This window comes from Anguilla rostrata, chromosome 2 (genome assembly GCF_018555375.3).
Source record: "Anguilla rostrata isolate EN2019 chromosome 2, ASM1855537v3, whole genome shotgun sequence".
NCBI lineage: Eukaryota > Metazoa > Chordata > Actinopteri > Anguilliformes > Anguillidae > Anguilla > Anguilla rostrata.
Window position 1 is genome coordinate 49,040,563 of NC_057934.1, and position 60,948 is coordinate 49,101,510.

General features: G+C 37.3%; 1 protein-coding gene across 1 annotated transcript; it reads right to left on the minus strand.

Annotated features, from left to right (window-relative positions):
* Positions 1-18,810: 18,810 nt before the first annotated feature.
* Positions 18,811-40,892, minus strand: LOC135248281 (germ cell-specific gene 1-like protein). Its single transcript, XM_064322743.1, has 5 exons — positions 40,604-40,892; positions 35,512-35,559; positions 31,094-31,246; positions 23,537-23,648; positions 18,811-22,213 (listed from the first exon to the last, which is right to left on the minus strand). The coding sequence occupies exons 1-5, from the start codon at positions 40,890-40,892 to the stop codon at positions 21,913-21,915; spliced, it is 903 nt and encodes a 300-aa protein (XP_064178813.1). The 3' UTR covers positions 18,811-21,912.
* Positions 40,893-60,948: the final 20,056 nt, after the last annotated feature.

Here is a 60,948-nt window from a genome sequence, read left to right on the forward strand (position 1 = left end):
TTATCTGTCAACATGAGGACCAACCAAGTCTAAATGTGAGTAAAGCAGGCCATCCTGAGGCTGAAGAATCTGAGTAAATTGATCGGAGACATAGCCAAAACATTTAATTGATTTATGTCTTAAAATAGACAGTCATGTTCATCAAACCATGAATTGACCATGCTCAGCACTTTAGTCATCTCCACATGAGCATCCAATGACCAAGCAGTCCTTAATCCTGTTTTTGAGATTTTCAATACTTATAAAAAGGTCACATAAAAAATGATGTTGTAGCTCACACCAGGATGAGGGTGCAAACGACTTTTAAAGCGTTTCCACTAAAAATAGTCCGGGTTTGAGGATCTGTGATTTGTCTATTGATAGTTTGCTGAGTCAGTAGGGAGCATAAATGAGGAAGGTCTTGCATGATGGCCTTCAAAAATGTAGCAGTTTTTCATTATATGGTTATATAAGGATACCACACCAACTTTCTTGTATTCCTGTAAGTACAGTTATGTGTACAAAAACTTGAGTTAGAGATGAATTGTAAGGCTCCATGGTTTCTTTAAAGCTTACCATATGTCCTTAATTGCAATGAGAGTGAAGTTCAAATTAAATGTTCACTTTTGCTGAATGTCAGAAGAACTTTGGGCAGTCTCTAATTTTGCTTGCCTCTCAAACAGTAAGCCCAAAGATATAAAATGCCGATTAAGGATATTTAACATACTTGTTTTATCTGTAATAATCTCTTTTATCAGCTTTATTGATTGTGGTAGTACAATGTTGCTGTTACCTGAATACATTGACTTAATAACCTTCCACAATTTAGAAGGGTTATTCAAGCTGTTCATTTACATTTCCTTAGTGTAAAAATATGATTTATCTTTATAATATGATTTATAATTTTCTTGCAGTTGCTGAAGCAAGGTTCACTCATGAATAATATTTGAAAGTTTCTCTGCAAACTAGAGATTTTCCTGACCATTCATCCTATATTTTCTTAAAAGGAGCATGCTTGTTTGCAATTTCTCTGAATAGCAATTTAAAGCCAAAGCCATATATCCACGTCTGGAATGAGACATACCTTTGCCCAATCACACAAGCATAAATTACAGAAAAAAAGCCTGCTCACAAAATTCTCCTACATATTACACGTGGTTGTAGCCTTTGACGTTTTGTGTCTCTCACCGCAGCAATTGCACTGACATCATATCGCTGACATCATTTGCAAATACAGCGGGAGCATATTTGTGTACAGTGTTTGTTAAAAACAAACGGAGGAGCATTGACTGTTCAGGGTATGGCCTTGTCGGTCACTCTGTCATTTGCGTCAGAATCACAAAAACTTTTAACAAGGGTCTGAGACTGGTACCAAGCAGTCCCAATTGAAGTTCCCCATATAAAACAACTCATTGCATTTAACTGAAGACAGGGATTCAGACAATGAGGAGTTATAATGGTATAATTCTGGATTATTACATTTTGACAATACCAAGGTACATTAATCGTGAATTTCTACATTCTTATTTTCTATGATTTCTTCTTTTCGCACAGTATATTTGATGCAGACATTTTTAGCTATGTTTAAAGGGATGCAAACATTAAAATGATACTTTCGTTTGATGCACACAGTACAGAATTTCAGTCCTTTCATAAACCCTCTGCCTTCCATGAGTGAATGCTCATGGTTAAGGAAATTTAGGACAAGAAATTAATCTGGTTTGTTGTAATAATCATTACATCTCCCAGCTGTTGCAGTTTCTGCCTAAATGAGCATAATTAAATTAGATGTCTCGGTGGGAATATTATTAGGCTGTCAGGGCACACAGGAGTGATGGTTTATTTTTGAAGAGTAAATAGTTATTTGACCAAGTGTCTCTGGAGAGTATACTATCTCCAGGTACAAGGTGAAGCAATTAATCCATTGCAATGAAATGTAATCAAGTTATGCCTTTACTGAGAATTGTAGATAACAATCACCAAGGACACAGACTCACCTCAGTTTTGTATGTGGGCATATGTATTATGTGCTGTAGATCTCCATAGAGGTGTTAATTTTCAACTGAGGACATGTCCTTTTAGTTATATTGTCCACTTGTATATGTGTAATGTTATAATATATTATTCTAGGGTACTATTCATGAAAATTTTTCCAGATGCATCTAATGCTGGCATTAACTGTGGGGCATTAGACATTTGGTTTCATACATAAAGATTGCATACATAATAAGTAGGTGCGAAGACATCAGTTTCACGTACTCCTTTTAGCCTGTAAGGAGTAGTCATCACATTAACCTACAAGTTAACATGAAGTGCTTTAGTAAATACAAACAAAGATGTAATGCTTTAAATAGCAGATGGATTCAAATATATGGGGTTGGATATAACATAGTAGGGCTTGCAAACTCATGCTTAGAATTACACATACGTTTATCCAAGATGCAGTAAATAGATGACAATGACTGACCTGGCTGTGTATGTGAGCTCAATGTTACAGTAGTTAACTGGTGATATTACACAGAATACTGTTCAAAACATTGCCTATTTGAATGAACATAATATGTCTCAATTTTCTCTAATTGAGGGGTGGGGGGAATACAAATACAATTATACACAATTAATAATACGGTATGGATGAATTTACGGTATATTGTGGACTCATTGAAAATTAAAATAGCTGAACTCTGAAATGAAAAACTTTGCACACTGCAACATATTTAGCCTAACCTATGGAGAGAGATTCGTCTCAATATTATTCACAAATGTGTGTACCATGTTTTATAAATAAGAAACAAGTCACAAATAAATATCTTTCAAAAAAAAAAGGAAACTCACAAACTTACGTTACTTGCAGGTCTCTTGATCTGCAAATGCAGATTCAACCCTTCACAAGCCAATTTAACATTGAGAATGCCTTATTACAAAAAAATTCACAAGGAAATTGGAAACATGTTTTCGTTTTTCATATACAAAGTATAAGCTATTTGTGCAAAAGGGACAATATGTATTCACAAATATGGATGCATCTGTACAAATCAGTGCATATTCATTTAAATGACAATTTACAAGACACAAGTTGAGAGATAGATGTGGACAGTGAAACATTTGCGACTTCTCTCCTATTTATGGATCATAATACACACATTTGTCAATAATATTGAGAAACATCTATTTCCATACAAACCTTGGTAATGTATGCAGACACAATCATAAGCCAGAAACAATGCTGTCGTGTGTTTCTATTATGGAAAATCCTAATATAAACACCTTATCATATATTTATACACACTGCCCCCACCACCTCCCAGCAGTAGGTCACTTTAATTCTGTTTTAATTTGGCTATGACTGACCCTGGTAATGGAATGATAATGAAAAGCCATGGATGGTACAGAAGGCTTGTCCCCACCTGGCAGGCTTGGTCATTAGAGGAGACAATATGGCACCACAGCTGTTTCACCAGTTTGCAAAAAATACAAATAATAAACAAACTTTCTGCATCCCAATAATGTTTGGTGTGCGTTATTCATGTGCTGTTTTGCATAAAGTAATTAGTGTTCTCAAACACTTCACGCTTGTCCCATCCAGGAATCTGGCTAGTGTAAACCAAGATAACAGCGGCTAGAGCTCCCGTCCCCGTTATACACTAATGTGGATTTTTGCTCCAACATGTGTAATCAGCAATCAGAGTGATGGATTTGTGAAGCATGAAAAATCCACAAAATCTTCAACACATCAATTCTCATTCTCAAATACTTGCCCTTCAGTGCCGCGTCTGAATCAATATAGCTTTGCAGCTTCCTGCCTGTTGTACTTAACGAAACCCCAAAAAGAAATTCCATCCTGCGGCCTGTTTCTGAATACCAGCAGACCTAAATCCCATTTAGTGCCAAAATGCAGAACTCATTTAACTCCACTTCACCGTAAGTCCTGTTGGCAGAAATCAGTGATAATGCTTTATTTTGAGACTGTGAAGAGATACCAATAATTCAAAGAAGGAATTTAAGATAAGCCCCCACCACCACCAGTGTTAAGAATTATAGATTTTAATGAGATCTGACTGGCTTGAATTGATTACTTTCTAGGGAGCCCCATGCATTATTTATGAACTAACAGTCATCTAATTTGTTTGAATGCATGGACAATCTTGATCCGACAAGTATTGTTGTTTGAAACACAAGGGCGACGTTTGGCATTCTCAGACTCATTCCATAATTCTGCTAGTTTTCTGGTTAACTGATGTAAAGATACCAATTTCAAATTATGAAAGCTGAACCATGATGTGGCCTTGTTGAAGGAGCTGGTTCTGCCCTGAATTTGTGCTTTAATCATTAAAGATTGAAGTAAATGTTTCCTTCAGTTTAAAACTGGACAAAACTGCTTAGGCCACGCATCAAATTCTTCATTCTGTTCTTCATCTGATGAAGGGTTCCTGGCCCTTCATTTGATGAAGGTAATACAGGTGAAAGATTCAGACTCCCACAGTTCACAATCATTTTTGACTGGCATTTTGAAATGGAATAAATATTTTTTTTTAAATGTATATATTTTCCTGAAACCACTTCCGATCCAATCCCTCAAAAAGCATATGGAGATTTATTTAATCCCATGATCACTCAAAGCTCCAATTTCTCCTTGAGAGGCAGGAATTGCCAGGTCTTCGTGGTTGTAATATACTGAACAACCTGCATAAATACTGCAGAACAATGTGGAAGCAGGCCGGAGCTGTTACATGAACCCCTCCCCATGAACAGTTTGTGGCGTTCCCTCAGGGGCTTCACGATTGGTCTGGTGGAAGTCTCTGAGTGAAGGATCCACAATGTCATGATCAGGGATCCATGTTTTGGTCGCACTCAAAATGAAATGGGATATAACTCACTTTATATTTGGTGTGGATACAGTATATAATTATGGTATCATTAGAAAGGTTACCTTCTCCTCTTTCCTATAAAAAAGGAGTCAATGTGACTGATTATGGTACAGCAGGTCTGAACAAGTCACTTGCACACATCCAGGCAGGAGCAGGAGATTCAATCACAAAGACTGCTCAACTGGTTAGTGTTTCAATAGGAATTGTGACTAAAGTGACATCTGCATTTAGATCTATGGGAAAGACAGTAAATAGGATCGGAAATTGTGGTCGAAAGTGCATATTCAATGACCATGATGCTAGTGCAGTAGTGCGATATGTAAGGAAAAACAGAAGAGCAATTCTTCCTCAGGTGACTGAGAATATCAATGTAAGACACGATCGGACTGTTAGCAAGAATAGTCCATCAACAATTACATAGAGAGGGATATTATAGTAGGGTTGCACTTCATGAACCCCTCATTACAAAGCAGAATGCATATTTGAGAGTTCAATGGTGCAAAAACCATAGGCACTGGTCTACAGAGATTTGGAAAAATGATATGGCCAGATGAGTCATCCATCATATTCTCAACAAGTGGGCAAGTACATGTGTGGCATACACCAAGAGAAGGGTACAGGCCTGAATGCTTGACCCCTACAGTGACAGGGTCCGGAGGCTCCGTTATGCTGTGGGGGGCATGGTTTGGGTCCACTTATCATCTTAGAGGGAAGGGTCACTGCAAATAAATACAAAGGTATTCTGAATGATCACCTTTATCCTATGATGACACATTTCTATCCTGATGGGAGTGATCTGCCATTGGATGATATTTCCCCTATCCACAGGGGATGAGGGATCACTGGTTTGATGAGTATGAAAATGAAGAGTATATAGCACCAATCTAGACCAAATTGAACACCTATGGGAGATTTTGGACTGACATTTCTGAACCTAAGAGAGTTACGAACTGTAAGCGTTTCTCAATATTTTACTTTTTTTTGGTTTGTTTTAACATTACATAGGAAAGGCATCCATTTGCTAAAGCACTAAACAAACTGTTGGAATTTAACTGAAACATGGCACATACAATATCAGTGGATGTTGTTCCAAAAATAGAATCTTTAAGGCCATCTCTGTAATGTTTGAGCTCTTTGCAATAAAAAAAATAAAAATAACCAAAATGAGTGAGCGTCCCTACGCAGAACCTCTGTGGAATGAAAAGCCATTGATTAGATCAGGCACAGTTGCTGATTAAAATGCAGTTCTGAGGCTCACTACAAGTAAAATCTTTGGACAAAAAAGTAGGTCAGTTGTAATCACAGGAGCTGCAAAAATTAGAAATCGACTCACAAGATTTTTGTGTGGGGCAATTTCTCAGAAGTCACTCAATCTTGCCAAAACCAGTGTAGCAACTTAAGACGAGTCACCAGAAAACTTGATGAACCATTGAAATGGCATTTAAACATGTTGTCCTCTTAAATGCATGCCTGCCCAGCTAGGGAAGTAGCATTGTTATCATCCTCATGGCCCTCTACATTGTGGCCACTGTCTGGGATGAACTCCAAACTCACTGGAGGTGTGCAGTAGGTCATACAGTGCAGCTCAATACTTCTGTCATTAGTCAACCATGAGGGAAGAAGTGTGATTTGAGAAGAACCCTTAAAAAATAATCAGCAACACTTCTTAATGATTTTTATTTGAGTAAAAAGTATACAGTGCTGTGAAATAATAATTTTAAAAAGTGTGTATTGTTTACTCAGTTTCCCTTTGTCTAATATCACATCTGGATCACTTTGATAGTTTGTGATTATCACTCTGCATTTTGTCGTGTGCTGTGCATAGTACTGGATACACTCTTACGGAGCACCAGCAAATACATCAATTTCCCCACATCCAATGAAGATATTCAGCACACAAAACAACTTAACAAGGATTTTAAGAAAAAAGAAATTCAGTTATTAACGTTATTAATGCCACAGATTGCACACGCATACCACATGAACCCTTCTGTGACTCATTTATAGAACCAAAAACCAAAAAAATCACAAAAGTTCTGGCAAAGTCAGTGGCATGTGTGGGTGCAAGGAATTGCGTATTATGCATTCAAATGACAAAGCGCTTCTCGTCACAATATTTACCGCTAATTAAATCAACTGGAGAAATTAGCTGTTTCAACTTGTCGCTACACAAAACACTGCACAAAGCATTTATTGCCAGTCATTTCGGTGTCACCCCCCCCTCATTGTGTCACCCGGTGCGGTCTGCACCCCCCAGACCCCCCACACCCCCCTAGTGACGCCTCTGAGCAAAGTATCATGGCTCTGTCCATGACAGTTTCATTTTCAGGAACAGCAATGTATGCCAAAACATAAGCAATGGAAACACTGGAGAAACATGGCTACTTGGTAAATGATTTTTTAAAAATGGGCCATGCAGCATTAATACAGTGTCATGTGTTACCAATAATGTGAGGTGTATTGATTTTTTTGTGCTGAAGGTGACGGTGGTTATCCCCTGCAACCCTGGATCATGACTCCAGTCATCAATCTGACAACAGCAGGCCAACATAGCAATAACCGGTCCCACATCAGCACCAGGGGAGTCATTGAGCGTATGTTTGGCATCCGCAAAATGCAATTAGTAGGCAGTCCCATTCGCGCATGGTGTAATTAGCTGCAGCCATAGTAAATAAGACGTTAATTTCATGCAGGTTGTCTAAGCACCAACATATCGTCATCAGGCCACAATTTGTGCTGTGAATTTTATGTATGTACATCTGGCCCAGAGTACTGTACATTTTTAAAGCTGGCTGAGGTGATATCCTGCCAATATATTGTTTCTCACAAGATAAAGGGAGCAAATGTCATGTCCAAGACTGTGGAAGTGGTTTCATTGGGTTAGATGGGGAACATCTATCCAGTGCTTTAAATGTACCAAACCATGAATCATTAAGGAAAACCTCCTTAATGAGAATCTGCACTTTGACCATTGTAGAGTACAGAGCCAAATTAAGAAAAAATATGTGTTTATCCAAGACATTATGGAGTTCACTGTATGAGGAGAAACAGAATGTGCATACTGCTTTTGTTCCCAAAAGTGATAATTATATTGTGCGATCAAAAGGACAATATCTTGCCAATTTTCACTTGGTGGAGGACTGGGCTGGTATTCTTGGCATGTTGTGCTTTCCTCTGCTTCAAATCTTTAGGTACACAACTTCATGAATAGTTTGATGCAGGATAAAGAAAAAGAAAGTAAAAACAATTAAACTTTTAATTAAAGCAGTGATATATCAATTTGTAGTATTTTCCCTAAGCTGCTGTTTTTTTTCGTCCATGTTTAAAATATTTTTCTCTTTTTAATGTACAGCTTACACCAAGAATATCACCAAGCAACCCTTCAAGAGCTTTGTGCAAGCATTACCTCTGAGTCTATGAACGATAAGTATAGACTGGATTGGTGTGGCACTGCATTCAGCCGATTGACAGCAGCTTCTTTTTGATGCACTACAATTTATTTGGAAATAGCCACAAATCAAAGTGACACATTAGAATTGGACCTAAGGTCATGTCCCTGAACCTCACCTGCCAGTGGTTTAACCTCCATCTCCAGCTGTCATTTCAGTGAGACATACAGCTCTGACGCACTGGGGATTGGAAATACCCACTACAATGGTGAGCACTGATGGTCAGAAATATGCGATTCAAGGCTGAAGGGCATTTGTATTTTGCGCCATGATGGAATTCTGAACATTTCCAGTGGTCAAAAGGAATGTGTGTTGATATGGTCATCTGAAAAATCATTTAAAAAAACTAATTACAGGCATTTTTTATTGTCTGAACAGAGGTGCCTCCTTCAACTTCACAAAGCTACAGATTAACAATTAATTCCATGAGCACAGTGCAAAATGTTCAGTGAAAAATCAACAATTAACAGAACATTTTTGACTAATATTCATGCTGGATAGATCCTGCCAATAAAAAACCCACATCCAACCCCTTTCACTACCCTTCCAATTTTAAATGCTTGTTGTTAGAGTGATTTAAGTCATGCAGAAGTAATGAAGGAATCCAAAGTCACTAACCTTTCACAAATAATTATTTGAAGCCACTCTCTATAGGACAGTGCAGACATATCGCACAGCAGCAATATTGGACTCTTTGATTGGATCACTCCACACAGGCTATCCTCTACTTAGTTACAGCAGTGGCCATTAGAAAAGACAAATTATATGTACCAAAATGACTTTGTTAAGCTCCTGATGCAGCATCAGTGCTTCATGCAGGGATTAGCAATTGCAATAAATACAGTGGAGTATAATTCCTTTCTGTAGCTTTGTTTTATTTCTCTTGCTTATCATAAGACTCATCGGGTTCACTGCATGAAAAGTGAAGGACAGATAATAACATCCAACACGTGTTAGACCAACCCAGGAGGCTTTTCCCCCCTCTTTTTTAAAATATAATTCCTGCTTTGAGACACAACTTTTATAATAAATACTTAATTATACAAACATTGCATCATACATATCGGGCATGTCTAGACTTTAAGCAAAATACATATAACACAGCAAAAAAAAAAAAAAAACAACAATAACAAATAACAATAAAAAGTAATAGTAATTAAGTAACATATCCCCCTGTTGCTATACTAATTACCTATCTTACCCACTTCTCCTGGCTATCAGACACCTGACTATCACACTGACACCCCCAACATACCCAAGCCCTTATTCCCAGCCTCCCCAGCCCATATACCCTGTGATTAAACGAGAATTCAAGAACTAATAATAATATTAATAAAAAAGATTAACTACACAAACATCAGATTGAGTGGAAGGGAGAAGGAATGCAAAGAAGAAGGAAGAAAAACCCAACACACCTAGGCTGCTTTTGATAATGGATCCATTTATTGCATAGATGACAGTGAAATTACTCTATTCAGTGTAATTAATGCATTTAACACAAGGTTGTAAGAATACAGTGCAAGTTAAACCCTGCAGAAGGGTTGCACCCCAATTTAATTGTGTCATTGGAAGGCAGTTTATATAAACAATCAAGTCTATAAAACATTGTCTTAATGTGTGGTTTATTCTAAACCAAATACTCATTTAATTCTAATAGATATTTATGTTTTAGCAACTTCACTCACTGAAATGTAAAGCAGTTCATTGTTATACGAGTAATGCTGATGAATAGCGGCACCAAAAGGCATTTGCTTTCTGGTATTTTATGTTTCTATTTTATCTTTTTACAGATGGGAAAGCATATAAAATATGGATCCAATAAATGAAATGTCATGTGTGTTTCTTGTTTGCTTTACTGTGAGATGGAATCTCACACCAGGCTCCCTGCAGCTTGCTTCAGTGGACGTACTCTCAATATTGCATTTTAATAGTGCGGCGAGGGTTGCTGACAATTTCATCCAAGGCTCTGAAAATATGTCACTTCTTACCTCCTGCTCCTTTACTATGCAACCCTCAAATGTACTGACTGAATAATTCAATTTCTTATGTTCTAGTGGGAGGGATTGGATTGATATGGAAATGAGTTCCCTTGGTTTTACTTTTCCGTCCAGAGAAAATCAATAAAAAGCCGGGCCAGTGTGACTCTGCCATAAACAACAACCTACTGAAACCCAGGCAAAGGCCACTATAAATTTTCTTGAACTAATGTTTCCGGAAATGACTTCATTTCTAATCAAGATTAATGTGTAACCAAAATAAGGAAAGTAAAGGCATGCACAGATGGGTTCTGCTATTCGAAACATTTAAGGCCGGAGGTGTGTAATGTTATCCACGTTGTATATGCTATTCGCAATAATGTTGCCATTTGTATTGTAATAGCTTTGCATATAAATTTGTCATTTCTTCATGTTTTCCTCTCACCAGTCTTTGTTTCTACTCAGCTCTACTGGTAGTAAATAATTTGTTGAATAGGAAATGGAATTTTAATGTATGCATGTGAAACCCAGATATGTTTCTGTGTGATGAAGGATTTTAGATATGTATAGAAGTTTTTGACAACCTGTTGGGTTTACAGTGGTGGGTATCGTGGCGTTCAGGGATGAAGTAAATTTCAAGCTTTGGAGGTAATTGAAGTATAGTTTCAGGCAGGATATCAGAAACATGTGCAAAATATATAATATATCTTTTTTTAAAATGTAAAAACTGGGTGAATTGAAAAACATACACCAAAATATGAAATTGGAATATTTTAAAAACTCCAGAAAGTAAACTATCCCTTTAAATAAATATATCTGGGTGGCCTAAAATCATTCCTAACAAGTGCAGGGAAATGGCAGTACACAAATGAAAAATGTAGTAGATGAGTAGATGCCATTTTGTATGTGCCATATAGACTAAAGTGTTAGAGAGAAAAGGGTGAGAAAAGAGAAAACTGTAACTGTTTGGGCAGTTTTTCCTCACTGGAAGCAAGCAGCTTCTGTTCTGCTGCTTATAGATTCAAGCTTTGTTTGGGGCCAAAAAGGCACGTGTAACCAGTGATGCTATTTGTGCCATCCCGTTTAGTAACGATGTTACTCAGGTGATAGATTACACTGCCTGGCTAAAAAGAACAAGTGGTCGTCCATAGACATGTATAATTGATTGAGGACCATGCTGCAATGTAATGGGGTTGCAGTCACAAACTGCTTTCCAAATTTGGAGAAAAATAAACATTTTAGGAATGAAAGGGCAGTTAAAACTATTCATTTGAATCTCTTTCATCCCTTTAATTTCTCTGACCATTCCGTTTATAAATGAATGAATGACAAATAACATATTATGCATGGTTCATTTGGAATTACGTTTACAGACTATACATTCTGTACATGCAGAATTATGCAATGAAGCATACAAATATATGGCCCAAACAGCGGTGACAAGAAAGATGTCATGCAGATATTGCCTCATCATTGTGCTGGTGTGGTTCTTTTGCTCAAATCTAGTTGCCCTGCTAGAGACATTGTTGGCCATATTTGTACTCACAAACAAATACAAACCATCTGATGATCTGACAGATGATCTGATGATCTGTTAGATTTATTAGACTTTTATTGACTGTCTACTATGGCATGGTGTTGGGTAGAGAGTTTTTCAGGTTTTTTTTTTTTTTTTGGAAATTTTTGTAAATAGAATGAGGTTGGTTCTTAGATGTGTTTAAAACATTTTTTAAATAGGCTACTGACGACCGCAGGTCCATGGCACAATTAAGTATACTCAATTCCAAAATGTGAAAACGAACCATTCATACTAACTATCACAGTATATACCAAGGTAGTACTGTATGTAGTATGCTAGTATGTGGTTTAAAACAAACTGCCTTTATAACAAGTCTATTCAAGGCATTTGGTAACACCTGAGTTGATCACTGATCAGTCTCAGATGAGAATACCCCTACATGCAGCATCATATCCAGCACTGACCACTTCTTGTGTCCTTTACCTCAAATAACATAGTGCATCATGTTGTTTCATTTTCAAAAGCAGGAAATGCTATCTCACTAATGTCCACACAGCTTAATTCAAGTTTATTATGATGTCTGGCTATAGGGAGTTAGTTGAATGTTTGGCTATATGGAGTACAAACTGTCTTTCATCCTCTGCATTACCCAAGGTAAGGATATAAACAGTATGGTCGCTTTGAAATGTAAAAAAACATAGTATTAAATATTCTTCTCACTCATTATAGTTAAAATTAGGAAAAGCCTATCCCCCGAGTTCAGAAGAATTACACACCCATTACATAAGCAGTAATTGCAATCTCTGAACATGGCTTTGTAATACAAAAAAGAACACTACCAAGCGCATGAGCAGTGGGAAATATAATTGCTCACCATGATGATGTGAGCCATAAAACATAATTTCACAGGCCTGTCACCACTGCAAGGCCACTTGTTTATGTCTTGAAAATGTAGTACAATCAGGGATGGGACCATCTGCAAGAAAATCTAGTGACCGTAAGCCGTCGGAGAAGTAAGCAGGTTCCTCTATGATGTCAGCTGTCAGTACAAATACCCTGCATGTGAATTTACTTGCGAGGCAGAATGGCATGTTGGAACACTCACATTCTAATCCAGTCCCTATCAACCCAGAGTACATCCAGAGATGGTTTGGATTGGATTGTGAAACAACATATCACAAAGTGTTTTCTTGTGTCCAGACAAGGCCAAGAAAAATGCAACATTGATTGGATTTATATGAAAAGCTGACATATGCCACATTTAAATCCTAATGTAAAGAAGGCTTTAGGGAGAAAGCAGTGACCTCAAGTGAAAATTGGAGAACAATCTTGATGGATTAGAAATGTTTTATCTGATTCACATAGTTGCAGTCTTTATGGATTAAACTTGTTTTATCTGATCGTGTTGTATTTATTGCGGCTGTAAAATATGCCACCACCACATTAATGCTTATATTTAAAATACTGCAATGCTTTGTTTTCAAGATAGAATAAGAAATAAAATGAAGTCATAGTTCAGGATTACATAGTTATATGGTGGTGGTGGGTTGTGGGGGATTCTACTCTTTTCTTTAGCAGTGCAAAGAATAAAAGAATATGGTTATATCAGGGTTATGTTCCTTTATGTACCCATAATGGGAAGCATTCTCAGGTAATGCTAAATTAATTTAACATTAACATAAAAGCCACGGGCACAACTAATGAACGCCAATTTACAAGCCTTTAAAAGGGGGGAAACTGAAATACAAAATGAGCTATGGTAAATATCCTATTTTTATGCAGCACATAAACCATGTGAACTTGAGAGACAAGTATATTGTGGCGAATAGGCATGCGTGTGATGGGATAACAAAAGTTAATATCTATGAAAATGTACAAATAAAGTCAGAACAGGAAGGGTTTTATGTTCCAAATGAGTCTGTTTCCACCAATCTGCACTGAAGGAATAATGGCTCCCTGCATGTGAACCTATAAATCTTGTGGATCCATTAGAAGTAGCCAGTGATGCAGTACCAAACAGAAATATAAATGTTCCCCTAATTTCTAAGCAATGGCACATGGCAAGGAATACCCATTCGAAGAGTGAATATATCTCAGGAGTGACACCGTGGGCACATCCACAGAATCAGATAAGTGCTTGCAGCAAGGACATTTTGAACCATTGACAGGTGAGGTTACTGGAGGGCGTGCCATGAATCTATGTGCAGATCCCTGGTCTGATCCCAGTATATTTCTCCTGCACTACAGGCTACACTGTTTCCAAGCACTGTATGGCTGCCTATGGAAAGGTATTAATGAAAAGGAATACAATGTAGGTGTGCTGCACAGCAACAAGTGCTTAATAAGAACCCACAACTTTCCTGACCCGTTTCAATATAGAACAGCAGTTTGTACAAAGGGAAAATATAACTCTCATCAAGGTGTATGTAATTTACCATAATAGTGAAGTCTGAAATAATTGCATTTCATGGATGTCAAATCTGAGTGGAGTAAAGGCAAATATAATCAACTCCTAATCACAAAAGAGTTAAGCCATTGTGCACTTTCCTGAATTTGGAACAGAATGTAGTAAATGGATTTGTTGATTTACACGTTATCTGTGTGGAATTTATAAGACCAAAATTTCATCCTTCCAACAAGGCCCTTATCCAAACTTGGATGGAGGATCGATGCCTTGCCAAACTGAACACAGTTTCCAGCTGTCCCTTTAAATCTCAGCCTGCACTCCTCCAACAACAGCTCTCAGCTCCTAATGCCTGGCCTCACTGCAGCATTCTGCTCTCCACCCAGGCTGCCGAAGACCCTGGAAAAACAATTATGAAACCCGATGATGGAGAGAACCAAGCAAGGAAAACAATTAAGGTTAAAAATAGGTATTCTCTCCCCTCTCACACTCAAACTCAAAGAAACCCATTAGGTTTTGGGGATCTCTCTGCCAGGTGAAGCTGGCACTGCTAAACATTTGAGTATTGCCACCTCAATACTAAGAGGATAAAGCCAAGTAAATTAATCTCATGGAGGATTGAGAACAAATCAAATTACATTTCGACAGAATTTCAATATTTTAGAGCATTTTAGAACAGCAAACTCTATGATGGAGGTCAGCTGATACACGCCATTGGGTGAATGAACAAAAGGTGATATTATGAAGCAATTACTCAAACCCAATCATAATGCCGTGTAAATTAATCACATCCTTAGATCTCTTTGAGTTTTGTGTACACCTCAGCACCAGTCGCAATATAATTTTTTAAAAATGCAGCTATTAACTGATCTGTTTAGAATGACATAAAATAAAATATGACTGAAAATATGATTTATAATGGTGGTGTGTCACATTTGTATGTGGCTGTATTGTCATGAAATGTAATGAAATTATTGCCACACTATTTTGTCTCATTGTGTTGCATAAAAACTGGACATAGATGTACAGTAATTAAATAGAATTTTGTAGCATAGTGTTGTACAAAGGCTAACCTTTTTTTATGTGGAGAAGGTATACTACAAAAATATGGTTGCCTTTCTGTTCCAATCCTAATTTTGGATCCAAAAGTTTATATCCACAAAAGTATAGACGCTTTCATCGGACGCACGCGCGTTGCCAAGGTTATGCGCTTAGCCCTAAATTAACTTCCGCTCTGTGTTTGTTTATTATTGGGTTCGTGTTTACTGGCTAATATGGCACCGATTACAAACGGAGTGAAAGTTAAACTGATGAGCAGACTGACGTTGGGCTCAGGTTGTTGTGCTGTGGGGTGCAACCTGTAACAAATGCCATTTCGAAAATTTGTAAAAATACACAATTTAACTTTGTAACCCCACTAGGGAATTGTGAAACGAATTGCTTGAATCCCTGCGATTATTATAGCTGGTGCTTGCCCGTTGTTTTTGCCCGTATTTTTGAGAAATAACCGTGGACATCGTTACCTATTAAAATGTAAGTCCTGTAAAAATACACATAATAAACTATATTTTTTTAAAATCAACTTCATACATACACATTTAATAATACTAATACAGCCTTATTTACTATATCAACTATAAGACAAGCAACACGCTTGTCATCGCGACCCATTAAAGCCAATGTCGCAGACGTTGCTTCATACTAGTCCTGCGACTTGGGTTACAACTGAATATGTACGGATTCCTAGACGTGCTGATAGCGACCACCCTTTCTCAAATTAACCTCAAATGCGCAAGATAGGAAGGACACTTATACAGTATGCTAGCAAATTTATTTATGAAGTTCTATTCATTTATATGGGGTGGTCGATACACGTCCCCTTAGCAACCAAAGCTAGCACTGGACCACCTCTGACTTATTTGCTGGCACAGAACATAAAAATCGTGAAAGTACTGAAAAAATAACCACGGGAGGATAACTCATTTTCCCTAGGTACAGGTTGTTACCGATATTTCGCCTATTTCATATATAGTTGCAAATCAGTTTACGTTTTCCTGTTTGTCAAACGAAGGTGGTCGAATAGGTGCTCTCACTCTAGCACTGACTTTGTTTCAGGTAAACTCATGATAAGCAATAGCTAATAGCTAGCTGACCACTAACAAGCCTAACTGGTTGTAGCTAGCTAGCTAGCTAAACGTAGCTAACATTGTATACATTATACACAGTAACGTTAGATCAATGCTGGTAGATACGCTTTAGCTACGTTTTGAACGCCATGATACCTGTTTCCAGTGTCTTGAAAGCGTTACATTGCCTGATCATTTTTGTTGTGGTAACCTAGCAAGACGACCCAAGATGTTTTTCCATCAATGCATGTGTTATACAAATAAATAACCTACAGTAATTGCATTGGCTACACATGCTGCCCACTAGCCCCAGTTTGTGTCTCATATAATCATATTTTTTAAGCAACGTTACATTTACATTTATTATTTACGTCATATAAAGAGTGCACTTTTTACACAGGAATGTGCATGTAACCAGAATAGTTATGGATTATGCAAGGAATGTATGATGCTCAGCAAGGTGCAATACTGTCAACACTATCTGTTTCTGTCATGTTTTTCTGGTAGTGTAACGTTATCGCATTTGAGTTTGGCCAAGTAACGGTTTTTTCTTCAACTGGTAAGCCCAAATAATACTGGTTAGACACAGTTGTAACTAGCTAGCTAACGTAATTTACTTGTTATTTATTTTGCTTGTTATCAGAAATAGTCTAGAGGGACTCTGTTGTTATTGATTGTTTGCGGAAGTCTGCCGGAAGTTAAGTTAGGGCCAGAACAACGCACGTGCGCAGTAACGTTTGTTTTTGTCGTTACCGTTGAAAGCGTCTAAGAATACAAAAGGAAAAAGCTTGAGACAGCCATTTTCTTGTATTGGTTTTCACCTTTCCATGAACAAATTAAAAAGTATGCAACACTTTCCACACCACAGGTGCAAAACCAAAGTGTCCATGTCCAAAGTGTTCTCTTTTAACTCATATCTCTGCTTTCTGCTTTGAATTTTGGGGAATGTGGGAACTTTCCTCAGGAGAATACCTTTGTCAACAAATATTTTCATTGGTTATTAAAGAGTACGATACACATCAATGTTTCATTTACAGTTCTTTAAAACTAAGTTAGAACATGCACATCAAATATACCATAGCCACAGGTGCTGGGCAGGGTCCAAATCAACATAGAAAAACATACAGTAGATGTGCATCCTGAGGTAGATCCGTTAGTGTCAAAACATTGATGTTGTAATTATTGTAATTAAATGGGACATTTTTCCTTAGCTACAGCATGCAGTCTTTTCTTATTTAGAAAACTTTTAGAAATGAATGATTACAGTACTTTTAAGTTACTGGGCTAAAAAGTCATGGCTTTCAAGATTTAACCATTCATATTGCATTAATACGGCACAATGATTTTCGCATGTAATACCTCAGCGATCCATGATGTCCTATCTTGATAGTACTGTACATAAATGTATTATAATGCATTTCATAATATAATGCATTTTTAAAAATTTCATTACACCATTTATTTTGGTTTTAATAAGTCTTCAAGCCCGGAATTATGGCCCTTGAAGGCAAGTGTGTTTGAAACAGAGTTTATGTTTGAAACAGAAAGCAATGATTAAAATATCAATCATAATCTGATGACAAAGGAATTGAGACCATGCTCAGGAAATGAATCTCCCTGACCTTTGTAGGTTGTATGATTCCATCTGTAATCTGTAGCTGTGTGCCTGATATTGCAATAAGCAGAGTTGTGAACACAGTGCTTCACAGTCTGCTGGTCACAAGTTGCATCTACTGTACCTCAGAAATGACTGAACTTTAATTAGTCATGATTTCTCCTCAATTTATCAGCAAATGCTGCATGATAATTTCCCAACGAAGCTATCCAATTAATCTACTGTTTGAAATGCCACCCCTTTACGTTTCATATCACAGAATGTAATTAAACCCACATAATATGGCTGCTTAGCTGCATCTTTATTGCCTCACTCTCATGGCTAATTCTAGAGGGCATGGATTTGATTTTAGCTTGAACCTGGAACATAGTGCAAACCATCAGGCCAGTGAAATAGAATTCAGCCACTAATAATTGCTGTTTAATATACAGTAAATAACCATTATTTTATGTATATTCTCTGCTTATCTTTACACCAACTCCTCCAAAATGTGCTTATTTTGAGCAGAAACCTATCTGCTTCACTTGAGCTACAGGAGGAAAGCAATCACCTCTAATGTATTTTTAGTATCCCAGCTGCAATGGCTAAGTTACCTCTAATAAACAAAAGGAAACCAAAATTGGGAGCACAACTTTATACACAAAGAAAAAAAATTGGTTCTGAATTATACTTTTTTAAGGTTAAGGCATCTCTTATCATTGGTTCCAGTGGTGGGAACCCAAAGTACAATCCATTAAAACCAATTCAGTCAAGCCAGCAGTTATGTATGTGCAATAACACTGCTTAATCTGTTGCCAACACTGCCAACATTCAAGTACTTTCAAGAGGGAAAAACAAATGTGCCGTTTGTCAATGATTTCATGAAAGCCATTGCCATTGTTTAATGCCTTTTTATTTACAGCATATTTAACAAGGATGTTCTGACTAAAAACCGAACATTTGTTTGCTTGATAATTATATTTAAGAACCAGATAATTAAGAACACAATAAACATTGCATGAATAAAAATGAGTCCTGCATAATATATTGTTTTGCATGCTAATTGTGCTAATTGTACAAAGGATGACATATATTTTCAACCAAATTAACAATTTTATGCCATATATTTTTAACAGAGGGGCTTAAAATATAAATGTTTATTTTTAAATATGTACTTATAATAAATGCATGTTTGTGGACATGTAATTTACATATCATAAGCATGAAATAAATGATACACAGTGTCTATCAACTGAATTCTTGCAAATTCTGTCATGGAAATATATTCCAAAAATGATATCAATTATTATACAGGCACAAGTGGAGACAACAAAGCCTTATCATATGATACTGTATGGTCACTGTCATCAATATTATACACTATTCAATGCCTTTTGGATTAAACAATTGTGTTAAACTTGTCAGAAATGGGTTGAAACCAGTTGATTAAAAAAAAATATTTAAAAAAACATTTTAAATGCTCCTGATCAGTGACAGAGCTGACATGTCTTAAAAAAATGATAAAAAATAAATAAATAAACGTGAATGCTTATAACATTCACCAGCTGTGCAAAACACTTATAAAACAACTCAAGCTTAGTAATGATGAACAAATTTCTTTCACAAGCTTTTCTGGTCAAGCTGAATTTCAGATTTATCACTCTTAAGGCTGCGTCTGTGAAGTAAATAACAAGATCTACAACCGCAACATCTTGCAATCATGTACACAATGCTTTATCATTTTTATCTTTTGAGGTACTGTAGTATAAATAAAAAAGTAAATAATAGTTTGGTGTTCCACACCACATAAAAATGTACAACAATGCCAAAATGGAAGCTTTTTTGTGATAATATTTCCCTGTATGAAATGACGTTGGCAGTTTATTTCATTTGTTAAATAGGAGTTGGTGTTAAAAGAAGAGGGTTTCAACCTTTCTTAATGCCTTATTTTTCTGTGCTTTCCCTATTTTCCTCCACAATTTGGAACACCCAGTTGTATCTATATCATTGCTCATTGTTGATTACTGATTCAGGAGGCCACAGACAAGCATACGCTCTATTACAAAGCATGTGAACTCACTTGCTTGGGCTTGTACAGACATAAGTCAAAGGAAGACACTTCATATACAGCCCAGGAAGATGAACTTGAAGGTGACTGCTTTAACAGAAGGAGTCACTAGTGTGCAAAAAGACACTATCATTGTAGTTGACTAAAACCCTCCCATCCATGGGTGATGCTAGAGTGAAATGTGCACCTCCCTGGGGTTGCCAGTATTGTGAAAAACAGACCTACCTCTCAGAATGACCTACCTACACAAACTGTGAATGTGCCCACACGCTCTTAAGTTTTTTATATTGCTGTAAATCATAGTTAACATGCCACACAAAAAATATATATAAAACAAGAGTATTCCTTTATACACACCACATGTTTTTATTCCTCAAATTTGTCTTTGACCAATTAATTGTCTACTATTATGCCAAATTTACAGTATTCAATGTAATGTTTGCTAATGAACATTTAGTTTAAACTTTGGTCTCACATTTTCTTCTCCGCGATTCACATAACATTTATTGCTCAGTAACCCTAGTTTTTGTACACACACACACACGCGCGCGCGCACGCATATGCCAAGGCCCTTCGTTTTTGTTTTATATTTTACAAAAAATCTGGGAATTTATCGGTGCTAATTTTGAATATAAAATAAATAAATGATTGAAAATCAGTTGAAAAAATTGCATAATGCAAATTTCTGGGTAGAAATTGAATCATAAAAATAACAGTGCAAAGATCAGGGCAAAAATTTGATTTTCCCAAGAAATTGTCAATGTCATGTCGAATACTGTCAATAACTCATTATTTAACAGGCATCCCATAAAATAACAAGATTTATACAGTTAAATCACAGGAATATTATACTGTTTTTCCCTTTCATTAAAGGATTTCACTGACAAGATTGCTACCATTTTTTACAGGACAGTATGCTCCTCAGTCACTCTTGCTACACCTATCACAATCTATTAAACCAATCGCATTTACAATACCACAACACTAGCACAATAGCTTCAATCTGCACTGCTCTATAGTGTTATGATTAGTGTTTACACTGGCAAATTGTCTCATATTCCCTTTTGAAATATTATAAGTGACCATATAAATTTGACCTTTGAGCACTTATTCATGGTTTATCAAGATAAGATATAACATAGCTAGTGCGAGAAATCAACCCAGTGAATTTCAATAGAATGGGAGATCAGTAGTTTTTGCTCCCTGGCATGGCATCTCAAAAGGGACACTAACATGGAATGCTTGTCAATATTGTCCAAATTACATAAAAATGTAGCTCCTTGATGCAATTTAACATAAAGATAACAATAGATATTTTACTAAGGCTTAACAGCAAGTGCAGTACTGATGTTTAGTATCTCCACAACAATGAATTTAAGCCCTTAAACATACAATATATAAATTTAAAAACTATATTTAAAAAGCACACAGTATTGAAAGTGTCAGAAGCAAGTTTCAAGCTGAGTGAAATGAATTGTAGAATGAAGGAATGTTTTTTTCCAAGTGTAGAATTTGGAAACTGTTGTATGGCAGTGATATTGTTCCTTGTCAGAAAAGTCCAGTCCTGGTTCTCTTGTATGTAAATACATTTGTTTAGTTCCATAACTTACAATGTATATGTTAACCATTTGGCCTCACAAAAAATATTATCTATATTCTGAAAATGTCCAAACAGCAAATTTTTTACCTATATTTGACACTGTTAACTGAACATGTATTTATAATATTTTGTATGCACCCCATATATGTTATTAATGGCCCATGAGCACAATTTTCTACCCCTAGCAAGACATATTTCTGAAAAGAAAACGCCTGGTGCCGCCAGTAATTCTTTCGATGATGCACCTCATGGAGTCACTTCTTGTGAAATTCCCCTTCGTGTCATAGCCATGGGGTAGGTGGGTTCTGGACACGAGTATACCGGCCTTTTCAGCATTGCTCCTCTCCCAAAGACTCGGGGATCTCCCCCAGGTCTATAGAAGACGCAGGTCTGAGTGCTTTGCCCGCACCGCCTCCTTGGCTGGGGAACACCTCCACTGAGCTGGAGATGGACTGCACCGATCTGTCTCGGAAGTAGTTGAAGGTCTCCTGGTCGAGGAAAGTCTGTTCTTCACGGAGGCCTTGCTCAAACATTTTGCGCTTGTGCCTGAACTCAATGACAGTCTTTGTGTAAGAGTTAAGGGTAGTAACGGAGGCAGCCATGCAGCAAGTGAAAGAACCCCAGGCTAGACTGAGAGAGGAGAAAAGGGAGATAGAAAAGATCAGAAGAGCATGGGCCATTTACTAGATGCATCTTCCCAATGCACCACCTACCTGACTTACAACTACAGTAGATTGCAGTGAAACTTCATGGTCCTCATAAAACAGTCGGATGCGTCTTAAGACCATTTATTTATTAAAAAGCAATATACAGCTTAGTATTATATTTTAGCTAAGGGAACGCCTGCAAATGACATCTTCACCTCTATAAATCTCTGATAATGTCACAGGGTAATTGTCAACCGTTGTGGAGCGAATCAGAATATTTGGGCAGAAAGCTACTTCATTTAAAGGTATCTTCACATTTTTAAGGGGTACTGCAGCTGAAAACAAGAAATTGGCCAGGTGCTGGAGAGCAAATTAAGCAATTTGCCTGGGTGTGCTCGAGCAGGTGGCATAATTCAGCCAAAGTAAATATCACTTCCATCGCTGTCAGGACAAAATGCATTCCTTGAAGACTTTTTACCCATGTACCGAAGAAGCATAAATAAATGCATTTGCTGCAAATTGTGCAATATTCAGTCTAAGGAGGAATCTCTTTTCTGTCCAATTAAGCTATGAGAGATGAGTTTATGCCTGGGTAAAAAAAAAAAAATCAAACACGAACACAGGCAAGGTCAAGTGAAATGTATTTTTCGTTTACTTTTATTCAGCATTATAACTGGGGAGAACATTCCTTTTGAATACACCAGGTATATTGTGTTACCTGTATTTCATAATTTTATTTCAACATTTATTGTAAATAGTAGAACCATTAAAATGAAAATAGCATTAGTTCATTGTGCACAGCTTTGGTTCTTCGAGTACCACACTCCTTCTCCTCCATCACTAACATTACTCCAAACATTGACAAAAAAAGGCACAATCTTTGTAGTGCCTCCACCTTGTTTCTGTGGAAATAGTGCAGACTACAACACATGAGGAATAAGTGAAAACCATTTAACATCATTATTCTTCTTACTTGTCTTTCTCTTTTGTATGTTGTCAAATTTTACATCAAAATTGAACCTCCAAGTATATTCCTAGGGAGAGACTTCATTTTTACCGGAGTAACTGAAGTAACCAAATCCGCAACAGTAGCTGCCATACACATGAAAATACAATGAAACCCCTCCCTGCTTTAGCCATTAAAATGTCACTCATCCCACCCCCTTTATCCAAACCCCTAACCTACCACTGAACTTCATTTCCTTTGGTATAACAGTTTGCATTTGTATGTCTGTTGAATCATCACACATTTTAAAAAGCTGAGACAAACCATACAGCTAAGACTTGTTTGCATATGTATACTGACCAGAAAGACCAGCCATAATCCCAGGAGTGAGGTCTCCAGTCCTCTGGGCCCAGGCTGACAGTGACCTGAAAGACCTGGGTGTACATCATGTGTGCCACCATTCCCAGGAGTCCTGTGGAAACACACACACACACACACACACACACACACACACGCGCACACACGCAAACACAGCTGTACTTTAAAACCTTCATATGACTAATGAGTTGTGATTATGAAAGGAGAGCTGTGAACTGCACCACAAACCCAACCGGAGGAGGACAGGCGAGATGAACTCAACTCAGTCTGTTGGAAGAGATTCACTGAAGTCCCAGGGGGTTCACATGACCCCTCTGAACCCCTAAAAACCTGCCACTGATCTGTATCGTTCTTTTTTGAAAGTTTTCACACAGATTCTGTGAAACAGCTTTTAATAGAATTCTTTCTTTCAGTCTTGATCTTGTATCATTTATGCAAAACTAAAAAATGTATACTGTAGTTGGAAATATTATAGTTCACATGCATTTCCTTGTGATTTTCTAGCAAATGTATCAGCCTTTTTATAAAATTCCATAAGTACAGAATTGCTGACAAATGCAAAAACACAAACTCACCATTGCCTTCTGTATGAAAGAGCTTGATTAGCCTCAGACATCACAGTTCTATTTAGTGGTATTTCTTAATCTACAAAGCTCATCATGCTGATTAAATAAAATAAGATGAGTGATAATTTACCAAACTTCTGCAAACGCAATACAATCATACGTACATCATACATAAATACAGTCATACTTTTAAAGAAATCACGTGTGTTATTTCATATTCAGGTAGCAGAGTCTATTCCCTATTCTTCTGTAATTCAGTGCTTGAATGTAATTTTGTCAGCATGTTAATGCATCTCATAATTCATCTAAATAGTGTTTAATGGCAGATATGATTTAAATACATTTCTAGCATATCTATTTAATTATTTTAGGTGTATTTTAAATTTAATTGTCTTCTCACCAAATGATATTCTCAAGTGAACTTTGAATTGCGTTCAGTTCCTGTTACATGACATTTATAGAACAAATACCTAGTCCAGAAAACACGATATTAATTGAAACTCTTAAGTACGTAAACATGGTAAATTATACTTGCAGGTAGGTTTTTCAAAACTGTGAAACTACAGCTTGCTCAGCAACCCCATTGTGGCACTGTGCTAACTCTCACACAAGACTATGTTGTCAAGACATTCCTCTTGAACATCACATGAACCTTGGGGACAAGAGACTGCAAGAACTCAATTTTCTGCACATGAGTAAGTACATTACAACAATGATTGTGATTATGATTATGTACATATGGTTTAAATGTTCCTTGATGGTAGGTGCTGCAGTAAAAGATCATCATACTGAACAATTAAAAACAATTGAATCCCCGCAAGAATAATTATACTGCACAGGCAAGTACAATTAATTTAATTTCAATATATAATTGATTGAGTTTTGACTAAAATTGATGGATGATGATTTTCATTACACTGATTCACTAAAGTATTGTTATTCTTCATTGACTTTTGTTGATTTAAAGGGAAGATATGGGTAAGGCAAGGTCAATTTTCCTATTTTTACATTTTAAATTAGATTTACATTACATGTAGCATTTAAAAAGAATAATAAGTTTGATGGGTGCAAATGATATGCATAATTAATGCTCATGCTGGGCCTCCTTGAGTCATCAGACTAACATTAACACAGAAGTCTTCTTTGCAATAGGGCATTTTTTAGCATTGCACTCCCACTAGGCTAATTCCTATTAAATACATACAGTCTGTACACTTACAAAAACCCTTAGCATAGTAACAAAACCATCTGACTTTACAGGGTAATGCTCTCTCATAAAACCACCACCTGGTGTAGTTTCGTAATCTGTGGCAATGGGCCAGACAGGACAGAAATAAACTGGTAGAGCCCATTGTGAAACATGAGAGAAGAAATAAATGCCTGAATGATTCAATGAATATGAAGAGTAATTTGAGGGCTCTAGCCTGTAGCTCATTATAACCTTGATGTTTGCAATCACATCCTAAATAATTTCAGTTCTCCTGCCAAGTAGATTACGCAGAGTGAATAACAGAGAGAACTTATGAATAATAAATGATTTTACTATAAACATGTCAACTTCGAAATTACTATTAACAATGCTAAACAAACTCTTGGAATTGTATTTAGATAAAATATTAAGGATTAACTATGGTACACTACAATTAATATGCAATTCATTTAATACAGAAACATGAGTTATAACTCCTAAGAGGGAATATTGTGAGATATTACAAACATACAAGAACTGAACAAACGGAAGGCATTGAGTGATGTTTGGGAGTAAGAAAACTCAGAAATTAGGGAAAATTTTGGGAAAGGCAGCAGCAATGAGGTGAACACTAATAACAAACACAGTTCACAGTTCCTCGTGTTTATAAGGCTGAGATTCAGCCCTTCTGCAGTCCCTTCTCCAGATATGTCTGAGGGTGGTTCCATCTGTGTGACAAATCTACAGACCCAGAATCAGTTCTGTTTAGGGTAAAAAATATACTACATTTTTAGTGACAGCAAGTGATGACAATGCTGAAAAAACTGGGAAATTCAAATGAGAGCGCTACAATGTAACAAGAGTGCTTTCAAATGCATACTTTTGTGTGTATGTGTTGCCAAAATAAAATTAACTTATAATTGCACATGTAGAGCCATTTGTGACCTGGAATGAATTGCTTGTGTTGACTGTTGACTTGTATTGGCGGGTGCTTAGGCTGGACATGAAGAGTTTTCTTCAGAAATCTTCAGCAAGTGCTGGGCAAATAATGTGCAACAATTTACATTCCACTAGTTTGCACATATAATTAGCTTGTAGTAACTTATTACTGATTATTTAAATGCTATATATAGTCCATACGCAGGAGCTGTCGTGCGTCGAGTGCATAGATGTAGGCTACATCGGTCGATGGGATAATTTCATTGAGACTTGGCGAAACTCAAAAACTGCCATTGGATTGATAAAAGGGGTGTCGAAAGTTGCATTGTGGTAGTGAAAGCAGCAATGAACTGATAAATGTGGTGGTGATTGGAACTGCAGTGCATGTAATTCATTAAACTGCTAGTGATTAAATGAATATCAAGGCGATCAAATGCAATGATAAAATGATGTGCAAATCCTTTTAACTTGATAGCATCTTAACACTTGAATATTTAATTGTATTTTATCTGATGCAATATTGAATTAGATTAAACATTTTAATTACAATATAATCGATTCAGCATTTATTTACTTCCACCCCTCATATTCATCTTACAGTACATATCACCTCTAACAACTACCCCAGTTACTGGCATACATGATTGGCTTACTTCTGACTAGATACAATACACATTTATCATAATTACAGGCATTATGAATAATGTGGGGGTTATTAAAATTTTGCACTTCATATTTGTTATTGCATTACACTGTACAAGGATAATACATTCACAAATGAGAACATCAATCAGATATCATACATTTTGTTTTACTTATCATAATTGATGTGAATCTACAGTACTATATGCACAGAAGTATCAATCATAATATCTACCTGCAAAGATCACAGGCAACTCAGAATACTGTATATTAACTGACAACCACTCAATTATAATTAGTCTGCTCAGCACTGAGGCAGACAAATTAATTTACCCTCTGAAAAAATATATTCATTTAAAGGTACCATTTAAACCTATTTTTCTTCAAACAGTCTACCTTTATCAGTGTAATAAATTGACTGTTGTAGACAGGTCTATAACTGGACATACTCAACTGAAATGCAGGCGTACTGTTGCAGGCTAGTATTTTGTGTATAGCCAGTCTGCTTCACTAAAATAAAACTGCATTAAACCTGACTGGAAGGGCTTGCAAATCACATTTTTATGATGGAAATTAAGGGCTAAGCAAAAGTGACTCAGTACCACTTAACACCAACTGTATTTCACCTTTTTAAATCTAGGTATTAAAAATTCAATACCTATGCCACCTTAAGAAAATGTTTCACTAAAACATGCAGCAATCCTGAATGCAGTGTTCTGGTTGACATTCTGTCCCTTTGTTTATACCTGAGTTAATGGAGCATATGTGAGTTATGAGCTTCATGCCAAATTAATCCCATATTCATTTTTTTCCATGTATTTACCAAGGTAACTCCTCATTTAAAAAAATATAGCCCACAAAATAGACCCTCTGCCTTTTGACTCACAGCCCTGAGACACATTCATTTGTGGAAGGCTCCTGTGCTGCTCAGTGTCATTGGACAGTCACTGGGGAAATGAAGCTGAGAAGTTTTTTTTTTTCTCAACACAAATTGAGATAACCTGATTTAGCTCTATATCGCTACTTTATATTGCCATGTTGTAATCAGCTTATTTCTGTTTTAGAACATAACTGCTTAAAATAAAAAATAAAAACATATTAACACATTTTTAAATGACCTCTTTTAAAGAAAAAAGTTATCAAACACCCATATCCCCTGTGTGAAAACCTAGCTTCTCCCTTAAAGGTAGCTGGTTCTAACACCATTAGCAGCAATAACTGCAACCAAACATTTCCTATAATTTGATATCAGTTTTTCACAATGTGGAGGAATTTAAGCTCACTTTTCTTGGTAGAACTGCTTTAATTCAGAAAAAATTGGTAGGTTTTAGAGCATGAACTGCTTGTTGCAGGTCTTGCCGCAGCGACTCTATTGGGTTCAAATCAGGACTTTAACAAAGCCACTCCAAAACATTTTACTTTCTTTTCAGGCAATCAGATGTGGACTTGCCTTTGTGTTTTGGATCATTGTCTTTCTGTATAACCCAATTGTGCTCCAGCCCATGAACAGATGACTGGATGTTCTCCATAAGAATTTTCTTGTTTGGAGCAGAATTCATGGTTCCTTCAATAATGGCAAATCGTTCTGGTCCCAAGGATGCAAAACATCCCCAAAACATCACACTAACACCAGCATGTTTGACTGTTGGTACAGGAATATGTTATTACTATGAAATGCTGTATTTGCTTTACGCCAGATATAGTGGGGCTTGTGTCATTCAAAAAGTTCCACTTTTGACTCATCTGTCCATAGAACATTATCCCAAAAGGCTTGGGGATCATCCCGATACTTTTCTGCAAATGTGAGAAAAGCATTGATGTTTCTCTTGGTTAACTGTGGTTTCCATGAATCACATTTATGCCCAGTCACTTTTTTTATTGTGGAGTCATGAAGAATGACCTTAGATGAGGCTAGAGATGCCTGTAGTTTTTTGGATGTTCTTCTGGAAACTTTTGTGAATTCCTGGATGAATTGTTGCTGCGCCCTTAGAGACATTTTGGCAGGCTACTCCTGGGAAGATCACCACTGTTTCAAGCGTTCTCCATTTGGAGATAATGGCTCTCACTGTCATTTGGTGGAGTCCCAGAGCATTAGAAATGATTTTGTAACCCTTCCCAGATGGATATATTTCAACTTTTTTTTTAATTTTTATTTCCTCTGGAATTTCCTTTGATCCCAGGACTGGCTACAATCAAGCCTGGCTGATTTCAATCAGCTGAATCTAATTAGCAAAAAAGGGGGCAATTACTTTTTCACATGGGCGTTTGGTAACTATTTTCATTAAATAAATAAATAAAATAATTTAAAAAATGTGTTTTGCGTTTACTCAGTCCCTCTGTCTAATATTACAAACCATTCAGTGCGACAATAGTAATAGAGAAAGGAGGCAATCCTTTTTCATGGCACTGTATAAGAAAGATGATGTGCACTAAGTAAAAGATACTGTACAATAACTACAAGTTCCCAAGTAATTTCATTTGCTCACTGATACTGTGCATGTATGCATTACAAAGCTAAACATACAATTTGTAGCACAGTAAACACGGTACATCCCCTGACATTTCAAAAGCAAATGACCACACTGAGGCAAACATTGTGCCAAACAGCAAATCAGCCTAGAGTAATCACTTATGAATTGTTTATTTACACCAGTTAAAGACTGTTGCACAAATTTGTATAAGTCAATCCTCTGCTACCCCATTCTCTCCATTTTTTAATAACCATAACAACTGCATAAATGTTCAAAATTGAACATATTGCATATCTGAAATGCATACATCTAAATGATGGGATTAGCATAAATAATGTGTCAGTGGAGTAACTGGGCACAAGACTTGTTCTACAATTAAATGACAGCATGTTTAAATAACAAATGGTTCGTAGCCATTTCTAAATACAGCATAATCACTATAATCCATGACATCACAAATAGTAACTGTTACGAATTTCTGTCTGGTTTCTGAAGGCACCAGATTAACTTCTCAATAAGAATTTTCTGTTTCCGTCGGTTTCGTGTCCTCAAATAGCACTTTCTCCAGCTAAATTTGTTTAGAGAATTTTATTTATAATAAAAAAGAAAGGAAGGAGAGCACATCTTATAAAATATGAAGGATGGGCTCAAAGACAATCTTTGATGCACTTTTTATAAGATGGTTTTGAAAACATGCCTCCTTGAGCTTCATCTAAAATGAGAGCTGCTGGTGGGATGTCAAGGAACTGCTTGCACTGGAATTAAAGAGCATTAAAGGCAAAAAGAACAGTGCTGTGGCATAGTAGACAAATCAAATAATCACAGCTGAAAACTAGCTGCAGTTCTAGCTGACAGCTCGGCTTTAGTAATGTTAGTCTACAGCTATAGCTGAAAGAAGCTCCTGCTGCAACATAAGATTGGATAACAAAAATAAGTGTTTCTTTTCAGTCCACCACTGTATTTTACATACTGAAACAATACAGCTAATATTGTACTATTACATTATGACAGCAATGGGGAAATGTCAATTTATAATTGATCTTTAATATAGACCTCAGATGATATTAATAAACATTTTTATTACTAACAAAAATAATTTGTTTTTGTTATTCACTTAATATTTAAGAGCATTTGTTACACATTAAGCCCAGGATTTATACATCCCTAATTGTAGTTTTCAGTGTAATTATAATGAGACAGCAACATGTTAGGAATGTGTAGAAATAAAGTTAAGTCTGTTCTTATTGCTGGTCTCTCCGGAATTTATTTTATCTAGCACTTTGGATATAACTGACAATACACAATTTGACAATAACTCATTGATGGAAATATTTGGTTTTAAATACCCATTTAATATTAGACTGCCAAGCATCTCACAATGCCCAGTAAAATGCACCTATTCAAAGAAAACCCACTGTAGTGGCATTTCTAAAACACTGCACACGTGTTAACACCAGGTAAACATGTTGCTAAACTCTGCATGGTGTACATCAATAACAAATAACACTATAGCTCATTAACACTGATATGTTGCTGTCCATGAATAAATAGCTCATATTTGCCTTTATTTGAAAATATCAGCTAAGGTCTGAGTGCTAGGTTTCGGGCAATAATCACAAAATACAATCCCATGGCAAATAATACACTGAGAATCTTGTGTTATCCACATATTTATAACAGAATTCACCAAAAAAAAAAAAAATTGATCTGTATGGAATATGCAGGGACATACCTGAGAGAACAGTGAAAACAGCAGCAAAGGCATTCAGCTTGAGTCCATCGATCACATTGCTGGAGTGAAAGAGTTCTAGGCACATGAGACTGAAGCCAACGACCAGTAGCATGATGTATAGCACTTCAGAAACCACTGACAGCCAAAGGACACCTGCAGCACGAGACAGGCACATCAGTTAGCATCAGCTTTCAAGAGTCATATTTCAGTCCTTTCAGAGCCATTAGTGTGGTCATGGAGGGAGGCGTAAATGCAATAATTCTCCTAGCCAACCGAGTCCCATGATTAGTCCAAAGACATTGCACTGTGTGCATGCTGACTCAGAAGGACAAGCGTGTCACGTTTTCTGCAGGAGAGCAGGGTTTAATAGTGAAACAGCATGGCAGTGCTCGCTCTGGGGGAGGGAATCAGGGCAATCCAGGGCCATGCCAGCTGGTTAAGCAGACATATGCACTTGGGTTGCATGACCTATTCTATTCAAGGGTGTAAAAGTGTGCTTCTTTTCGCAGTAGGTGTCTGAGACAAGGATCGTCCCATGCTGAGAGCCAAGGAGACAGCGAGGGAAATTTATTTATTTATTTGTTTATTTATTTATTTAAATAAAGCCCTGCTGAAAAGCTTTCATTTCTGGTTTATTTTTATTGTGCTGTTGTAGTTCATTATTTTAACCAGGATCTTGTGAGGATGAATTGTCTTATGTTCTCAACAGTAATAAATACACTGGTGAAAACCATGATTAATCTCTTCTCCTGCTATTCTGGCCCTCCCTGCAGTGAGTCACAGCTGGTGACAAACAATTTACACTTTGAACACGTTGTTCTCTTTGGTGCACCCTCCAGAAATTAAAGCTTGAAAAAAAGTCTTGTTTCAAGGAAACTTTTCTATGATGTAAAAACACTGTGGTTTTGTTCATCTGTTTGACTAAAACATGATTTTCTTTTTTCCTTGCTGACATTCATCATTTTCCCACTCAATTCTAATAAATTGCATTAACTGAGAAAACAGTAAGATGAGAAAGGTGCCAAAAAAAGAACAGAACACACAGATTACTATCATTTCAATGGTCCATTTTAATTCTCATAATAAAAATAATTTAAAAAAATAATAATTACAAGTATACATTATGTCAGAAATATGCACAAAATAAAATTATGCAATTGTACCTCAGTGTAGTTTTCACAATGTTTTAAGGACTCTCATCTGATTGGATGCGTCACGGTGAAGAGACGACCAGAGGGTGCCCTCTACCCTTGACAAGCGTTTCGGTCCCGTTGTGTATTCCCTGATAACCTTTAACTATTGTATTAGTGACTCTTGGTTGCTGAAGGTGTTTGTCTCGGTGGCTTTATTCACCTGGTATCTTAGTATTTAAACCTCCCGTGTTTCATGTCTCTTCGCTTGGTCTTTGTGTTTGTCTTGCTGTGTCTTCTCGCGTTGCTTCTCCTGTGAATTTTACCATTATGTCTAGTCTCTAGTAACATCTCATGTTATTCCCTGGTTGTTATTTTATTTTTGCTGAGTTCCTCAGGGACGACCTGTGGATTTTATTACTGGTTCTGCTCTGTGCTTGTTTCTGACCTGGCATTTCCTATGATGGGATGAGAAATTCCAAAATATGTCTATTTTGTCTTAAAATAAAATCAAAAAATTTTTAAGACCAGAAATATCTGAAAATGCAGCTGCACCTTGGGCCCTTCTCGATGATTAACAGCTCAGAAGACTCATAAAATAAAGAAATATGTTCAAATAATACATCAGCCATTCATAAATACTATACTGCTGACACAATCGTGGGATGGCAGCAGCTGCTACGGATGTTCCACGTGTGTCATTAATTGACAAAATCATTGATATGTCACTGGATAGTTCACTGAGTGAACACGTGATTTGTGTCTGACAATGTTGCACCTGTAGTAAACGATCCTACAAAGGGTTCTTCCGTAAAACAACACATAATTTCTTCTCTTCCAGCAGCCAAAGCAGTCCAACAACCTTCAGCACCACAGCCCACTTCATTGGTGACGCACGGAAAAATTCCAGCATCACTGTATTCATTCATGTATAGCACATCTCAGCTTTCATTTTCATCCCAGTATTAAGCCTTTCAGCACCTTAACCAAACCTACCAAGTTACTCAAACATACAAAGCACTGTCTATAAGTCATTAATTCTAAATTGCAAAATATAGGCCTGCCATTAAAGTACTGATATCAGACTTAGGCCAAGCTAAAATATACAATATTGGCTATCTTAGCTCAGACAAATTAAACAAGCTGTATTCCAAAGAAATGCTACCTAATGTTTCCTAAATTATTTCAAGAGACTTGGCCCTGTGTTTATTCATCACACTACCTGGTCTTTCAAACTTTGTGTCACATCAAACCACAGGTGGCCTAATATGTTTGACCTGTACTATACATATAATGTAACATAAATTGCATAACATTTCCCCTTATTGTTTACATGGCAGACCACTGTGATTTAATGACAGCCACATCAACATGACCGGAACAAATATATGTTATTGCATCATGTCTTCTCCTTTTGGGGAAATCTGTTGTCAAAAAATCATCGGAAAATAAAATGAACAATTCTGAAGTCTCAAAAGCTGCAAGAGCTACAGCCTTAAACTTTTGTTATTTGATTGTATTCAAACTTGGAATCACCCATGTTTGTCCATGTATGATAGTAATGGCTAGATGTGTTTGTGCTTTAATTATTATTATTCATTTTTCATATTATAAAAGGATACCGCGACTGGGCAACAATTCATGGGGCATTTAATTGGTTCACAAAAATGAGATGAGTCACTACTGCAAGTTTGAAAATGCACAACAGATGCACAATAGCAGCTGTTTGAGAATATTTAAACAGGGGAAGAATGATGCAGCCATTCTTAATTTAGTTCTTATAGCTCAGTGGCTGGTTCACCTTAGACTGTAATAAGTATATACAAAGGTCTTGCTAGACTGCTGATGGTACTGTACAAGTATCATCAGACGCCACTCAATCTTTTATACATGCAGCTACTTTTCCAGCAGCTGAATTTCTGTATTCATGTAGGTCTGCTCAGGATGTTTATAGCTAGAGCAGACCCCAGGAATAGAAGGCAGAGGAATTCTACCATCTCTCAAGTCTCAACAAGCTCACATGTTTCTCTGTGTTCCTCTGCAAGGCTAAGTCAATATGGACATTAAAGTTTATGGCAGGAGCTATCCTGGAGTCCATGTTAGCACACACACACTCATGCTCAGATGAAGCCGCAGTGCCTTTGATGAGCATTTGTCCAGCAATGACAGCATTAATGCAAGGTCGCCTTCTGTAATAATGGCACTGGTTGCCTTCATCTTGTTGCTAACTGTACATTCAGTCATTTTATAGTGTACCTTCTAAAGGTTGCCATTGCTCTTGTTCTAAATTTCTATCTGCCCATGGTTCTCCAGCCATATTCTTTATAGGCACAGACAGCCAACATCAGGCTGAAATAGCAACTAATTCCCAGTGAGGGGCCTTACTGAAGAGCTGCCCTTCACACCCTTCAGAGATTCCCCCTGAGCACCTGGCCAGTGTGTGTGTTTTCCATCTGCATTGCATCAGGTGAGTTTCTTTATCTGTCTCACATCACCCCCAGGGGGCTGGCCCTGAGACAGGCTGTCCCGTTGGGGCTCCTGTTCCCAGTCATACGGTGCAGCAATGCTGAAAATGTTACATTTGTTATTTCTGTAAGCAGGGCTGCTGGGTGCAATTTCCAGTCCTGGGACAAAATCATATCATTATATTATTGCTGGGCCCGGGACAATAATATTTCACAGACCATTGGCCCATTTCCCCCCCCCCCCTCGACCCTGTCGTCCAATACCTGGGACAACATATCCGCTTGTCCCACAAAACAGCGGCCCTGCCTCTACGTGTTTTACAGGGCCCCCACAATACGATATATTGCCCCCCAGACATGGCTGTATAACATCACATGACATCAGCAAGGAAACCTTGGTTCCTGAGAGAGGGATCTGAGCTAAGGTATCTTGTCCTTGTGGAATTTTTTTTTTTGATGGAGTACAACTACACGTTATGGACTGACCACATCTCAGTGCCACGTACAGTCATACATTGATTAGACTGGCAGACTGATGACTGATTGTGAGGCTCGAAGCTTATAATTAATCCTTTTTTTACGAAACGTAAATTAGTAGAAAACTAATTAGGCAGCAAGCGCCTGAAATCAAGCAGGTACAATTATCCTTGAGTGTACACAACACAGCTGTCTCCGGCAGCAAGCAAGCCTTCTGGTCCAGGTGAGCAGTTAATATACGGCTGGTCTGCTCGCTGACAGAGATAACAAATCTGTTCTTTGCCCAACGCCCAGCATTCATAGTCAGACAAGCCTGATAGCTGACTTAATGGTAATCATTACTCACCCCTCTCTGATGCTGGGGCCAGATCAATAAAGCTCCTGCATTTCTCACCTGCAAAGACACAAAGATACCACAATATATAGATATGTGCACATAGTTTAGCTGGCATAAGGACAAACACACACTTGCCACTGAGGGCATCTGGTTAGGATCCAGTATAGGGATTAAACTTTGAGAGGCTTGATAGTGAGCACCTGGCTGTACTGGTCATAGATTAAAAATAAAAACCGAAGTGCAGTAATGGTGCAGTATATACTTGCATGGTGTTGCCTGGGTTCCAGACTGTATTGCGTATGATTGCTTTGTTAGCAAAAAAAAGCGAGTTATTTCTGTTCAATGATGTTAGAATGACGTGCCTACGTGCAATACATCATGAGCCTGCCAGTAGAAATGATCCATCGCAATTCCAGATAGATACGATGTCAATGAATTCACATTACTTTTTAAAATTAGCCTTTGGTAAACCTTACAACAGCCTTACTTTTTGTACTACTTCAATTTATTGTACTAGTATATCAAAAGGCAACACTACAATTCTGCTGTCCAACTCAAATCAGCTCAGAGGAAGCCTTGTTTGTGCCTGTAAGTTGACATCTGTGATGTGAAGTGTGATTTGGACTGGGGTAGGACAAATCTGGAAATTAGTTGCGGTTTCAGTGGAGGCCCCGGGGTCAACACTCCAGTTGGCTCAGCAAAAAAAACGACATTGACGGAAATGGGTAGAAATGCATTGCGATACTGACTAACCATAGTTCTGCCAGCCCAGCAGACCCTAATGCCTGAACAAGGCCTTCCATTTCTCAGTCGCTGTGCGTTCTCACACAGCGCAGCACCAGTCAAAACAAGGATCAAATCTGCTGGAGTACAGTGTACCACAGATGACTGGGTAGAACACCTACCATAAATCAAAACCTGGCAAACGTGGACAGCAACCCTTCCTGTCATAATTTTCTGTCTGCCCTGCTCTTTGTAGAAACTGTCCCGTCTAAGGTGCTGAAATCTTAGGGTTCAGGTTACAGAAAATAATTTTCTAAAAATTTTCTCTTTCCAACAAAAACAGGAAATCTTCAGGACAGTGACAAGTCTGTGTTGTCCTCTGACAGCAGTTGTTACAAAAAGTTAAATGTTATTTCCAGGGCAATTAGTAAGAAAACATAAATGAAGTAAAAAAATAAAAATAAAAAATAAAAATTTTCCCCAAACAATTAGAACTATGGGAATATGGAAAAAATCAGGGGAAGAATGGGGTAAAATGTTAGTATCTGAGCTGATTTTGATTATTGTTATTATTTTAGATTTATTTTAACATTTGCTGAATTTTTAAAGAAAAAAGAAAAAAAAAGCTGGTTACAATTCCTTCAGAAACTTATTTTTGAGAAAAATCTAAAATAAGAACATAACATTAGTGATTTTTCATTGTACATATCGGCCACATGTACAGAAATGATGGTTAAAAACATTCATTTTGATTCAGTGTGCATCATTTTAGCAGTTATGCCGCAAAAAGCACAACCAAAGTAAATTAAATTCAAATTAATGTGATGTATACAGTTAAATGCAGTAAAGTACATGGAAAAGTACAATTGTAAACAATTTTATGGGTCAAGGTCAAGGTAAGGCAGACTGGCAACTAAGGCAACATTTTCTGTTAAGTATACATAAAACCTGCAAGGGAATATGGTCATTGGTATCCACTTGGTTTTGGGAAGCTAATTTAATTTGTGACTGACTATAATTAAAGAGCAGCGGGCCTTGCACACCATCAATGCTTTTGATACATTGCACAGTGTATAGTGTTAGCATTTTACAAGTAAATATGCTAATAATTCCATGAACAGATCTTCTTCTTCTTCTTCTCCTTCAATACACTCAGGTAATAGCATGTCCAAGGGTAAAATTTGCATTTCCGTAAATATTTACCTGTGGTGAGACCATAAATTTACTAACTACATGTCAAAACGATTCAGTCAACAGCAGGTCTTCAGATGTCCATTTTCAGTCAAATGGAATCATGGTTTAAACACATTAAAGATTCTATTTCAGTGTTTTAAGAAACATAGTGAAAATAATACCAATATAACCAGTTAGAACCAAAAGATCAAAATGTCTAAAATCTAGCCGTACACACAATTAGAATGAAGGAATACAGTTACAAATTAGAAATGTGTACTATTGTTACCTGCACAAGCCACAAAATGAGAAGGAAAAAAAATTGAAAGAGAACACAAATGTTGTACACAAATAAAATGTTAGCTTTCTTAAAATGTACATATTGCTCACCACTGTATTTTTGATGCAATGTTTAAAATGGAAATAATTACATAAAAAACAGAAACTTTAATTTGCAATTTCAATCTACAGGGCCTCACTGGAAAGTGTGATCATTATCAGGAAGAAACCTAGTCTACTTCAAAACATGTGGATTGCCAGTTTCAATAATTATTATGGTATACTAAAAAAGAAGAAAAAATCAACACAAAAGAAAAAACCACAAATGGAGGCAAAATGTTAAGAAATTCAATAGACAGTCAGACCACTGGGACTAGGGGCAATGATATCTTTTGGATGAAACAGAATTAATTGTGGCTGCAAGTTATACTAATCTGCAACATTTAATTACGGCAACATAATACATTTCTTTCTCTTCCGAAAAAAGTGTTTTTTCCATACTATTTAATTAAACAGTGTCCCACAGCATTAATTATGTGTCATTATCATTAGCATTGTTAACCACTGTGCAGTAAGAGCAATCAGAGCACTAATTGCACAGTTGGTGTCATAGTCACTTTCAGTTTGAGCAATGTTGTCTGTCAAAAGTAAAGCGTGAACTTATTTGGATGTCAAAATGATATTCATATTAAAAGTCCTGTTTGTCAGTGACCTCTGAGTATTGCCCCAAAAATGCAGATTCCAACTACCTCCTTTCCAGATGCCTTTTAACACATTGTGTATCTGTCAGTGCATAGCCAGTTGGATTTGTCATAAATCTAATGATTAAGCAGGTGGAACAAGGGTGATAACATCTGCTTTGAAGAAAAACTCATGAAGTCTTCTTATATAATTCTTATCAAGTTGTGGTCTCTCCCAGCTATCCCCGTCCCCTCCCTCCCCAACCCCCTAGCTCAGTGGTGTCAAACTCGTGCCATGGAGGGCCGTGTGTATGCAGGTTTTCATTCCAACCAATTAATGCTGCCTTAATTGAGTCCAATTACTCATTCAGCTATATGCGTTTAACTGCATTGAAGCACAGAATATAAGAAAATTTTTATTTAGACAATGCGGGTCACCATAGACGTCGGGTCACCATTGTGCACAAACCTGCATCTCTAATTCAGCAAATAATTTAACTAATTATATAATCAAGATCTGAGGCTGGAATGAAAACCTGCATACACACGGCCCTCCATGGCACGAGTTTGACACCACTGCCCTAGCTGGTAAACGAAATGGTATGGTCTTCATTTAAGCCATTTTTATGAATGGATAAACAGAATACAATGTTGATGCCTTCTTCGCCTCCCTACAACACATCTATTGGACAAGTTTATTCAACTTGAATCTTGCTTTGGATTAATCTGAACCACTGCCTAGACTAAATCTTCTAAATCCATTCTCTACAACTGAGAAAAAAGGAGGTGCTGCACATTGGTGACATTATTTTTTGGGGTATGGTTTTGCATTCTGTCTTTGGGAAGGCTGAATTACTATATTGAATATATAAAATATTGTTTTCAGCTGGAGTTTCCCTTTAACGTTGCACAGCCCTTGTACTTTCCTAAAAATAAAAAGCTAAACTCAACTCATTTCTGAAAAGTCAACTACTTCATCTTTACACCCATTGTAATGAATACCTCAACATGATGAAAACATTGTTACTATAGATACTATTTAAATAGTTATAAAAGGCATAATATTCAGGTTACAATTATTATTTTTTTGCATACATAATCATCGTACTGCTGAATATGTTTTCGTTCTGTTTGCAAACATCCACTGTGATATAACATGACTCACCCTCTTGCCAGAATGTGGGCTGTCAACTTGTTTGACAATATTAACATCTAGTGAAGTTTAAGGATCACAAAGTGGGCAATAACCCATATAACCCTGGGAGACAGAAGGTGTACAGTATATGGCCTCCTGCCTTTGCCTTTCTTTGGCTTGCATGACTGAGCTCTCCACTCCACCCTGAACTTACTCAGAGCTGTCCAATCTTTCATACCAGGGATAATAAACTCATTTCTCAGAAGCTTTCTGTGACTAGGGGGCTAGTAAATCAAAGGAGTGTAGTTTGTAGTTTGGCATTAACATCAAATTCTCATAACTTAGAAATAAGCATTTTCACTGTATTCTTCATTGCATTTGGCATGTCAGGACAAGAGCTGATCTCAATTGTAGACTAACAGGAAATTGGTCGTACATAATTGCTAACAATCGCCAAAGGCAAAACTTCTCTCACTACGGTTTAGGTCTGTAATCTATGGTGAAAGCAGAACCTTATACACAGATACAATCCATTGAACTAGGATTATATATACACACACACACACACATTGCGTGTGATGACGAAACATGTCCGTTTCGCATAGATCTGAATACTATGCTGGAATTAAATTTGAACTTTGGCCCACTCTGGTCTCACCGAAAGCAGAGATCTTGACTGTAGGACGAAGCAAAGAAGCTAAGATTTAAAATAAACAAATTGTTTCTAGTGTTTCAGCCGTCGATTCAAACGAAGATTAAATACAGTTGCTGATCCCGAACACAATTATAACCGTTTTGCGAATTGCCAGGCCTAACATGGAATCTAAACACTGAAGTAACATAGGAATAGACCTAAACGCGAACAGTTCCAATGAACAGAAATAGGCTACTAAAAGACAGCAGTAGTTAGTAACAAATTACAAACACACAGATAACTTAACCGACCACACCAAGATAAAGAGAAACCGATGTAAAACGATCACCTATATTTCATCTACTGCGTATTTGAAGTTAGCAATGCATATTTCAAAATAAACTAAAAATTCTTTCTGAAGTAGGCACGATGCACATAACAGTAAGTTCTTCACAGAAGGCTGTAATTGATTCGTACCTGCTCCGCTGATGTTTTCTTCGCAAGAGTACCAAATTCCAGTATGGAAATGCCTGAACAGGAACCTGTCATCCCCAGTCTCCCAGCTGTAATGGACTTTGCTCTGGTCCGTCTCGTTCACCCCATAGTTTATGCAGTTGTGCAGCCGATCTTTGCTGCAATTCGGTTTGGGAACTCGCTGGGTGCCCTCGCACCAGTAAGTAGTAATAAACGCCGTTGTGGAGAATAAGAGAGCAATGAGATTTAAACCAACGGAGAGCAGCGCTCGGCATTTTCGAGTTGTCTTCATTGTCTAAAAGTCCGGAATTAAACAGTGAAGTAAGTTCATCAATGCAATTTTAAATGACAGTAATATAATAACACACGAAGTTAAAATAGAACAGCTGTAGGGAGTACTCACTATTGATGCAGAAATTGATGCAAATGATGCAGAAATTGTGAGAAACTTGAGCATAATATGCTTGCGGTAACTTACAAATATGTGTTGAGCACTCCAAACATTGGATGCGAAAGTCCGACCGTAAGGATGCAACAGCGGAAGCTTAAGATGAACATTTTATTTGTAGTGTTCCTTGGGTCTTTTTTTCCCAGAGATAAATGAAAAAGTCTTGAAGACGAGCATGTAAATTCGCATCCCCTCCTCCTTGTCAAGGTGACAGGATAGGAAGTCTCGATTCCCTGTAAACCACTTCTCCTTATCAAGTCTCTCTCTCTCTCTCTCTCTCTCTCTCTCTCTCTCTCTCTCTCTCTCTCTCTCTCTCTCTCTCTCTCTCTGAATTGTTCACTTGGGTTCTTGATATATTTCTAGCTTATCTGCGCATACTGCTATTTAAAAAAGTAATTGAAATAATCAGTAATATGTCGTTACATAAATCTACTTGAGAAATGTTATTTAATGCATTAATGCATAATAATAATAATAATAATAATTGGCATCGTCATCATCATCTCATAATTTTAATCATAAATAGGATATAGTGTATAGAGCTTGCAAATGCAAGATGTAACAGTGGGGGGCATGGTTTTCCACAGATGAACCTGTAGAAATAATGTGATAACTTAGACAGTTAAGCAGAAATTTTATGAATACCCTGTCATTGGTGGAAAGTTAGCTGCCACTAAATTAAGCAAACTGAAGTTTCAGTTTATTATTTTGAATCATACCAAATAAGTCTTAACATATCACAATAGTATATAGAGTAAATGCACATCATTCTCTGCATATTTATGAATGATGAATCATTGAAGGGTTTCATCAGATTGATTGAAATTTATATATTGGACAGCATATCATTTTGTCAGAAACACAGATTTATGAGCTTGATGGGAAATAAAACGTGTCACAACAAGAAAAAGATGATTTCATAACCAGACACAGAGCTAACATCACACACACACACGCACACACACATCCAAAAAGGTGACATAGTCAGATATACGTAAATAACATGACACACTGCACGTACACACACAAACATGCACATGCATACACACACAACACACACATTCTCGTGATAATAGTAAATATTATAATAGTTACTACTTAACCACATGATAAAAATAAAAATTAAAAAATTAAAAAATCAAATTATTTACAAAATATTTGGGACAAAAAGAATATGCCTTGTATGGATATAGCTTTATGATGCTATGGACAGTATATATATAAGAAAAATCAAAAACATATATTTGACACATATACAGGAGGTATATCATAACATAATGATATTCATGAAATCAGTTTAATGCCTTAAGTGTTAGATTAAACATGAAGTAATAGCCTAATAATTGACTTCTAACCAGTGTCAATCTTATAGTAGCCCAAATTAACTCTTTCTAAAGGTCAGAAAGATCTTTTCAAAAGATCATAGTAACAAATCAGAGAGGGCAAGGTTTGAGGGCAAGGTGTTAAGTGTAATATTAATAACTGTGAACTTGCAGTTTCTGGAAATGCTCTAAACACATCTGTCATCATGAGTCAAGAATGACCTTGATCCCATTTTCAAAGGTAAGCAACCTAAAAGCACTATTACCCTCTCGCCATTTTAGCCATGGCAAAGAGGAAAACAAGACAGTTAATTATTATCCACTGAAAATTACTTTGAAGTACTGACACACAGATAGGTGGGCAACAGAGCCGTCTCTCCCACCAGGCAGATCAGGCACACCACACATTGGGCCCCTCCTTCTTGTCCTGGAAATAGTTTTTTGCCAAGGGCACCTAAAAGTCTAGGGAAGGCTCTGGTAGGCAATGTCACTGATTTGCCTGCCACTTTGAGTAAGATCATTCTCCCATCCCCTGTGTATCTAATACAAATAGATCAGTAAAAGAACAGTAAAACACAAAACACAGTGAGTTAATCTTACCTTGTGTCTTACTCTAATGTCCATTCATCCATCCATTGTCTAAACCCGCTTATTCCTGGTCAGGGTTTCGGGAGGTGCTAAAGCCTATCGCAGCTTGCATTGGGCAAGAGGCTAGAATACACCCTGGACAGTTTGCCAGTCCATCACAGGGCACACACACCATTCACTCACACACTCATACTTAGGGGCAATTTAGATTCTCCAATTAACCTAACCTGCATGTCTTTGGACTGTGGGAGAAAACCAAAGTATGCGGAGGAAATCCACATGCACACAGGGAGAACATGCAAACTCCATACAGAAATCGAAACAAGGACCTTCTTGCTATCAGGCAACAGTGCTACCCACTGTGCCACCATGCCACCCCTTACACAAATGTGATGTACACAATTACTTTTTCAAATAACCAAGATAACATTGATCATTTAAGGCAGTTTGAGTGACTGTATTTCTTTGTCAAGAAGTCCATGCTTTTCCTCTCTAGTAATTTGACCTTGCTCTCCTGATATTATCTAAATATAACTGTCAACATAGATGTCATGTCAAATTTGTTTCATGGATTTTGTAGCAATCACAAGTGTGGCTCACAGTGCCTTTCTTTGTATCTTATAAATGATTAGGAAAAAACAACTATTTTCAGATAAATTGTCCTTTTTTTTAAATCTTGCAAACACAAAATATACTGGTTTTAAAATGTAAATATCTTCTTGTTATTCATGGTCAGCATATACCACAGGCATGTTACCATATAGTGGGACTCCTGAGATCCTGAGTTTGTCAGCTACCTACTGTTGACGTTTATTTTAAGGCAAGACTCAGTTTCTATTTTATTCATATTACTTAAAATCCCATGTGCCCTGATTCTCCTGTACATACTCCATTTCATATTATGTTTAAAAAAAAATTTTTTTGTCAAAATGCCAAACATTATGGGTGATGTAAGATTTTGTAATACATCCTGCTCCCCAAAAGTGAAAAAACCTTGAAGAAGACAGAAAAATAGAAGACACAATAAAATATCCAGTAAAGTCTCATATAATACATTTGATCCCTATTGGACTTCAAAAAAGTGTTAGATTAACACTGAGAAGTTTACTCTTTAAGTATAATATGTGTTTTCTACAGTGCGATATTTGCAAGGTTAGTAAGTAACCAGGGCAACATCTTTATTTATATAATTTAATGCATGGACGCATGAAATGCATTGTCTGTACTTCACTATTTCCTCAGTCTGCATTGTAACATGGTCAAACCTCAGCTGTTCTGACTGCCAGGAGAAGATCATTCTACCACTTGAAAGGACAAAACAGACAGCAGACGTGGCTCAGAAGTGCTGGCTCAGAGAATGCGAGGAACCAGACGTCCTGAAGAATTGAAGTGTCTGGCTGGTCTGTATGGTCTGATGATCTCCTCAAGGTAAGAAGAAACAATCTGCTTGGTAGCCGATTAGGCTGGCAGCTAAGTTTTAAATGTGATGTGAGAGGTTACGGGTAGCCAGGGCCGTGCGGAGGGGAGTGATGTGTGAGTGTTCTGGAAGGTTGTAGACAAGGCCAGCAGCAGCATTCTGGGTGAGCTGTGGAGGCCTGGTGGCAGTGGCAGGGATGCCAGCAAGGACAGAGTTTCAATATTCAAGACATTACATCTGGCTGTCCAACTGAAAGTGTATAAGCTGTTGAAGATGATAAGCTTTATTTTGTTTTTAAATTTAACAAAGGCTTTGGATGACACAGTGTGAAATTCGGACGAGAGAAACATTCTGACGAGAGAAACAACTGTCTTTTAGTCTAAAATAGTCTATTTAATAAACTATTTTACAGTACAGATAACGTCCATGTGTCACTTGGACAGAAAGGCAGAGGCAGGAACATATATGTAACTATGTATAGAGTGATAGGAAACTTTAAAGTACATTAAAGTACATAAATAGTATGGAGTGATTTCTGACTATTCTTCATTCTTTTGCTGAGCAGCTTGTAAAACATAAAAAATGAAGGCACGGTCTTTCATATACCGTCACTACCTCCGTATGACTTTGGTGCTGTTTATATTACTTCCTAAAACCTCCATATCATTCAAAACCTCAGGGAAAGTAACAACAACATGTTTATTCTTATAGACCACATGGGATAACATGTATGTTATATAAAATTTAATGAGATTCATAGAGTCCACTTTTATTGATTTAATCAGGGCTGCAAGCTGAGAGGCCATGAAGTATCAAGGGAAAAACATTGATTCTTGTCATACATTCTTTGTTGTTGTAAGAAATAGATTTTGACCCATTCTCCAACTTTCGTGTCATATTGTAACTTTTTTTACAGTAATTTTGTATGTTGTATTAAAATGTATTATCTTATAGTATTTTGCATTGAGATGAAATCTGGATATACATACTACTGTTAAAAATATATATATATTTTTTACCTAGTACTTTGTATGGTGAAGAGGCCATGGGGATGGCTAATGGGCAGTCATATTTAGGCACTTGTACTGAGCTGGAATTCTCAAATTACAGTTGTTTGAATCAACCGGAGCAGTCATAATCTTGTGTCCAGACTCGTCTATGCTTACATTATGTCAAAAATAGGGCCCTGTATGTTTACTTTACTCACTGGTCAGGGAATTTTGTTAGCCAGGCCTAGTACTATTGCCCATATCAATCAAATGAATGCAGTTACATTTCTCCCACACTGTATGCTCTGGCTAAAAGCATCTGCTAAATTAGGGTAATGTACAAAATATGTGCTTGGTATTTTATTGATACATACAGCATGTGGACATAAAGATGCATTTTGTTTATATTCTGCATTTTATTTACAAGTTAAAAGGAAGAAACAGGTGTACTGTATCTTAAGTTAATAGTCAAGGCTCATTTCCAAAACCCCTGCCTCCAATTCAACCGTTGTATTAAAAAAAGCATTTAATCCTCACACATTGCTCCATTGATTGAAATATGTAAACAGTCCTGATGCTTGTTTAGAATAATTACATGTTATTTTTCAAATCAATGTCAAATGCCTTTTAAGATGAAGGAACACTGCTCTGTTGTAACATTACCTTGTTACATTACCATTTTGAAATAAATGGAAAAATATAGACAGTAAATGTAAATGTGTAAGTAAATGTGGGACATTATAAATTTTCTTGCAATTTCAAACATACAGAACAGTTCTTTGCATCTTTCTAAATGTGAATCTGTAACATATGGCCCAAAAATGAAAAGCTTATACAAATAATCCCACATGTTCAAATCCTGCTGCAAATCCCTAGAAAGTAGTATTTCATTTTCATGCAAAGTACAGACCTAAAAAAATCCTACATCAGCTGCATAGACTCCGCATGGGAGTGGGACATCATTGAATGGAGAAAGAGATGACAATGAAGAGAGTGAGGAGATTGGCTTTCAATAAAGGTGGGTGTTGTGCATTACTGTACTTGTTAATTACTGCCAAGTTGGGGTGCCAAACAAGGAATTGTCATTCATGTATTTTCATGAAGTGTTTGTTTTTTAACAAAGAACACAAAAAAGAAGACGTGAATGAATGGCAAACAAAAAAGAGGGAGGGACACTAGACCAGTTGAAGTCAATAGTAATTTAGTAAAGTGAGTGGGAGTGGTAGTTGTGTGTGTGCGTGGGCTCCGTATGTAATACTGGAAGTGGTGGAGGTGTATTGTATGTCTATTGTACTCAAATCTTTGTGTTACAGAGTACCAAACCTGTGCTTGAGGGAGAGAGTGAGGAGGAAGAGCTACAACAAAATAATGGTGTGTTTGCATATGTGTGAGTGTATTCTTACAGTGAACCAGACCTCACCAGGACAGACAGAAGGAGGGATCAAGGAGGGGGGTATAGGAAGATCATTTTGTGCAGTAGTTTGTCCATTGATTTGTCTGTTCTAGAGATGGCCAATAGTCTATGCGCTCCATCTTTTTTTTTCTAACTATATATAAGAGGCGTTGGGTGAAGAACCTGAGAAAAGTGAAGATTGCATGACTGCCTGTTGCGTGAATACATTACATTAGTGCAGCTCCTTTGTTCAGACGAGAACATTCTTTTTTGTGGGAATCAATGCATTTTGTTTTACAGAACTGCCTATCTTAACAAGGGGGGGTGGCTCTTTCAATTTTGGGTAACAAAGGGAACGGTGCTGCCCCAGTTCAGCGACTTCACTATTATTTCAATTTCTGCTGAGATCAGCAGTAGCACCGCTGAGTGACTGCCCTGTTTACCTGCTCTTTTGGTGTGAGGTGCTATTAGTCAGAGCAGGTTTCTTGAGCTGGAACTGGGCCCAGGATCCAATATGGCACTATATACTGCATATATACATTCACTTGCGATGTTATTCCATACCTGGCTGTAATTTAAAGCTTTATTTACTTGCTATTGCTAGCAAACAAACATCAGCTGAGATAATACAGATCTATCTAGTTAGAAGAGTAGCCTGCATCACCTAGCACAGCACATCATTTATTCAGACTAAACAGTATTCTTTGCTATTTCAAAGCCTATTTTGCAGTTAATGTATTTGATAAAAAGTTGATGTTGCTTGCATGCATAAAATTGTACACGTTATTTGGTTAGGTTCTGTGCTTAAAATGGCATAGAGTGGCAATTCAATTCAAGAGCCACTCAACCCTCCCATAGATTCATGTTCTTAGTGATAGTGTTATTTGCCAAACATTGACTACCAGTGCACCAGTTCTAAAAATACTGCCCTCAATTCTGATTCATCATATTACATTTTTGACAGGATCACAAGGATATAAGGATATAATGACTGGCTAGAGAGGGTTGGTCCCAAGGGTCATGTGACTGAAAATCTGTGGTCTGAAGTGAGTGTACTGCGGAGAGAAATGGAAATGGATATCTTCACGGCATCGTGTAAAAACAACTCATGGATCGTAACAAATGGGTCATCTATACTTTCCCAAGCATTTTTTTTTTCTCATAACAGTATTTTAAATTAATAACTTAATATTTTATACTAAGCTATTCCAAGATGGAAAACCTTTCCATTCTTGTTATTTATGGGAACTGCAGTATGTTCGGTGTGCAAAGAAAAATACCCTGTTTCTTCCTTTATAGCATATATTTTCATAATACAATTCTATAGTTCAGTGACTTTAACATTTTTTAACATTCGATTATTTGATTGATTTGATTATAAATTTAAACAGGTCGTTGTAACTTTTGTGTATTACATTTTCTCCTTGTGTATTTTTTCCTTGTTGCATTTTGAGACTGCATTGGAGAATTGTCTCTGGTTACTTAATTTAAGGAATGTTTATGTCTACAACCTGTGACTTTAAAATGAAATTATGCTTTACAGTGTAATTATATACACCTGGTCAGCCGACCAGCTGATGCGATTTACACAGGTTCTCTCCAATTGTTTGTTAGATACCTGATGAAGGTCAAGATGTGCGAAGCATTGCATCATTTATAAAGTCTTTCCTAAGTGAGACATTGTGCAGGACACTTATATTTAATTCATCCACAACATCAAAATGTACATTTGCTCCTTTGGCTTGTAATCAGTGTCATTGGATACCATATTTGAAATAGTCACAGGCTAAATATATCCTGGGAAGAACTACTGTTTGAGCAAATGGAAAGGAGTTTTCCAACTATAAGTAAATATTTGCAGAATTCTAGAAAAAGAAATATGATTAACCTTGTTGTAAATTGATTGACTTGTGGATGAATTACAAATGGATCAGCTAGTTGAGTCATTTGAAGCAATTCATTTTCTTGTGAGGCCACATTATTCATTCTCAGTTCCTGCTTTCCACCTGAATGCTTATGCTGCATATGATGCATTTGTCAATAAAAGGCATTGGATTATGATTAATGAATTGTCCTTTTTGCTCATTGTAACATATTGGGTTCTAATGATCAAAATATATAGTTCCCGCTTAGGTGAATAAATATAAACTCGCTCAGTTACATAAATTGAAAACTGAAAACACATACGCATGCACATATGTACACACACAGAACATGATTCCACTCTGATTTTGAGAGCACTGATTCAGATTATGCAGGTTGTCAAGACATGTTTAGACTCCAAAAACAGTCCAGTGGTCATAGTTCCTGTTCAAAAAAGTTTGGAAATGAGTTCACCAAGTGTATATGATTGTCTTGCAGAGCCAATGCCAATAACATTTTAAAGCTTTCAAGGCAACATTTTAAACATGAATAGTACTGTGCATTTTCTGTTGTTATAGTAAGATCATATTAAAATATATATTTTTCACATGAAATCATAAACGATTATGATAGGGCTTATTTAAGCAATATAAAAACAGGTCTAAATTTTGAAGGGAGATGTGAATGGTCAAAGTCAATTGACTGCAGTTACTGAGGTAAAGAGGACGTATCTTCAGCAACAGTAACAGAATCAGAATGGAGAGCATTTTTCCCTTTAGGATAATCCGATTCCAAATTAGACAAGACCTCCTCAGAATATCACATATATAGAATGGAAATCAACCATGACCAAGAATTCATTTTGTGGTACCTTTGTAACGTGAGGAATTTCACCAAAAAAAGAACACAGCGTATGTGTATTTGTCTTCCACAAAATCCAACAACCACCCCCAGAGGAAGTTCATGTTTGTGCAGACCTGTCAGATGGGTGTGGCTGACCCTCAGAGGGCTTTCCAGCAGTGAATGGCCTTGTGTTTCAAGGTTAACAGCAGACCTCTCCTGAAGCCACAACAAAGCCCCACTGGATATATGCTATCTGCAGGCTATGACACAAAAGAGTGGTTCCCAAGGCTGCCATATCCCCATCAGTTTTGTCATATGTCCCAAGTGAACCTCTTAGAGCCCCAGTTTATTCCATGTATGGAGACAAACAGCTGTCCATTGTAAAGACTGATGGCAGTATTTCTATCATTGCATTCACCCATCACCTCTGTTTGGGCTTATTGAAATCAGCACACACTGGTTACAGGATTCTGCTTTTGGGAAAATGGATGCTTTGGTGGGGAAGAGATTGGCGCTGGAGGTGCACCTAGTCTAAATTTTCTTCTAGTGTCTTGTATATTTTGCCTTAATTTATCCAGGTAGGTCAAATGAGATTTTAATTATCTTTTGTAGTAATGGCCTAGACAATCAAAGTGGACATGAATGCAACAGATTATGTACCTAATCAGATATAGGGGGTAATAATGTCTTCAGAATTTGACCAGGACCCTGGAGTTAATATAACAGACAAATAGGACACAATTTAGGATGCTGCAGCTCTGAATCCTGCAAAGACTACCATTAATTACCCCCTTTTAACAATTGGAAGATAACCAAATGAGGAGAAGTAACAGAAGGTCCCTAAAAGCATGACATGCATTAAATGTAAAAAACTTTTTGATCCCCAAAATTCCCCACAAAAAATTTCATTACTGGGGCCTAAGGCTGAAGCCACACTATACGCGGCGACGGCCGCCTGTGGCCGCGCCGCGTCCCCACAGTCGGCGGTTTGTGGGCGTGTCACCTATTTTTGACAGACAGTTGTGTTCGTTAAATGTTGACCGGGTTTAATATCGTGTTTCATATTCATTCTCCTGTCTGAATAAAAATCATTTTGCAGTAACCTAAATCTGAAAGATGTTAGTCAGCTGCCTAGATAGACTGTTTAATGTCTACCTAGTGAGTAACAACCAACAACAAAAACATTGTCTGACGAATTAGCCAGATAATTCCTTCAAAGTTGTATCTGATTAGCTAGCTAGGTGGCTGGTAGAAACGAACAACTAGCAACTAATACATTAGGAAGATTTTTTTTGTTTGTTATTGTTTGTTGTTACTCACTATAGCTACACATTAGTTAGCCTAGCTAGGCAGCTTATTAACATTTTCAGAGGTAGATTACTGCAAAAAATTTTATTCAGACTGGACAGTGATAGTAGCTAACGGCGATAACTACATTGCAGAGCCACCGACAATTTCAGAGACTTTTCTCCACGCTATTTCCTCTTATCAGTGTCTCTGTAGGAGATTTTATTAAGTCGGGAAACCCGATGCGGAAATTACGAGTTAGGTCCTCCATTGTGGAACGATAGAATGGGGAACTAAAATTAGAAAAAAATAGGGACAATTTACTTTACGGATCATTATATCAAATCAGATTGGTTACCGCGACGCGGCGAGGGGGTCAAAGTTGAATTTTTTCCATCTCCACTGTGGCCTCGCCGCTCCCGCCGCGCCGCCGGCAATCCCAAAATGCCTTGCAGGGTCTGGCCGCCACCCCTCATTCAAAATGAATTGAGGCGGCTCCGCCGCGCGGCGGGGCCGCGTATAGTGTGGCTTCACCGTAAGACGATAGGCTGCCGTCGTTCTTAATCTGAGGCAAGAATGCTTGCGCCATCTATATGTCAGTGCCATTATGGACCATATTGTACAAGGACACAAAAAAGATAAAGGACAACCATTTCCAACCATCCAGCATTTTTCTGCAAAGTACTGAAGGTAATGATGAGGATTAAATGAAATGATAATTTGTACTGTTAAGGAAAGTTGCACAGACATGCCATGTACCAGCAGTCCCTTACAGTGGCCACTCCTTGCTAGTTAACTAATGCCTGAGCGACTTTCAGAAGCAACTGCTATCTAGTACACGTTGTTCGCAGGCTGCACACATCCTGATATTTTATTGCAGCTACAGGTAACCACCGCTCTCTTTTACCAATTAATGTTGTTGCCTATTTGTATAGGCAGTTTGTACATTGTGCGTTTGCCATATAGATAGATAGATAGATAGATGTGTTTTTTGAGGCTCTGGGTACTCTATAGAGCCTCCCAGAGGGGAGCATGTCAAACTAATTATGAAGGGGATGTGAAGGATCAGCCAAGATTTGCTGAGCTTTGTACCTGTTCCAGAGTGCATAGATCTCATACAGTTGCAGCACAGACTAAACAAAAAAGGGAGAAATTAAGGTAAAAATTCTGAGGAGTACCTGAAGTATGGATTTACTTTCAATGAAGCAGGAGGAGAGACAGGTGCCAGTCTGTGTTGTTTGCACCAGTTCTCTGTAAAATGAATGTATGAAACCAAGCTTCTGCGACATTTACAGACAAACCACAGTCTTTTGAAGAACAAACCACTGGAATACTTTCAGGAATATCTGAGAACTTGAAATTGAAAGGACAATAGACATTGAGGAGAAAAGCATGGAAGGTAAGCCAGGTGTTTGTAGGTTTTGATGTGAGAAACTTTCAAGATACAAAAAACTTTTGGCTTGCTGAGACTAATCATATTCAAGCTTTTTCAAAGGCCCAGTCTCCCATGTATGTCATGTCTGTCATATATTGTCATAAAATCATTGACAGGATAAGAATTTCTTCACAATCTATAAATGCTGTCAAATGGTATTTATTAGAAATATCACTGGTCCTTGGAAACCTTTTTGAATTTTTTATGTATCTACAATTTGGGTTCAGATTGATTTTAGGTTTGAAGTCACTAGGGTCAAGTTGGGTCAGGTTTAAATTTCAGGCCTAGACAAATCTCCATCTCAAAAGAATTTTAAATCAATTTCTGAGGTTGCATGGACATCTGTTATGTTATTTCCTCTTATCTCCTCTCTGCTTATGAGTTACGATTTCTTAGGGCAACAATTAGTGATTCTAAATAAATTATTTGATACTTCAGAATATCATGATATAACATTTCATAAACTACCATTCCATCTTGGTAGTATGAACCTAGTAGGCTGCCATGGATAGCAGAATGGCAAAGTAGAGGCTGAAGGCCTGGAACCATGTGGTACTATAACTTGAGTTACATTTTCTGGTACATCTGGTAACCTTTTTAAATACAAATATATTCAAACAGTTACAAGGATATTTTGGGTGAAATAGTTTCCCCTCCAGGGTTTCATTGAAAATGCCCATTTCAAAATAAGCATGCAAGGTGCACTGCATAATTTCAGTCCATGTAAATCAGTAAGTCATTCAAGCTAAAACAAATGAAAAATATGTTTTTCACTGCAACTTTCTGTTCAGCTCACACGAAAATCTCCTGTTATTCATTAATTTCTGTAATATCCACTACATGGCTGCAAAATAAATAAATACATAAACAAAATTTAAAAAACTGTAATTTTGGTCAGGGAACATGAAGCAATGCAGAAACAAATATAATGGATTCCTGTCCTCTTGAATAAACATGACAGAATATTGATGCCATCATTGCAATGTAAATGGCTGAAAATGTCTTGGACACATGCAGTGAGATTGCATTGCTCTTAGGTTCTGATCTTGGTTCTATTTACCTTTGGTACAACTTCTTTTATTATTGTTTTTGTTATTACATCCATTTCACATTTCTCACAAAACTTTTATTTATTTATTTATTTATTTATAATGGGGGGGGGGGGGTTACATGTTTCTTATGGTAACTTACTAACTCACCGGTAGCCACCACTCTGGTTATGGAGATACTTGGCGGGATGATTATTTGGCTGGGTGTAATTATGGCAGAATGGATGTTTGTTGGCAGATATGTCTCAATGTGTTTATTTCAAAATCATTGGCCTACTGTCTAGTGTCTCACAGAATTAGTTATAGATGGTAATCAGCCACGTAGCTGAACATATACAGTATATAGTGCTTCCTTACCATGTGAAATGCACTTATGTAAGTCACAGCGGCTAAAAGTGTCTGTTAAATATCTCAATTGTAAATTTTAAGTAATAAACAGTAATGGTTGTGGCAGTGTTGGTGAAATACAAATGTTCAGAGCTCCATGCCAAAATTTTCAGAGCCTAAAGAAAAACATCTGCAAAATGTTCGCACGGAATGATTCCCAAAATTTACTGCATGGGGTATGGTAGGCATATAAAGATCTCATGGAAGATTTGCAGAGTAAGAGCTACGGATTCATCTCTCTCTGCTGCAGTTGGCCTCATCCAGCATTCTGCCGAGCCCCCCAGAGTCAATGACTTTTCTTATCAGACATGACATAATGAAATGACCTGCCAGGCAATCAGATTCAGTTTTAAAATAGGGGAAGGAGAGCAGACCAAACAAACACGCAGGATCATCCGTCAGCACAGTGGACAACCACCTGAAAGGTGTCGTAAATCTGGAGCTCCTCTACAGCCAGGGAAACGAGGCAATTACAATACAGCCGGCTGATTTATTATGGCAGTGGACGTTTTTAAATATCAGAAATAAGGCCAGCTGATAGACCACAGAGAGTTCTGATCTCTGTCTCCTCTGAAGTGAAGGTGTTTCTGGGTTTACACCCTCGTCTATCTTCGCTGCTATCACCGAATTGTTCTGCTTTTCTCGTTGTACTTCCTGCTGTTTTCACAAACCAGTCACATTTTAGGTCCCTGGAATCAGTGCACCACCTTTAAAAGCAATAATCATTTTTTAAATTTATGTTGTTAGGAACCAAAATTCAACCCAACTCAGTACTGTGCCTTATAAAAATGAAGCGGCTGCTTGTTCAGATTTAAAGTGATGATGGATGTTTGACCTTCTTAAGATGAAGTACAGCGCAGTTGAAAGATCTCAGTCTTGGCATTTCATTAAACTAACACCGCAGGGTTGTCTTGTACTATATTGTTCAGATGTCTGTGTATTGTTTAACACAAATACAATACAATGCTCTTTTTTTCAATGAAGACATGGAGATAGCCTAATGAATATTGTACAGTTTATGTACTGTACCAAAAACACAAACTCAAATCTCTCTATGTGAGAACTGTATACCCCACTGTCAACTGATATTAGACAGCACACGTCCTGTGGCTTCAGAAGCAGCTTTTATTATTCCGTCTGCCTGTTTGAAATGAGGTTCCTTCCTTGTGGTGCCTCATGTTCAAGGCTCTGCTCATGTTCTCTTCAGAGCAACAGAAAATGGAATCTATATAAAGATAACCTTGTCCCTCGGCTTTATCGATGGAGTCAAGGCTGATGTGTTAATAGCTTGACGTTACGCTTATGTGATCACCTTTTGGTTGGAATAAGGCTGGCCCCAAAGGGAGGACTGTCACCCTTGCAGAACAAATAACCCTGAACCTTATCTCTCCGGAGTAGAACTTAAATCAGACTACACAGAGAGAATAAGGCTTAACCCGATGCCAGCACAAGACATTCTCAGGCTCCAGTTCACAGCCATTTCATTCAGGTATCTATCAGTGAGGACATTGACCTCTAGTATTCCACGCACACACACGCACACCTAAAAGCATGCACATATGCATGCACACTCACACAGAAACACACACACACACACACACACACACACGTTTGTATTGCTATACTTGTGAGGACTTCCCATTGACTTACATTCATTCCGTAACCTCTAACCCTAACCCCAACCACTACATGCCTAACCTTAACCCTAACCTTAACCTAATTGTAGCCCTAACCCTAACCCTAAGTCCTAACCCTAAAACAGCCTCTTGAACTTGTGGGGACCAGCAAAAAGTCCCCACCTTGCGTAGTTTTCCTCATCTTTCTATCCTTGTGGGGACATTTGGTTCTCACAAAGATAGTAAAACATGCCCACACACACGCATACAATACGCACACACATTCTCACACACTCATTAACAAACACACAAAGGTACAAACAAGTTCTCAATGTTGGTGGAGGGAAAGAAAATTCATTGAATTAGCCCTCTATATTAACATTTATTTATAAAATGACAGTGTAGTGGTATTACTGTTAAAAATGCAATATCTGGCTTTGTAAAATGGAGAGTAAATGGAAATTATCTGGTTGATATAAATGTACAGTGCATTGCTGGAATTCTAACAACATTTTCAAAATAACAGATATTACTGTAAGATGCAGTAATGAGTAGCAATGATCATACTACTGCTGTCTAAAAATGTTTAGCATTGCTGAAATTGGTCAAAAAGCAGATGATAAAATTCACTCAACCCTACACTGACATTTTCAACTGGTGTAGGTTTTTGTACAGGGGCAACAGTTCCTTAAAGCTGTTGCTCAGGTCCATTGATCTTGGATGAGCTGATAAGCTGCACAAAAAACAATACAGTGTTACACTAACACCAGAAAAACTTGTGGATTCACCCATGTATTTCTTGCTATATACTGGCTTGAACAGGTTGTTAATGGTGAGCTTTTTATATAAATACATTTTGCATACTAAAAATTACTGGATGAAACAGTGTATTCTGCCTTCTCTTTCTTATGGCTTTTGTGCAGCTGTATACTGCAGCTGTATACTGCAGAGTTTTATGGAAATATCTTTTTTTTCATATGCCTTGTTTACAAGGCATATGACATTCATTAACAGCCTAAAATAACAAGTAGAAAATCTCAAGAGCCGCGTTTCCACCGCAGGAACTATACCCCGGAACTAGGAACCTTTTGAGGAACTCAGTGCGTTTCCACCGCAGGAACTAGGGTCTAAATTTAGTTCTGGGGGCTTTGTTTTACCCCCCAAAACGTTCCTGCTCGGGGGGTAGTACTTTCCGAAAGTACAGGAACCTTTTGGGTGGAGCTTGCAGCGCTGAACATTTCTGATTGGTCGAGTACTCGTAGCATTTGTGTTGTATTTATTTTCCGCCATTACCCGCCATGTTTGAAAATATGCAGCGGCAAACCAATTTATTTTCATAATAACTTCAAATCAAACTTGTATGTTATGCGGCGCAGTAGCCTACTTTTGGTTATAGCCTGTCAACGTCTTGGAATTATAACGTGTGCTCTTCTGTTCTTTTCTTGCTTTAGTATTCGTTTTATAAAATGCTAAGCATTCGTGCTGGGACAGCATATTACGTAGGCTACCAAAACATTCAAACGGATTAATTCGGTTGCTGAATATTTTCTTCCGGATTTTCTTTGTTAGCCCGTTGTAATTGACTCAAAACGTTTGATACAGTTATGTGAGGTATGCAGTAGTTCTGCATAATTAACATTGGTGATACAGTACAAGCAAACTTTTTCAGACTGCCGTAATTTTACTGTCATTTTTCAATTCCACGAAAAGACCAGGAAGACTATGGACTCATTTATGGTGCATGGTTCGCATCTGGAGGGCACACTTCGCTGCTCGGCTAGCAGTAACTTCGAAGGAAAGCAAACGGTGGCTGTACCACTACTAATTTACATTTTCACGCAAGTCCGAGTTTTCGTTCTATTCTTGTCATTTTGCGATTAGCCTATATGGAATTGACGACGAGAAAGTAATAAAACAGCAAATTGTTTACAACGTGTGCATGTTTTCTGCTGTTAATGAATGTGTTTGAGAGGATCTATGAAAATCAATAAATACAAAAGTAACCATATATAGTCATTGTTGGTAACCCGTTGTATATAAGTGGAATAAACCCCTCCGGGCTGTCCCGGTTATTAGAAAATAATGTAGGCTACTTCGGTGGTAGTATGGGGTTACAGAAGAAATCATATGACAGATGGACCGACGACAACGTCAGTGGGCTAATTTGCCTAATCTTCGCGGTACTTTAGACCCCGGTGGAAACGCAGACAACCATTGGCTGAAGGAACCTTTTAGTTCCTGGTAAAGTAGTTCCTGGGACTGAAAGTTCCGGGTAATTTTGGTGGAAACGCGCCTAAGGTTATACATAGCATGTTAGGTTAGATTTTGCCTTTGTAATAGAGCAAAGTTGTCAACTTTGTACTCAGGAGTATTAAGTTTCAAAATAGAAACTTTTGCAGGTCAATATTCTCTTTTTTTGTTTCTGTGTGTAATCCTGCCAGTTAACTCAAGCCTTGGTTATATACCCCTTCCCATTCTTCTTTCTCATTTCACTTATATTTTATATAGTAGTATCTCAAATCATAACTAAATTGAAAGTTTTATTGATTTCCAAATAAACCTTTTACATGGCATCTGCTTAGCTGTGAACCAGAACATTCTCTAGGAAGAATGGATCTTGTGTTGCTGCAAGCAGCAACTATGGGGTTGTTGAGGAAAAATGGTTATAACTATGTGAGAGGTATGAGCGACAAACAGGGTCACAAGTGTGTGTTTATCTTTGGCATATGGAGCGGCCAATAGTTAAATGAAGTTGATTAAGTGAAGGGCTTCTTTGGGTGCATTTCAGGATTTTAGATTTCCGTGGCATGCGATTGGGAAAACACCCAGAGGATTATTATTATTGTTAGTGTAAACGTCTTATGCTTTCTTTTCCTTTCAAGTAATTGAGTTATACCACTAGCTGTGGTATGAAGAAAAGTAAAATACTGGCTCGCTGGCTCAGTTTTTTTTGTGCTAGTTAATTGATTTATATTAAAATTGTAATCTTAATGAATGTTGGTGTCATTTTAGCAATATGTCACTGTGGGAGTAAAAGCACAATGCCATTATATCTTTATGTATTGTTTCCCATACTCCCTAATTTGAACAGTGCTGCTTGGTAGGATAGTGGAGCTCTCATTTTTTACCCAGAGTCTTATTCTTTTGAATGTGTGAGTGATTATGAGTCTCTGCAAATGATCCATGTTTAAACAGAGGTTTTGAGTCGCTGAGAGTAATGTAACTAACCCGTCGCCAAGTCATTCAATAAAAACGGCTCGCGGCATCTCAGACAGTTCCAGCACAGCCGCTCTTTTCATTATCCCACAGATAGGCCTGACTGGCATGATAACTCCGGCCTGGTATTGATCCAAAAAACCCTGAACAGATAAAACAGGTTGCCTGTTCAAGATGTCCCTGAGATAGAGTCAGTGATGAAGGAATTCCAGAAAGCCCTTTGTATATTCTGTAATCAGAAAGTGACAATTGTTACAGGAGATGGGAAATGGCATATTTTGGACTTTTTTCAGGCAGCTTAGCTGGTATTAGCTGACAATTACTCAGCAGCAGGAGAAAAAAAAGGAATCTGTCTTGGAAGCAAATGTTTTGTTATGGCCTACATAATTATTCACACTTGCCGGAGTTGTTCTGCTCAGATGTCTGAGTAGCTTGTTTGTCGGCAGGTGAGAACTTTGCCAAGTTCTCACCTGAGAACATCCCAGTAGGTTGCCTGAATAACGTGTCTATTCCTTGTTTTTTGGAGAGAGAAAAAAAAAAACTCACAAACATGTAATATTGTGCCCACCTTGTTACCACAACTATCAGGCTGGGCAGTTTGTTCTGCTATTTAGCATTGTTTTCTGTTGTTTTGTTACAAGTTGACAACATGCTTGAACAAGCATGTACTGTATGAGTATTCTTAAAAATGATTAAAAGAAACTTTTACTTTTACTGGTGTTTAATATGGCCATACCTATTTTAGCTGTTTATACTCTTGTCAGGTCAAGTGCCAGACATTTTCAATCAAAGTGCCAGACATTTTCCCTTCACAAGCAAGCATTTCAAGGGTACATAATTGCTGCAGTTCAAGTTCGATCCACTGTTGTGGCTCATTCAGCCTCAGGCTAGGCCCAAGTATAATAGAAAATGAACAGAAAGGGGAAAAAAATGTCTTCTTGTTACTATGTGTGCATTGAAATATGAATGCAGTCAGCTTTACAATAAGCGCAATGGGTTTGTATCATACAACATGGAAAGAACTGTGTGCCCTGACAAACTAATGCTGAAGTTATGCCGGCAGAACAAATGGGTAATCAAAGGCATTCATTTTGAACTCAGTCATTCGCTCTCCGAATAGAAATGGGATTGCTGTCATCTGAAACATAGGACCACTGAATGTTAATTTTATGCTAAGTATTCCAGCACCATATAGGTCAAACCTTATTTTGATTTGCACAGATGCTTTTAGCCACATAGGTGACAGTTATGAACAGTCATTCAACTTCAAAAAATGGATATTGTTTTGAGTGCAAAGTCATTTCACTGGAAGCAATATGCTGGCACGAGGCTGTCACATGCTCTATGTTACTGAAAGTTATAGAATGACTATACCACAGCAAATCTAGCGTCTTTTCAGCATGATCCATCCCCAGATTTAATCAATTTCTCCACTTTCTCCAAGGAATCAATATGTATAATTGGCAATGGTCGCTACTAGTCCTTGGGGCAAGAGAATGCCTGATTTTACTCACAATAGAAAATAAATACATACATTCATGTTCAACCTCACTTTTGAGAAGGTGGTGATATGAAAATTATCATAAAAACTGCTGGATTGTTCTTTTCCAAAACAGTAACCGAAGAATACAACAGAATGAACAACATTCCTCTTGAGTGAAAAAGTTGTTTGTTTACACTCAGTTTTGTTTGTTACAGTATGAGACAGATTTTGTAAGTACAAAGTTTAAAGGCTTTTAAAATATTTTAACATTTAATGTAAAATGTTCCAGATGGCATTGCATAAAATGAATTTGGCAAATTAAAATGAGTATTTTCTTTACTATTTGATTTATTGTGCACAGCTTTATATTTCATATAATTTTGCAGTACAGAATACATTTCAAAAGCATGAGGATTAGTGATGTAATTTTTTTTTTTTTTTTACATTTCCAGTCTATATGAAACCTCAGGGTTTATGAGAGCAGCTTTTCAAGAAGTATTTTGCTCGCACAAGCTCTCATGGAAACTATACATTTATTTGTGTAGACAATGAATTGATTGAAATCATTTTTGCATTTTGCAATTATGATGATTAGAGTTACCATAACATTATTCATTTCAGAGAATTCTGACTTTTTTTGTTCAAGCAATTTGATTCAATCATCTAAACCAAATCACTAAACATACCTTTTTTCTATTCACTTAAGTATTTTTTGCTGCACACCCTCTAGTTACATTTCTTTGGAAAGTGTATTACTAGTCTCAGTAATCATGCAAATTGGTTTCTCATTTTATAGGAAGTGTTCGCAGAAACAGAGAAAAACAAACAGACAAAGGTGGAAGTTGCTGAAAATGAGGATTAGTTTTTAGAAACACAATCTGTGAAACACAGCAAGACTCCCACATTATTCTGTATAGAGGTAACACTGGATTTCATTGCAGTTCTTAGGACAGTTTCACTAACAGTGCTGTCAGGGAGTTGAGGGCTTTTGATTAAGCATAAAATGAACTTA

What these genes read in the sequence shown, in the direction of transcription:
- LOC135248281 (XM_064322743.1), bottom strand. Translation starts at nt 40,892, where the DNA reads ATGAAGACAACTCGAAAATGCCGAGCGCTGCTCTCCGTTGGTTTAAAT. An exon ending in AGAAAACATCAGCGGAGCAG is followed by an intron (nt 35,560 to 40,603) that starts GTACGAATCAAT and finishes GTGTCTTTGCAG; the next exon opens with GTGAGAAATGCAGGAGCTTT. An exon ending in GGCCCCAGCATCAGAGAGGG is followed by an intron (nt 31,247 to 35,511) that starts GTGAGTAATGAT and finishes CTCGTGCTGCAG; the next exon opens with GTGTCCTTTGGCTGTCAGTG.